The sequence below is a fragment of the Xyrauchen texanus genome, chromosome 10, assembly GCF_025860055.1.
Source record: "Xyrauchen texanus isolate HMW12.3.18 chromosome 10, RBS_HiC_50CHRs, whole genome shotgun sequence".
NCBI lineage: Eukaryota > Metazoa > Chordata > Actinopteri > Cypriniformes > Catostomidae > Xyrauchen > Xyrauchen texanus.
In genome coordinates, this window is record NC_068285.1 from 44,506,877 (window position 1) to 44,578,965 (window position 72,089).

Genomic DNA, 72,089 nt, shown 5'->3' on the forward strand with positions numbered 1-72,089 from the left:
AACGCCGGCTGTATGACAGGGGTGCTCAGCTACGGGAATTTGCACCGGGAGATAAAGTGCTTGTATTACTCCCAACATCGAGCTCTAAATTACTCGCCAAGTGGCAAGGACCCATTGAGGTCACACGACGAGTAGGGGATCTCGATTATGAGGTTAAACGTACCGATAGAGGGGGCGCATCAAATATATCACCTCAACCTCCTGAAATTGTGGAGAGAAGAGGCGCCTCTGTGACGCTGGCAATGGTAGTTCCGAGAGGGTGGAGCTCGGACCGGAGGTAAACAAAGCCCGCAATCTCAACACCCGGTTCCTTGTGGAGACCACCTCTCACCGTGCCAACTCGCAGAGGTTTCCGAATTACAAAAGGAGTTTGCAGACGTGTTTTCTCCTCTACCGGGCCGCACAAACGCCATACATCACCATATCGAGACCGAAGCCGGGCGTGGTGGTACGCTGTCGCCTCTATCGCTGTGCTCGAACATAAAAAGAAAGTAGTTCGAGAAGAATTGGACGCGATGCTTGAGATGGGAGTAATAGAAGAGTCCCACAGCGATTGGTCCAGCCCGGTCGCCCTTGTTCCCAAGAGCGATGGGTCTGTACGTTTCTGTGTGGATTATAGGAAAGTCAACGCGGTGTCTAAATTTGACGCGTATCCAATGCCCCGTGTTGATGAACTGCTCCATCGGTTAGGTATGGCTCGATTTTATTCGACCTTGGATCTAACGAAGGGTTATTGGCAGATCCCCTTGACACCAATATCCCGTGAAAAAACGGCCTTCACCACGCCTTTCGGATTACACCAATTCGTGACGCTTCCTTTCGGTTTGTTCGGGGCACCAGCCACGTTTCAGCGCCTCATGGATAGGATCCTCAGACCGCATACTGCTTACGCCAATCATTGCTATTATTTATAGCAATGATTGGCAGCGGCATATGCAACATCTGAGGGCAGTCCTGAGATCGCTGCGGCGGGCGGGGCTCACGGCAAACCCGAAAAAGTGCGCGGTTGGGCATGTGGAGGTACGGTATCTGGGGTTCCACTTGGGTCATGGCCAGGTGCGCCCCCAAATTGACAAGACCGCGGTGATTGCGACTTGCCCTAGACCCAAGACCAAAAAGGGGATGAGGCAGTTCCTGGGGCTGGCTGGCTATTACAGAAGATTTGTGCCTAATTATTCGGATGTCACCAGCCCGCTGACTGACCTCACTAAAAAGGGGGCTCCAGATCCGGTCCAATGGTCAGAGCAGTGCCAACAGGCATTTTCACAGATTAAAGCCGCACTTTGTGGGGGGCCGCTTTTGCATGCACCTGACTTCTCTCTCCCCTTTTTATTGCAGACGGACGCTTCAGACAGAGGGCTGGGGGCCGTACTCTCGCAGGTGGTGGAGGGGAGGAGCGCCTGGTGCTGTACATCAGCCGGAAGCTCTCCTTGAGGGAGACCAAGTACAGCACCGTGGAGAAGGAGTGTCTGGCCATCAAGTGGGCGGTCCTCACACTCCGTTACTACCTGCTGGGGCGGGCCTTCACCCTCTGCTCGGACCACGCCCCACTCCAGTGGCTTCACTGCATGAAGGATACTAACGCCCGGATCACCCGTTGGTATCTGGCACTCCAGCCTTTTAAATTCAAGGTGATCCACAGACCGGGGGTGCAGATGGCTGCCGCTGGCTTCCTCTCCAGAAATGGGGGGGGAGTGGTAGGCAGGCCGGATGACGCCCCGGCCTGAGTCGGGCGGTGGGGGTATGTGGCAGCGGGGCGTGGTCAAGCGCCCGTCCGGGAGAGAAAAGCGGTAAGGTCGCTTACACCTGAGCTAAATTATGTCTAACACCTGTGTCTAATTGCAGTAAGCATGAGGAGATCGGCATAAAAGAGCAGCAGCCACAGAGCCTCGGGACAGAGAGTGCCTACACCCAGAGTGGCAACGAAAATAACGTATTGTACGATTGTGTATCAAACAGAAAGTGTGATTAAAAGAATCTTACCTTGAAGCCGATGCTGGTTCCCGTGTCTTCCTTAGTGAAAAGCTTCACAAACTTATTTATCGATAAGTTACTTTGTATATCTCCCTGAGTGTCAAAATTTTTGTGTGACATCATGCCCCTGCATCTTGGTGAAATTGGAGTAGAGAATTTCTGCATGAGCCTACAAGTAGTAATTCTGACTTTTTTTTCCTAGTAGAAAAGATGCATCTTCCTCTGTTCAAGATGCATCCATTGCCCTTTTCCTAGTAAGAAGTTGTAAAATCCGACTTTCCGTGTTGAATGGAACGCAGCACTACTTTTCAAAACTTGATCCGACACTGAATGCTCAAGCAGCATAATTTACAATTACAAAACTCCTGATGTTGCTATAACAATGAAAAAGCACTTCCCAATTTACTTGAGGTGAAAATCAGTCCTCATTTCCTGTTTAATTAATTAGTTTCACAGTCATGCAGAACATCTTTTGCAACATTTTTAAATCCATAAGGATCTTTTTCAATGGCGATAGCGGCAGTAAGACAGTCGACTCTTCAGCAAGATCTTGCACTAGCTTTCAAATTACATCACTTAAATCGTGTTTGTCACTCAAGGCCAGTTAGAAGGCCTCCACCTGGACATATCCTAAAGATCACACCCACCGAGAACAAATAAATCAATCTGATTGGCTGATGAAGTTGACAATCTGACATTAGTTGCTCATTCATTTGCACTGTTGAGGGATTCTGTAGAGATTCTGAAGGTCTGAGGGGGTGGAGCTCAGACTCACGTGCTGCTTCAGTCATGTGATTTGTGACACAGTTGTCACACTTTGCTTTTAAGCATCAAGGAATAAATTCCAGAGGTGGGGACAAGTCACACATGGTCAAGTCCAAGCAAGTCTCAAGTCTTAACCATCAAGTCTCGAGTCAAGTCTCAAGTCGCAGTTCAGATAAATCAAGCAAGTCAAGTCAAGTCAAGGGTTCACCCTAAGCAAGTCAAGTCAAGTCCTGATAAGTTTCAAGTAAAGTCAAGTCACACTACTAAAATAAATAGAGGTAAATTTTTTCGATACATATTTATTTTTGCACAGAAAAGATGAACTTGTATACATATATTATGTATCTTATTTATTATACATTTGCTACATATTAATCATATGCATATCTGTGCTACATTAATATCTGAAAATAAAATAAAATTGTGTTGTTTACACAAAACGTTCAGACATTAACATTACCTGTAAACATTAAAACAAATTTATTTTCGTATGCACAAACATTCTTTACATTTTTAAAAATAATGTAATTTAAGGAAAATCAATTTGCAAAACCACATTTATCAATCAAATCAAATCAAATCACTTTATTGTCACACTACCATGTACACAAGTGCAACAGTAGGTGAAATTCTTGTGTGCAGTTCCGAGCAACATAGCAGTCATGACAGTGACGAGACATATACCAATTACAATAAACAACATACTTACACAAAACAATTTACAAATCAAATGTACACATACTTACACAACACAATAATTATATACAATGTACAGTAAACAATACATACAATATACAATACACAATATACAATAAGTGGGAGTATGTGAAATATATATATATATATATATATATATATATATATATATATATATATATATATATGAAGTAGTATATTGAGGAGAATATGTTGACAGTCCAGTGTGAAATTATAGATGAATAAAGTGCAGTGCTAATTATTGATCGTGATAGATCAAGTGTTCAACAGTCTGACTGCTTGGGGAAAGAAGCTGTCATGTAGTTGGCTGGTGCGGGTCCTTTATGTGACCAAGTGTAAATGGAATCGTTTTGATAAATCAGAATCAGCTATCCGATCTGAGAAAACGCATTAAGTGGCCAGGTGTAACGTTAACATAGGGTTGCCAACCACAACAGTTTTCTGTAGCCTTGTGCGAACTTATTCAATAGAATTAGACTTCTAGAATGTTCTTTCAAGTGCAAAAAAATATATGTTTTTTAATTTAGTAGTTTTTCTTATCATAGCCAACAAACGTCTTCGGAAACTCCTTTTCCTCGATTTACTGAAGCCTATATGTAAAACGCATTTGCAGCTGCACAGCCGTGTATATATCTATGCTGCATATATCTATGCCGCCTGGCTCGCTCATAGGCTGTGCTGCGGCAACTGCACAGCCAATGGCGCGAGCGCGGGTCAGAGCCCGCCAAGGGGGCGCCAAGTCCCCGAATTTTGCATTAAAGCAGGTCTTCGTTCATTCATAGTCTGTCTGACATATATATTAGAATAGAAGCTATGTGTCTGTCATGGATTTGCACTGAATTGATACTCAAAAATACGGAACAAAGTGCGTTCCGTATCAGTTCAATACGGAACAAGACTTTATATTATACTATATATTATAAGTATTATACGGAACGGTTGGCAACCCTAGTTAAACAGCCCCTTAGAAATGTTTAGGTGCGTGCTAGTGATCACATCGGCGCCTCCATGTTAGCCTGTCATACAGTAACGTTATGTGCAATGCTTTATAGTTTCCACACGCAGTCCACAAACTTGAAAATGCGCACATTTAATACATACATTATAACCTACATGTAATATTGAGCTGCCCGCTCATTTTAAGATGCCAATCAACATTAAAAAACTCAGGCTACGCCACTGTTATAGTCAAATTCCCCAATAAGTTACATCTATTTACGAGATGTAACAGTATAATGATAATGCCATGGTCACATTTCTAATAAGAAAAAAACATAATATGCCATCAAGGCCAAATTATGACAAACAGAAAATATTAATTCATTACATTAGTAATCGTTATAACGTAGATCTTAGTGAAACTGACTATAAAGAGATTACTTTCTTACCTTTCCTTGTGGTTCTTCTTGATATGTCGAACGAAATTTGACGTTGTGGTTGTCGTGTCGGATATTCGGTGCCTTGCATATTTTGCAACTGGCAAATCTTTTTTTATAGGCACGGTCCAGTTCAAAGTCTGTATAGCCAAACGAGGCCATTTGTGGAGCTCGACTACTGTCTGCCATGTTTGGCGTGGTTTGAATTGAGCAGCACAGATGCCAATAGTGATGCTGACGTCACAATATATATTTTTTTTAATTAATTGTATTGCTGTTTGTTTATTATAAGTTCAAGTCATTGTCGAGTCTTCCACTTCAAGTCAAATCTCAAGTAACTTGTTCTCAAGTCAAAGTCAAGTCAAGTCATTTTCGTACTTTAATCAAGCAAGTCACAAGTCCTGAAAATTGTGACTCGAGTCAGACTCAAGTCAAGTCATGTGACTCGAGTCCCCCACCTCTGATAAATTCTGACTGGATTAACTTTTTGTTTTTCTCTATTTGTTAGTAGATTAATTAAGAGTGGAAAGCGATTAAAAATACAGAAGCAAAACGGTGATTGAGAATGAAAGGATGAAAAATATGTATTTATTTGGCATGTTAGTCCAGCAGAGCTTTGCTGGCCATGAGAAATCACCAATGGCCATTATATTGAATTTAGATTTATGGTAATGGGGATGTTTCTGGTATATCTTATATTTTAGTTTTTGTTATGTTAGTTTTTATTATGAGTTGTATTGAAACATTGCTCAAACATTTGCCATACAGACGTTTTGGCAATGAAGTTTGAAATGAGAAGGTTTGAAAAATGCCTTCCGAATTAAAATGTGTGTTTCCAAATTACATATCTGAATTTCAGAATTTGTGGTCTGTTAATTTATCAAGTTCACAGATCACAAATTCAAGTTGGCCATCCTCAAACTCTTCAATACTATACTTATTATAGGCATATTCACCAATAAAGGGGACAAGGGTCTTACTACACCCATTCATAAAAATGGAGACAAATTTGACCTTAATAACTACCCATGGTGGTATATGTGTAAATAGCAGCCTAGGTAAACTTTTTTGCAATATCCCAAATAGCAGACTCCACAAATTTCTCATGAATAGAAATATCCTGAGCAAATGTCTGGTTTCCAACCAAAATAATGCACATCAGATCACATATTTACTCTACATACATTAATTGACAAGCACATCAACCAAAACAAAAGTAAAATCTTCTCATGCTCAGCTTTGTTGACTTCAAAAAAACATTTGACTCAATTTGGCATGAGGGCCTTCAACTTCTACTGATTCAGTGCGGTGTCAGAGGAAAAATATACAACATCATCAAATCAATGTACACTAACAACACATTTGCTGTTAAAATTGGAAACAAACACACAACTTTCCTCCCTCAGAGATGTGGGGTGAAACAGGGCTGTAGTCTGAGGCCTTAGCTATTCATCATGTACATCAATGAACTAGCAAAAGCTCTAGAACAGTCTTCAGCACCTGGGCTTACACTACTAGACACTGAAGTTAAATGCCTCCTGACAGAAGCAAGTAATTGTCATGTATTAGATGGAAACGATGTCCAGCGATATTATTGTTTGTATTGAAAAGTATGTATTCAAACGAGTGCAGGATATCATACGAATTAGCCAAATTTAGAAAAGTCGTACATGTGTGTTGGATAAAATGGCTTGCCATATAGCTTCGCCCGGACCCTCCGGTGGTTCTGAACAGGGTGAAGCCTTTGAACGAACTTTTCGAGTTTTTACTGCCATCTAGAGGAAACAGCGATACTGTGCGCGTGCACGCGAAGAGGGCTAGGCGCCACCTCGGAACTTTAGATTATCGGTCATATTTCCGGTCGAGTGAAATTAACGGTGGATCTATTTCCTGTTCGGTACCCATGCGTATGATGGCTAAACTATAATAACAGAATAAAGTAGATTTCAGTACATTAATAATTCACCATGGAAAGTATTTTAGAGCATCAGCGGCGATACCACGAGGAGAAAGAGAGACTTATGGACGTGGAAACGAAAGAGATGCTGACGAAGAAAAACACGGTAACTCTACAGCTGGATGAGGCCAACACACATCAGTGTTACAAACACACCACTGAAAAATTAATATGTGAAGTCGTATACGAAATATACATATACATTTTTAAGTCAAGCAGTCTTGCGCAAAATAAGTCGTAATTTACTTTTCATGACCATTTCTATCTGACGCTTGAATTAAATGGGCTATTTTGCTACTGCAACTTTTAAAGCGTCCATATGTAAACGTGTTGAAATGTGTTTTCAGCTTATAGGTTTCAATACATTATGCCTTTGGACTGGAAATGAAGCTTGAGATTTAAGTTACGTTTGAGGGTGTCTCTGTTCTATTTTAAACTGTACCTTCCTTCCAAAACATGTACACAAATGATCCAGCTTCTCGCGAGAGACTGTTTTACTCTTTAAACTTTTGTTTCTTTGTACACTTGTTTATTTGTACATAACCCCACCTTGTTTAATTTTTTTTTCATTGTAATTAGACATTTTTATTGGTGGAAATCATTGCTGTTTTTAATGTGCATTTGATCAACAAGCTTCAATAAACTTTCTCTCTTCAACAGCTGAGAGACCATATTAATTCAGATCATCGAGTCAGAGCTATGCTGGATGTAAGAGGCATATTTCATCTGTTCTTTTGTGTGTGATTTTTCTGCTGCTGTAGTGGTACCAAACATAACATTTTTTTGTTGTTGCAAAAATAATTAATTGTTTAAAAATGAACACAAGCCTTGCATGACATCTGTATCAATACGTTTGGAAATGATCATTAGTAGTTTTGCATTCCTCCATATTCATGGTTATGAAAACAAACAATAACTCAGTTTTTGTTATTTTTCCACGCAGAGGTACATGGAAGTGAGTGCAAACCTCAAAGACTTATACGAAGACAAAGATGGGTAAGACTTTGTCAAGAATACTCGAATGTGTTATATAAACGCTGTAGGTTGTGATCACATGACTGTTTGTTGTGTATTTTTCCTCAGTATGCGAAAGGATGAGCTGAATGCAATATCTGGACCAAACGAGTTTGCTGAATTCTACAACCGCCTCAAACTTATTAAGGAGTTCCACAGGAAACATCCCAATGAGGTACAATGGTGTGATCTATGTCTTCCAGTCACCAAATTCAGGCATGTGTCTTAGTGCAAAATAACATGCATCACTTTAATTCCAGATCTGTGTGCCCATGTCAGTGGAATTTGAAGAGCTTATGAAAGCCAAAGACAACCCCAGTGAGGAGGCACAAAGTAAGACCTATTGTTATTAGTTTTGTTTGTGAATGCAACGTATCTTTGTTACTACTGTCCATACTTTGGTGCTAGTGACTGAAAGTTTAAGAACTCAGTTGATCTTTAACAGTGATGTGTTGTTGTTGACGTGTTCTAACAATCGCAGACCTGGTGGAGTTCACTGATGAAGAGGGTTATGGACGCTACCTGGATCTCCATGACTGTTACATGAAGTACATTAATCTGAAAGGAGTAGAGGTACAGTGTTTCTTTTAATCTCTCTCTCTTTCCATAATTATCTGAAAGGTGCTTAATGGCCAGTTTGCTGTTCTCTTCTAGAAACTGGAATACGTCACATACCTGTCCACATTCGATCAGCTCTTTGACACTTCCAAAGACAGGAAGAATGCAGAGTATAAGAAGTATGTGGTGCTTTTCAAAGAAGTAACATACACCGTTATTTTATCAATAGTTAGGTAGTTCATGCATGTGTCCATAAACTTAAAGACCTTAGGGTAAGATTTATTGGAATGTATAAGGGAAATTGTGCAATTTAAGTGCTTTAACTGGTTATGATTTCTTTTGTCACCATTTTTGCCTTCAAGTTCATACATCAAAGATATTGAAGCTCATTTTCTTGTCCAGATCTATTAAATTGTTCAAAAACGCATTACAATTGCAATTCATACTAAACGGTTACATGAAAACAAAGTAAACCATGCCATGTGGTGTAACTGTCCAGAGACAGTAAAACTAAGTCTTATTAAAAGCTGCAATAAATTGAAATAAATGTTGGCATGAGTTGTGCAGAATAATCTTGGATTATTTTTTCTAAAAAAAAGAAGAAAAAAATCAGTGAAACAATTTTATTTAATATGATTAATGTTTAAAATACATTGTCAACCAAATCAAAGTCATGTGGTGTAACCAACATGAAGTTAGCTATTTTGTTGTCATGTTACAAATAAAATAAAAAAGGGAGGAGCTCTTTAGACCCTCATGACTGTTTTGGTGTTTTAAAAATAAATTCTTATTTTGTCATATTATCAATATTTAATAATTTTATGAAAAGGCACATTTTTGGTAAGGAAAAATAAGTTTGAAAACTTTTCTCAAATCAATGTTGTTCTTTACATTGTCATGCATTTAAGGTGTAAGGAAATTATTTAAATACCTTTTACTTGATAATTACACCACGTCAAATATTAAATCAATATATTTTTGTAAAAATACTATAATTTATTTTATGTAAAACCAACATGGACACAAATATTACATTTCTACGAACTTGACACAAACTAGAGTTGAAAAAGATTTTACATTTTTATCACCTTTGTCCTGCCGTGTGGTAAATACATTTTTGTACATATACTGTGGTAAGAAAAAGTAAGTGAACCCTTTGGAATGACCTGCATTTACTGTATGAATTTGTCTTAAAATCTGGTTTGATCTTCATCTAAGTTAAAATAATGAACAAACACAATCTGATTTAACCATTAACACACAAATTATTATATTGTTTTTGTACATATTGAAGGAATCATTCAAACATTCGCAGTGTAGGTTGGATAAAGTAGGAGTTGGCAAACCTGGCATCAAATTAAAGAAACTCGATTGGAGGTTAGAGCTACTTTTACCCTTTAAAAGCACTCAAACATTTTGAGTTTGTTATTCACAAGAGGTATCTGCTAACATGGACCATGCTTCAGAAGGAAAGAAATCTCAGAAGAGCTTCGATATTCATCTGCCCACAGATGGATATGTTGGATAAATGGAGATGCTTTTTCACTGTGGCTACTCTCCCTAAAAGTGGCCGTTCAGCCAAGATGGCTCAAAGGGCACACTGCAGGATGCTCAGTGAGTTAAAAAGAACCCTAGAGTGTCAGCTAAATACCTGAAGGAATCATTGGAACTGGTAACATCTCTGTTCATGACTCTATAGTACTATATGGAAAACATTAAACAGGCATGGTGTCCATGGCAAGGCATAATGAAGGAAGCCGCTCTTTTCCATCAAAAACATTGCAGCATGCCTGAAATTTACCAAAGACTAGCTTGACTCTCCACCACACTACTGGGAAATTGTTTTGTAGACTGATGAATCTAAGGTTGAATTATGTGGGTATAACACGCAGCCCTACATATGGCAGAAAAAGGGCACTGCATACCAACATGAAAATATCATCCCAACGGTGAAGTATGATGGAGGGAGCTTCATTATTAGAGGCTGCTTTTTCAGGGCCTGCACCGCTTGCCATCATCGAGGTAAAAATGAATTCCAAAGTTTATCAAGATATCCTACAGGATATTGTCTGGTGGATGTGTGCCAGCTGAAGCTCAGTAGAAGTTGGGTGATGCAGCAGGACAATGACCCTAAACACTGAAGTAAATGCACTACAGAATGGCTTAATTCTTTTTTTTTTTTGGATTGGCTCAGTCAGAGCCTAGACCTTAACCCAATTGATACTGTGGAATATCTTCGAGCCGTTCACACCAGACAAACTAGAATTATTGCTGAGCTTAAGCAGTTCTGTTAGGAAGAATGGTCCAAAAATTCTTCTGAACGTTGTGTAAGGTCTCATCTGCAGCATCAGAAACTCTTGGTTGAGGTTATTGCTGTCAAAGGAGGATCGACCAGTTATTAAATCCAAGGGTTCACATACTTTTTGAATAGCACTGTGAATGTTTAATTGAATGTGTTCTGACTTGAAGATTATAATTGTGTGTTGTTAGCTTAAGCACATTTGTGTTTGTCTGTACTTGTGACTTTTATGAAGATGAGATCACATTTTATGACCAATTCATGTAGAAAAATGGCTAATTCCAAAGGGTTCATGTGCTTTTCTTGCCAATGTATTCCATGTAATTTATCAATTACTGTGAGTTTTCAAATCTGAGACCACAGGAGATGTCAACTACCTGGTGGTGTGGTGGTGGTGTAGTGGTCTAAAGCACATAACTGGTAATCTGGTAATCAGAAGGACGCTTGTTCTAACCCCACAGCCACCACCATTGTTTCTTTGAGCAAGGCACTTAACTCCAGGTTGCTCCAGGGGAATTGTCCCTGTAATAAGGGCTCTGTAAGTCACTTTGGATAAAAGCGTCTGCCAAATGCGTAAATGTAAATTATTATGTCACTATACTATGTTGTTACAAAAGTGATAAGTCAGAGATTCTGGTTTATTTTATATATGCAGGTTTTGAAGCAACTCGTGTCTGAGGTTTTGGAATTGGGATGGGAATCGTACGTCAATTCACGCTTCCGATTAAATTTCCATTATCGATTATATAGTACTTTATTTTGCAAAGAAAGAGAGTGCACAATTGGTTTATGGAATCATATCTTTTCTTTTTTTCTTATAAAATTAAAAAATGTAACCAGTTCCCAACCCTATTTTTGATCGTCTGTTTTCTGGTCTCTCATATTCTCCTGCAGGTATCTGGAGATGTTGTTGGAGTATCTTCAGGATTACACCGATCGTGTCAAGCCTCTGCTAGATCACAACGAGCTGTATGGAAAAATCCTGGTGGAGTTTGAGAAGAAGTGGGAGAGTGGGTCATTCCCAGGGTGGCCGGTGAGTTTGTGTTTGAGCTAGACGGATCGCATTAAATGTGTTCAGAATTCAAAGTTTATTTGCATTAGTATTTGCTTCTCTTCTGAACATGATCTTCAACATGAAATTGTTGTTACATTTAAAGTTACCATAGTGCTATCAGCTTCCTAGACAGCATTTCAAGGTATCATCAGTAGGCTCACTCCCAATGAAAATGTGTTGGAAAGTGACTGTTCCAAACAGTAGGCAGCACAGTTATGCTGCCTTGTAAGAAATCAAATGGGAGTGATTGAGATGTTGTTTTTTTAAATGTATTGGTTTGATGCTTGTGTTGTAGAAAGAGACGAGTAGTGCATTGACCCATGCCGGAGCCCATCTGGATCTGTCTGCCTTCTCATCCTGGGAGGTCTGACATGATGTTTCATTTACACTGACTTTGTTTCTCCTTCCTGTTGAAAAGTGTAACTTTCTTTCCTCAGTATGTTTTGTGTCCTATTTTACTGGTTAAAACTTAATTGTAATTTTTAGGGGTTGGGGAAAAATTGGTTCACTGATGCATCACGATTCTTACTCGAACAGTTCAATTATTATTATTATTGTTTCTGTTGAGTGGAAAAATATATACAGGATTACACATTACAGGTACATATAACTTAAGTATGATGTGGTGTGCAAATCCGCATAAAAAAAACTGCACAGAGTATGAATCCGTGGTGGCATTGATACATAAAAAATGTGCAAACTTGAACAGTGCGACCAAACGTATGCAGGTGCCTTCAGATTAGTTTAGCTGCCAAGGACAAAAGGCTGAATAAACTTAATATTAAAAAAGCAAACCAAGATAAAGTTTAAAGTCAGTCTGGTACAGCTTTTTATTTACACATAGCTACTGAGTTTTGAGTATGGTTTTAATGTAGAATCTTTACACAGATTTTGCTGCAAAGCAACCTTAGCCCAAGATTTGCACCCCTAAAAAGCTTAGATGCATCAAGAATTGTTTTGTATGCAGAATGTAACTCCTCAAATTGAAATTAAGTTGAATTGTGAGGTGCCTTTAGATTCCCACCCCACTAATGCTGTTGCATATGGCACAGAGGAGTAAGTCCATTGTGTGGGAGTGTAATGCTGTGTGTTTGTGTCGTAGGAGCTGGCGTCTCTGGGTCTGGACAGATTGAAGTCCGCTCTGATGGCTTTAGGTCTCAAGTGTGGAGGGTGAGTGTCGCCATACCGTCCCGCTCTCCGTATACTGTTTTTAACTCCCGTTTAAACCGTTTGTAAACCTCTCAAAGACCTTAAAGTCCCTGATCATGTGTATGTGCTGAGTGTGTTATTGTTTGTGTTTTGCTAGTACACTAGAAGAAAGGGCACAGCGTCTGTTCAGCACTAAAGGCAAATCTCTGGAGTCTCTAGATTCCTCTCTCTTCGCCAAAAACCCCAAAGCCAAGGGACCAAAGAAGTAAGTGTCTTTCAGATTGAAATGAGTGCAGAAACAATTCCTCAATCGTCTTTATGAATAAATAATTCTAATTAGAATATGCACTTAGATGCTAAATGTAATTATGGTCTTCTGTTTGTGTCTGCAGAGACTCAGAGCGCAACAAGGAAACTGCATTTCTTGAAGCTCAGATTTATGAATATGTGGAGATCTTGGGGGTAAGTGGTCTCAGCCTGTGATGTTGTCTGGGCTTTTAGAGTGTAGACTTGTAGGGGGGTGGAATCCCTGAATGTGCCTTTTGAATGGTGTTTTGTAAGGGGAAAGTGTCATGAGCATTGACGTGAATTGTGTAGTGTTTCATATGCCTCATGTGTATTTGTTTGTGTGTGTTGTAGGAGCAGAGGCAGCTGACCCACGAGAACGTTCAGAGGAAGCAGGCGCGTACTGGAGAAGAGCGCGATGAAGAGGATGAGGAGCAGCCCAGTGAGAGCGAGAGTGAAGATGAAGATAACGAGATCATTTACAACCCCAAAAACCTGCCGCTGGGCTGGGATGGGAAGGTACACTTCAATTCATCAGAGTGGGAAAATTTGGGGAGTTTAGAGAAGTTTGACTAAGTAAAATAGAAATCCTGTTCTTCATTCATACTCTTGAGTTTAATCTCCAAGATGTTTTAATTGATGTGTAATTTACTCTAATCGTGTGGTTGACTTTAATTTAAACGTTGATTAATGTAACTGTGAACTGGGTGCTAGAGCAAAAAATCGTATTATTTTTTATATTTGTGTATTCTAAAATTATGCCATTTTTGCCAAATGTGGCAAAAGATTGTAAAACTAATATACTGACACTCTTTTGGAAAAGTTTTGGGTAGATTAGAAGTGCATTAATAATGGGTTTAGCCTGTGTCCTTAACTTTGTCATTTGTCTTTAGCCTATTCCATACTGGTTGTACAAACTACATGGTCTAAACATCAACTACAATTGTGAGATCTGTGGAAATTACACATACAGAGGACCCAAAGCCTTCCAGAGGCATTTTGCAGTAAGTTTCAATTATTTCCCCCGCCACACATCTATCCACATATTTAACATGCTTTTTAGATATATTTTTTTTCTTCAGTGGATGCTTCAGTTCATAAAGCATTGTTAAGTTGCATTGATTCCTAAGTGAAGACACTAAGCTGCGTGTCATGTAATGATGTGAGGTTTTTGCAATAGAATCGTGTGCTCGTGCACAGGATGGGGGGTAGGGGAGGGAAGATGGGAGAAATGAGGCAGTGACCGAGAGGGAAATTCTTTAGAAGAAGAACAGGTAAGGTAAATCTGGCTAATGCTAACTTGCTGAACTCCAAGAGATGGCCGAGAAACAGCCCAAGAGTATAAGGTCAGATGAATATAAATTAAAAAAGGGGTGTGATCAGGCAAGGGCTAGGAGCTGCGTAAACATCAGAGAGACTTTCCAATGGTGGACAGACCTTCGAAATCTGAAAGGCCCGAAGATGAATGCAGAGGTTGCTCTGTTTCTGCTTGATAGGTGGGTAACATTAGTTTTGGTATGTTTGACAGAATGAATATATGCTGTTTTGATGTTAGTTATAGTAGCAGGAGAGTTGTGTGTGTGTGTCACTATCTGGAGCTGGTGTGCTGGTTCTGGGAAGCCGTCTTGTCCTCTGCATGTTATCTTTGCAACAGCAACTGTAGCAACAGTTTGCTAACTTGTTTGCTCTATATCAAGGGATTTGTCTGTACAATGGTTACAAAGGATTTTATAGCCACGACGGCCTAAAAACACAAGTTTGCTTGCACAGTGGGAATATTTGGATTGATGCATAAAACAGATCTTCTGAAGGACCACCTGAAGAGTTCAAATATCATCAGTCTTTCTCAGGACTCGCTTAATCCACCTTTAATGACTAGTATTGTTTGTCAGGTGTCACAGATATACACAATTAATTGATTATAATTAGGGGTGTAAATTGGCAGTTTAATCATGACATGATATATCCATTCTCTTAGCCAGCGAGTCCATTTTTGCCATGTCTGCCATGATGCAATTTCTATTTGATTCAGGGTCCTGTGATCGATGTGAAACTATATAATATACCTATTCCTATAATAATATTAAAAAGAAAGTCACACACCTGTGATCATCAATATTCAAACCTAATAACAGCTGGTTTTGATTGGAGAAGTCACTTAATGGAGTCAAAATAAATGCACAGACATAATTTTAGAAGTATTACATTATTACATTATTTTTATTTACATATCCATTCACTAACAGTAGCCTCTGTGGTGGTAGAGATGTGGTCTCATTCTTTCTGCTATCTTCCTTGGGTGGTCTTCAAATAAGATCATCGTTAGATCATAGTTGGCCTCATATCTGTCGCAGTGATTGCACAGTGGAAATTGATAACAGCTGCAGAAGTCAGTCCTTTTCTGCGCTGTCGAAAGCAACCTGGGAGTGCTGGAGCGGAGCGTCAGCTTTTAAACAATAACTTAATATATACATTATCATTGCATTTTTTTTTCTTAGATATGAGTATAACAACATAATGATCTGTTAACTCTGCTTTCAGGAGTGGCGTCATGCTCATGGCATGCGCTGTTTGGGTATTCCTAACACTGCCCACTTTGCCAACGTCACCCAGATTGAAGATGCAGTGTCTCGTGAGTATTCTGATTATTGAATATGTGAGATATTATCATAATGAATTAGACAGTGATTAGAGACCAGTGCGTTGGTGAACTGAGATTATGCTCACACAATGGACTAGGGTCAAGAAATGCTATTGTCCCTTCTCAAGCTAAATAAATAAGTATTAATGTTAGAAATATGTTTGGAGACAACTATGCTGTCAGAAACGCTAACGATGTTGACAGTAGGGCTGTCATGATTCTGAAATTTGTCTGACAATTATGCATTTTAAATTATTTTAAAACCGTGCCAACCCGCATGTTAGAATGGCGTTCTGAGATTATATTCTTCTCACCACAATTATACAGAGGGGTTATCAGAGTTACCTTAGACTTTGTCAGTTAGAACCAAACATTCTCTGTTGACCTCTCTCATCAAGACATTTCTGTCCACAGAACTACCGCTCACTGGATTTTTGTTGTTTTTGGCTCCATTCTGAGTAAATTCTAGAGACTGTTGTGCATGAAAATCCCAGACCAGCAGTTACACAAATACTCAAGTCAGCCCGTCTGGCACCAAGAATCATGCCACGGTCTAAATCACTAACATCAAATTCTTTCCCCATTCTGGTGGTTGATGTGAACATAAACTGAAGCTCCTGACCCCTGACAAAGTCTACAGTAACTCAGATAACCGCTCTGTACAATTGTGTTGAGAAGAATATCATCTCTGAATGCTATTCTGAGATGCGGTTTGGTGCTGTTTTGACTGATCGAGGGGACCTACACAATATAAGGAAGGCGGTTTTAATGTTGTGGCTGGTCAGTGTATACTACACTGCCTGGCCAAAGAACAATGTAGCCCTTTGGATTTAAATAAGCAGATATTGTAGAGCCTGTGATTGGATAATTATTGCAGTGATTAATGTTTCAGCTGGCAATAATTCTTTTAACCCTAACTGATGCAATGTGTAGATTCTCCTTTCTTAAACAACCATGTCGGAAGACGTATCCCATGGTTGTGGAAAAGCTGTTACTGTGTTTCAGAGGGGGCAAATTATTGGCCTGCATCAAGCAAAGAAAACAACTAAGGAGATTATTAACCTGGAAGGATAGTGGTGAACCAAGAGAAATCAACAGTAGAACTCAAGGCTATGTTTAATAGTGAAAGTAAGAGCATTTACAGCAAGAACTTACAGGATTGGGACTAAACAGCTGTGTGGCCACAAGAAAGCCACTTGTTAGTGAGGCAAATCAGAAAAACTACTTAAATTTGCTGGGCAGCATAAAGATTGGACTGTGGAGCAATGGAAATAGTTAATGTAGTCTTGAGTCCAGAATTACCCGATTACCAGTACAAGCCTCTGGAGGCAGTGTTATGATCTGTGGTTGCTTCAATTGGTCAGGTCTAGGCTCCGCAACTTTATGCAACAATAAAATTCAGCTGACTACCTGAATGTACTGAATGCCCAGGTTATCCCATCAATGGATTTTTTCTTCCTTGACGGCACAGCATATTCACGACAATGCCAAGGTTCATCTGGCTCAAATTGTGAAAGAGTGGTTCAGGGAACATGAGAAATCATTTTCACACATGAATTGGCCACCACAGAGTCCTGACCTTAACCTCACTGAAAGTCTTTGGGATGTACTGGACAAGAATTTACGGAGTGGTTCGACTCTCCCATCATCAATACAAGATCACGGCAAAAAATGTATACAACTCTGGACAGAAATAAATGTGACGTTGCATAAGGTTGTCGGAACAATTCCATGGCAAATGCGCACTGTAATCAAAGCTAAAGGTGGTCCAACTAAATATTAGAGTATGCAACTTTTGTTTTTGGCCAGGGAGTGTACTTGTCAAAATGCATATATCCCTTGGCTTTAAATGTAAAAATAATAATCATGTATTTCTGACAATTATTTATTTCTTGTGGTTTTAAAAGGTTTTTAAAAAGTTTTAAACTTTATTCATGAAACCTGCAGAAACCATGAGAATGAACCTAATGAAATCTTCAGTGTCCAAGTAATTTCAAATGTGTTTATCTATTCTTGTGAATAGTCTGGTCAAAGCTGAAGTCACAGAAATCATCAGAACGCTGGCAGCCAGACACAGAGGTGAGTTTTTCTGAGAGACATCCAACCTAACTATTAATGATGACACACCCTGTCTACAAAACTTTATCGCTTCCATTGTTTAATTTGATGGACTACTATCACATCAGTCCTAGCAAATTTTATAAATTTTACATATAATATTTAACTTCTGTTACTTGAATATGATCATGATGTTTCTGGTCTCTAGTATACTCATTTAAACTTTTGAAACGTATATATTGTATACAGTTGAAGTCAGATGTTTACATACGCTTAGGTTGAAGTCATTAAAACTCATTTTTCCACCATTTTTTCAACTATAGCAAACTATAGTTTTGGCAAGTCGTTTAGGACATCTACTTTGCGCATGACATGAGTAATTTTTCCAACATTTGTTTACAGACAGATTGTTTCACTTTTAATTGACTATCACAATTCCAGTGGGACAGAAGTTTACATGCACTAAGTTAACTGTGCCTTTAAGCAGCTTGAAAATTCCAGAAAATGATGTCAAGCCTTTAGACATTTAGCTTTTGAAAGCTAAACCTGTGGGTGTATTTTAAGGCCTACCTTCAAGCTCTGTTTCTCTTTGCTTGACATCATGGAAAAATAAAAAATAATCAGCCAAGATCTAAAGTTTTTTGGACTTCCACAAATCTGGTTCTTCCTTGGGAGCAATTTCCAAATGCCTGAAGGTACCACATTCATCTGTACAAGCAATAGTTTGCAAGTATAAACACCATGGGACCATGCAGCCATCGTACCACTCAGGAAAAAGATGCATTCTGTCTCTTAGAAATGAACGTAGTTTGGTGCAAAAAGTGCAAATCAATCCCAGAACAAGATCAAAGGGCCTTTTGGAGATACTGGAGGAAACAGGTAGACAAGTATCTATATCCACAGTAAAACGAGTCCTATATCGACATAATCTGAAAGGCTGCTCGCCAAGGAAGAATCTACTGCTCCAAAACCACCTTAAAAAAGCCAGACTACAGTTTGCAAGTGCATATGGGGATAAAGATCTTAATTTTTGGAGAAACGTCCTCTGGTCTGATTGAATAAATATTCAACTGAACACCTTATTGAACTCCATTTTAAATAACTAAACCTGGCTCCCGACATGAATATAGCCATAGAAGCTGGCATGGCGTAAAAAAATGTAAGTTTGGCCGTAATGACCATCGTTGTTTGGAGGAATAAGGGGGAGGCTTGCAAGTCAAAGAACACCATCCCAACCGTGAAGCATGGGGGTGGCAGCATCATGTTGTGGGTTGCTTTGTTGCAGGAGGGACTGGTGCACTTAAAAAAATAGATGACATCATGAGAGAGAAAAATTATGTGGATATATTGAAGCCTCATCTCAAGACATCAGCCATGAAGTTAAAGCTCGGTCACAAATGGATCTTTCAAATGGACAATGGCTCCAAGTATACCTCCAAAGTTGTGGTACAATGTCTTGAGGACAACAAAGTCAAGGTATTGAAGTGGCCATCACAAAGCTCTGACCTCAATCAAAAATGCAAACCTGATTCAGTTACACCAGTTCTGTCTGGAGGAATGGCCAAAATTCCAGCAAATGATTGTGAGAAGCTTGTGGAAGGCTACCAAAACTATTTCACCCAAGTTAAACAATTTAAAGTCAATGCAACCAAATACTAACAAAGTGTATGTAAACTTCTTACCCACATGAAATGTGATGAAAGAAATAAATAAAATGTACACCCCTTCTTAAAATAAAGTAGTGATCCTTACTGACCTAAGATATGGAATCTTTCTACGATTAAATGTCAGGAATTGTGAAAAACTGAGTTTAAATGTATTTGGCTAAGGTGTAGGTAAACTTCTGACTTCAACTGTATACATAGTTGTTGGAATAATATTTTATTATTAATATTATAAAGAACATATTTATACAAAAATGTATAAAAGTTCAGTTGAGAAAAGTAGGTTATTCATCCATTCTACCATTGCTGGAGGTTAGCATTGAGCTCACAGCTGATTGGTTCATGTTTGTAAACATTTTGAGATAATATGCTGCTGTCTATCACTTCCAGTGTAGACCAACACAAGCTGTTGCAACATCAGTCACATTTGATGTAAACATGGTCTGATGACCTCCGCTCGAACTATTGTAGTAGGTTTTAACTAGAGCTGACTATCCATCCTTTTACTCCTTGGCTTGTTCTTTATTAGAGGTTTAAAGATTAGCGAAGTTGGGCACTTTTTATGGGACTAAATCTTGAATACAATCACATATGTTTTATGAGTTTAGAGGCTAAATGGATTTGCTCTCTTGTCTTGCAGGAGGAATATGAAGACTCCAGTGGAAATGTGGTAAACAAGAAGACTTATGAAGATCTGAAACGACAGGGGCTGCTGTAGAGCCCCATCACATTGACAAGAACTTGTCACATACTGGCATTGTGAATACTGAAGCATGATTGTTTCTTTAAACTGTAGAGAGCTTAGTCCTTGTCTTCTCTAGATTTTAGGAATGTGATGTATTTTTTGAGTAATGTCGATTTTGTATGTTTTTATTTCATTTTAATCAATCCCCATTTCCCCTTCTCAAATATGACACCGAATACTTTCATTATTCATTAAATTTTAGCACATTGTTCAAAGAATGTTTGGTGTTTGGTCTGTTTTGTTGGTCTTGAGACTGAATGTCTAAACTTGCTGTACAATTGAAACATATTTACTTAAGTTATGACATACTGTCTTAATATTAAGTAAAAGTGCAGTAGGGATCTGTCACTATAATAAAGGCTTTATATTTGCTGTTTATCTTGTTGATGTTATCATTGGTGTATGTGAATTGTGTGTGAATGAGACAGTGTAAAGTGATTTGGTAACCTCTAAGGTTATAAAAAGCGCTATATAAGTGCAGACCATTTACCATTCTCTAAAGTGAACGGCATTCTACTTCCTCTAAAGTGTAATTGCATTTATCTTTGATAAATACAGTGGGTACGGAAAGTATTCAGACCCCCTTAAATTTTTCACTCTGTTATATTGCAGCCATTTGCTAAAATCATTTAAGTTCATTTTTTTTCCTCATTATTGGACACACAGCACCCCATATTGACAGAAAAACACAGAATTGTTGACATTTTTGCACATTTATTAAAAAAGAAAAACTGAAAAATCACATGGTCCTAAGTATTCAGACCCTTTGCTGTGACACTCATATATTTAACTCAGGTGCTGTCCATTTCTTCTGATCATCCTTGAGATGGTTCTACACCTTCAAATGAGTCCAGCTGTGTTTGATTATACTGATTGGACTTGATTAGGAAAGCCACACACCTGTCTATATAAGACCTTACAGCTCACAGTGCATGTCAGAGCAAATGAGAATCATGAGGTCAAAGGAACTGCCTGAAGAGCTCAGAGACAGAATTGTGGCAAGGCATAGATCTGGCCAAGGTTACAAAAAAATTTCTGCTACCCTTAAGGTTCATAAGAGCACAGTGGCCTCCATAATCCTTAAATGGAAGACGTTTGGGACGACCAGAACCCTTCCTAGAGCTGGCCGTCCGGTGTCGGGGGAGAAGAGCCTTGGTGAGAGAGGTAAAGGAGAACCTAAAGATCACTGTGGCTGAGCTCCAGAGATGCAGTCGGGAGATGGGAGAAAGTTGTAGTAAGTCAACCATCACTGCAGCCATCCACCAGTCGGGGCTTTATGGCAGAGTGGCCCGACGGAAGCCTCTCCTCAGTGCAAGACACATGAAAGCCTGCATGGAGTTTGCTAAAAAACACCTGAAGGACTCCAAGATGGTGATAAATAAGATTCTCTGGTCTGATGAGTCCAAGATAGAACTTTTTGGCCTTAATTCTAAGCGGTATGTGTGGAGAAAACCAGGCACTGCTCATAACAGGTCCAATACAGTCTCAACAGTGAAGCATGGTGGTGGCGGCATCATGCTGTGGGGTTGTTTTTCAGCTGCAGGGACAAGACAACTGGTTGCAATCGAGGGAAAGATGAATGCGGCCAAGTACAGGGATATCCTGGACGAAAACCTTCTCCAGAGTGCTCTGGGCCGAAGATTCACCTTTCAACAAGACAATTACCCTAAGCACACCGCTAAAATAACGAAGCAGTGGCTTCACAGCAACTCTGTGACTGTTCTTGAATGGCCCAGCCAGAGCCCTGACTTAAACCCAATTGAGCATCTCTGGAGAGACCTGAAAATGGCTGTCCACTAACGTTTACCATCCAACCTGACAGAACTGGAGAGGATCTGCAAGGAGGAATGGCAGAGGATACCCAAATCCAGATGTGAAAAACTTGTTGCATCTTTCCCAAAAAGACTCATGGCTGTATTAGATCAAAAGGGTGCTTCTACTAAATACTGAACAAAGGGTCTGAATACTTAGGACCATGTGATATTTCAGTTTTTTTTTTTAATAAATGTGCAAAAATGTCAACAATTCTGTGTTTTTCTGTCAATATGGGGTGCTGTATGTCCAATAATGAGGAAAAAAAATGAACTTAAATGATTTTAGCAAATGGCTGCAATATAACAAAAGAGTGAAAAATTTAAGGGGGTCTGAATACTTTCCGTACCCACTGTACATTTGATAATAGTATAAATGCATTTATACTATACTCATGCATGTGTAGAACTATCATGACAGCCAAATACACATGGCTGTATTGAGTATCTAAAGCACTAGCTTATCCCAGTGTGTGGTCACTACAAAGCATATTAATATGACTCAGAGGATCAGCACATGGTATAAATACAGCATTCAACAAACATTCCATGCACTGCTATGATAATATGAAATGATGAGTAAGTTAAAAACTGTTATAATAGAAAACCAAGCCTATACTGGAACCACTGACAAGTTTGGGTGCAACTGGGCTAAAGCCCCCTTGGGAAAATGTTAAATTTTTCTGATTCCAAAGTATACAGCATATAATGGTTAAAAATATCAAATGTAAAAAGGTAATCTGAAAGTTATTAGATTTACAGTGGGTAAAGTGTAATTAAAAGATTTACCATGCACTCGTATAGATACAGAATTAGCACGTAACCTACTAATAATTCAAATGTAAAAATAAATAAATAAAATAAAGGCCATTAAAGGACTAGTTTGTGTAACAGTGAAAATGGTCATTGTTTACTTTATCACATGGGTTTGAAACAACATGGGGGGACTTTTCATTTTTGAGTGGACTATCCATTTAAATTGCATGACCACCTGAAAAAACAGTGATATTCAGACCCTTCATTATAAAGCCCTGACCTGCCAGAAACTGACACCAGAAGACCTGTCTGCCAGCTAGTCTTAGGGTGCTTACACACTAGGGAAAGCTCAGATGGATCGTTTGATGCATGGGAGTGTGAAAGGTCCATTTGGAAGGCGTGTACCACACAGTGAAAAGGCAGTCAAGGATAGAGATAGCTATTTAAAGTGCGCTCAACATGCACTTTATTCTCTGTGGTCTTCATCACTACTGTTTACATTCGGCCTCATGCTAATGCGATAGTAGCGCTGGATCTTGTTTATGACTATTAATGCGCATGAAAATGCACACCCGATGCTGCATTCATCATCTCTGGAGACTTCAATCATTGTAATCTGAGAACTGTCCTTCCAAAGCATTACCAGTACGTTGATATCATAAACAGGAGAAAAAATCGTACTGTAATATTTATACATTATGGCCTCTCTGACCGTTTTACTCACTGGGGCAGCCTGTTTGAGTAACTGTCTGTATATGGTCAAATTTGAGGAGAGCATCCTGCTTTGACCACCAACTGGGAAGTGTCTAAAACAGCAGCACTGAAAGAGGACTTCACTGTTGACATTGAGGATTATGCTGCTGGTGTGATTGGCTATATTAGCAGTTGTATTGATAGCATAGTTCAAACAACACATAAATGGACATTTCAGAATCAGAAACCCTGGATTAACAGTAAGGTCTGGACCATGCTTTGTGCCCAGCCCTCTGCATTCAAGTTAGGTGACTCTGAGGCCTACAAGAAAGCAAGGACAACCTGCGGAAATATATTAGAGAGACAAAAAGAAACCACCAGCATAAACTCAAATGCAAGTTCCCCTTCTGTCGCTCTCTCCACGTTGTGTCAGAGAAGCGACACTAGGGGTCTCTCTTGAGCGCCGATATTCACCTCTGGCCAATGAGAGTTGGCAACCAGTATTTGCATGTCCCACCCCCAGACATACGGGTATTTAAGCGGCGCAAATACGGGAGTTCATTCAGAAAATTTCTTCGGAGCCGATGGTCGTATCTGCAACTGCTGCGTGTACACACCAAGTTCCTGCTATCCTCTGCTGCATGCTGTGATCTTACGGCGCACAACAGCGGCTTTCTCCTGTTTGCACGGCTGTGCATTTCCTGCCCCTGAGCGCTTCGACAGTGCAGAATATTAAAGATCTCTTTTGAGTTCTTTTTTCTTAAAAGAGTGATTTTATTTTAAAAGATTAATTTCCTCTAAAAGAGCAAAACACAGCGGCGTTGAACGTCCTTTTAAGGAAGCGTCTTTTTCAAGATGCCCTTCCGCCCCTGTGTTGTTCCTGGATGCGGTAGAGTACTCTCCGCTTCCGATGGCCACAGGCGTTGTCTCGTGTGTTTGGGCAGCGATCAGACCGAGGCTGCGTTTGTGGATGGTTCATGTTCTCATTGCGACTCATGACAACGTTCTCATGACAACGTTGTGGTCGTGGCTTGCTTACAACCGTAGCTCCAAAACTCCAGCCGCCCCCCGCGTCGCTCTTTCTTCCCACGAGATTGAGGATGATGCGGCTGGCGATGGAGGTGATTCGGGGATGGCAGCAGGTGCAGCTCCGCCGGGTACGCCTCCTCGGTCCACCCGCGCCCCGACACACTCGTTGACTCCCGTCCCCGCTCGAGGTGACGGCGACTCGCCTCACAGCCAGTCTGCCTACCCTCTTGCGATGGAAGCAGACGAGTACGCCGCGACATCAGAGGGTGTGGGATCTGACGCCGAGGACTCCTCTGGGCTGCCGCCTTCGGGCTTGCACGCCCAGGAAGAGGCCGACGTGCAGACATCCGATATGCTTTCCCGGGCAGCCAACAGCGTGGGCTTGGACTGGAACCCTCCATCCTCCCCACAGCCATCACGGCTAGACGACTGGTTCTTGGGTGCTGGGCGCCGCTCACAGCCTCGCCCCCTGGTTCCATTCTTCCCGGAGGTGCATGATGAGCTGACGTCTTCGTGGAGAGCACCCCTCTCCACTCGTCGCACCGCCACCTGCTCATCCGCCTTCGCCACCCTCGACGGCGGAACGCGCCACGGATACACGGTGATCCCCCAGGTGGATAGAGCTGTTGCGCTCCATCTATGCCCCGGAAGCACTACCACATGGCATGGTCGCCCTGTACTCCCTTCCCGGTCCCGTAGAGCTCACCGCGAAGGCCTACAGCGCTAATGGACGCGCCGCTTCCGCCCTGCATGCCATGGCTCTCCTGCAGGTCCACCAAGACAAGGCACTCCGAAACATGCACGGGGGTGGCCCTGTTCCCGACACGCTGCAGAAACTGCGCTCAGCGACCGACCTCGCCCTAAGAGCAACGAAGGTCACAGCGCAGGCGCTCGGGCAGGCCATGGCCACACTGGTGGTCCAGGAACATCAGCAATGGCTGAATTTTGGTTGAGATGCGTGAAACCGACAAGACTCGCTTTCTCAATGCCCCTGTCTCCCAGTTCGGCCTCTTCGGCGACACCATTGAGGACTTTGCCCAGCAGTTCTCCCTGGTGAAGAAGCAGACGGAGGCCATCTCGCACATCATGCCTCGCCGCAAGCCTGCCGCCACGGCCCAGGCTCCATCTGCTCGGCCACAAGACCTTCTGCTCCGCCTCAACCCGGGCCCAGCTCTCAGCCCCGGCATCGAGCAAACCGCGGGAAGCATACGCCCCCAGTCTCACGGACCCCATCAAGGACCCGGAAGGCTCCCAGGCGCTCCTCAGAAACTGGACCCAGAGTGCGAGAAGTTAGCTCTGGAGGTGGTAAGATCGCTCCGTCCCCCGGTGTTGGGCCGGGAGGAGAATCTTTTGTTTTTTCATTTGCCGCACCCCTCAACAGGGGCTGCGGTACCCAAATTCTCAATAAAAAAGCTATTTCCTTTACCTCTGGGTCACATGGCCTGCAAATGCTGTTCTCACGGCAATCTGCTTTCAGGCCTCAACAGTCCCGGGACAGACCTCCGCTTTCTAAGGGCAGGAGTACCCTTGCAGCAGGTGTCCCGACGTGTTCTGGTTACGACCGACGCCTCCAAACTGGGTTGGGGTAATTACCAGTTCAAGTAATTTACCTTTATGATGTTGTAGCAGATGAAATATCAAGATTTCTCTATTTTTGTCTTCCAGTGCGACTTTCCACACATACGGAGATGGTGGGCTCTTATTCTTCTGGAGAACTTTGGGGTTTTCTCTGAAAGGTAGATACTGGACATTTACTCCAGCCCACCGTTACATTTGCACCCTCTTCTGATCAATTTTAAATGAACCAAGATATATATATTCCAGTGCAGAAACCCTACAAGAGTCCCTTCTATGTGAAGAACAAGCTACGCTTAGCAGCAGTGAGGCAGTGTGTATATATATATATATATATATATGTATATATAATCTCTTAACATATAATACATTTATAAAGTCACATTTTCCTTTAATATTCTGTAATGAAGGAGCTCCCAATAATCCGGCACATGAAAGAATCTGTGAATTGGCTCCATTCCAACAGCCATCTGCTCAGGGGTCCAGTGGAAGAGCCTCTTTTCATTCAAATGAATGAAGACGACAAGGAAAAGGCCCGCAACAATCTCTTGGAACAGTCAGAAGCTTCCAGAGAGCCCTTTCTATTTCATTTTGTGTTCAGGGATGACATGGAGTTATTTTAGCAAGAATGTAAGGACAAAATGGGCCTGAGAGTGAATTCCTCATTTGATACATTTTAAGTTTAATTTATACAGGATTGTCATGATAAAATGGGCCTAGGGGTGAATTGGTCATTTGTTGTATATATTGTTATTGTTTCTTTTAAAATTATGCTGAATTTTCTCTCTTTTTTAGTTTTTTGTGTTTTATTTTACATAAAGAAAAATGCATGCTGCACATGTTCTTGTGAAATAAAGTATATTTTATATAAAATGCCCATAAGTTTCAAGCATTATTTTTCACCATCATGATCAGGAAGTAACGCTCATAATACAATGAAACGGATAACTATATACAATTATATTACACAAGATCAATGTTTTAAAATGCTTATTGTACTGTACCTTAATGTATCATTATAACATACGTATAAAGTATGATGTTTCGTTTGTAATAAAAGCAAACTACGCTGCAAAACGTTAGGTGGCGCTACTCGGTTTAGAACGTAAGCTTCGCCCCTCACTTCAGGTTCTAGCGCTGGGGTTCTGAAACTGGTGGTGCTGCGGGTCTGCAGCTGGATACTATTGGAAATTTCAGATTAAACATCCGGGACACCGAGGATAAGCAATCGATTCTGGATGAAATCGAACCATGTGACAGGAGGACACCGTTGCTTGAAATTACAGGAATGCCTTCAGCAATGACAACAACCCCAAATGATGGTGCTTCGGTGATTATTAACTGTTTTTTTGTTGTTTTTTTGCCTTTTGTCAAATTCAGTAACAGGTAATACCTGACACATTGCACATTAACAGAATTTATTGGACAATCTACGCTACTTTTAAAGAGGTGGTGTTCGTTAAACTTTTATTAGCATAGACATATACAATAATGTAACTATAACCGAACCCTTAATATTATGCTTATTAAAGTTTAGTAATGTTTAGCAATTTCAAACGTAATCTTTGTGCTATTGGTTTGTAATACACCTATCATCACTAGTAAAATGGCATATGATCAGTTTTTAGATTCGTCAATGGCGCCATCTAGTGTTCTAATATTTCAACAACCACAATTCCAGGTATCAGACCGCTCATCCGGATATTTGTGAGCTTTGGTTCCTGCTTTTCAGATCACTGTGAGATCTATACAAGTAAGCTAATAAATCATTTAAACTTCAATCAAGTTTCTTGTACTTTATTAATTTATTTGGCAAGTAGTCTTGTAATAAGATGCATAATGAGCAGTCAGATGTCCTTTAGTTCCAAAATAAACACCAACAAAATTCTGATGCAAACCAGAGATGGAATTTAGCAGTTCAGAGATTAAATTCGTCACACTTAATTACATAATCTCAATGCAAATCAATATTTTATGTCCATTTATTGGTTTTTTTTGGCAAGTGGTCTTGTAATAAGCTGAATAATGAGGAGTCTGATGGCCATGTTCACAGAATAAACACCAACAGAACCCAGAGGTGGATTTTAGCTGTTTATTGATTTCTTCCTTCTCACATAATTGCATATATTCAATGCAAATCAATATAAAATGTCCATGTATTTATTTATTTATTTGTTTGTTTAGTAGCCTATAATAAGCAGGATAATGTACAGTCAGCCAGTGGTTATCGCAAAATAAGCCCTATAGATGACCACTAGCAGTGTTTTATTTAGGGCCCAAGCACAAAGTGCGTAGGACCCTATTGTTTTCGTTAGGATTATTATTAGGGCCCAAGCCTTGAAAAGGCAAGGCCCTATTGTTTTCGTTAGGATTATTATTAGGGCCCAAGCACAAAGTGCGTAGGACCCTATTGTTTTCATTAGGATTATTATTATTATTAGGGCCCAAGCCTTGAAAAGGCAAGGCCCTATTGTTTTCGTTAGAATTATTAGGGCCCAAGCACAAAGTGCGTAGGACCCTATTGTTTTCGTTAGGATTATTATTATTATTATTATTATTATTATTATTATTAGGGCCCAAGCACAAAGTGCGTAGGACCCTATTGTTTTCGTTAGGATTATTATTATTATTATTAGGGCCCAAGCACAAAGTGCGTAGGACCCTATTGTTTTCGTTAGGATTATTATTATTATTATTATTATTATTATTATTATTTATTTATTTATTTTTTTACTTGACTTACGGGCACTTTTGGGGCTCTTAACATGCTCAAAAACTCTTGAAACTTTGCACACGGGTCAGAACCTGCGGTCATTAGGGCCGGCCTGAAGCTGGTACCCGGGCGTGGCAGGGGGCTGACAGCCCCCTGGAACAGGGGCCGAAAACTTGGTCTATAACTCAAACACGCTTGCATGTAATAATATGAAACTCGGTACACATATAGATCTCATCATTTCATATATCCTTCATACTTTTACTTTTTACCCCAGACCAACAGGAAACCGCCTATTTAGGGTTGTTTGAAAAACGCACGCAATGGAATTTGGAATACTCCTCCCAGAGAACTCCACCAATCGCCACCAAACTCGGTCAGCATGATGTCAAGACATTGACCATGAAAAATTGCCGGCAGATTTTTGATATCTCCAACGGTTTGGCCGTGGCGAGGAAACGAAATGATGGCGAGAAACGAGAAACAGTCAGAGTGTTATAACTTCTACATACATTAATTGATCTCGATGAAACTTCAGCGGTGTGTTCGCTGTAAGAGGCCGATCGCATGGATGTGACTATTGTGAGTCAAAGTTATAGCGCCACCAACTGGCAGAAGGAAGTGTGTCACTTTCAAAATGCTTTAAAATCACCCACTTATTGTTACACGATTTACTTCAAACTTTAGGTGTATAATGTAAACACACGGCAGATGTAGACGTGTGAAAGAATTATTGATATCTTAAATACTGCTGTCGCGGCAGCTCTTCAAACTTGAATTTTCTTTTTGATGCCTGGTGCAGGGGCTCAGTAGCGCCACCTTCAGACAAAAGTGGGGTATTGGTTTCATACTTTGACCTAGAGTCAGATATTTTGGTTTGAATGTGGAACACATTGCATAAGAACTTTGAAGCTCAAAAAGCACATAAATGAAGCTTAAACAGCAAGGAAGTGTGTTATAACTTCTGCATACATTACTTGATCTCGATGAAACTTAAGCAGTTTCTTCACTTGAAGAGGCCGGTCGCGTGGATGTGACTATTGTGAGTCAAAGTTATAGCGCCACCAACTGGCAGAAGGAAGTGTGTCACTTTCAAAATGCTTTGAAATCACCCCTTATGTCTCAATTGAACAAACAGTTGATAAAGAAATCGGTATCAATATATTGAATTATTAATTATTTCACTGATCAACTGTGATGTCCGGTTAAGATGAAAATAAACTATTACTCTGTCTAAGCGATTATCTTTCTGAAACACGTCACAAAAACTTACAGAAACGGATAACACAAACATGACGTTGGAAATATACACTTATCAGTATAGTTATATTAAACTTGTCTATTTCAGTTATAAAGCTGTCTCATATGTAATTTCTCCTTTAATTCTATAATATAACCACTAGATGGAGGTCTAAGCACATTTTCTGTATTCTCGTTGTTTTAACGTAAGAAGAACACTTGTACGTGTTGACTGTTGAGAACGGTGTTTGAAGATTTTAAAAGACGCGGACCAGACGGAAAAACAAGACATACTGCATCATTGCGTTCAATATTTTAACGAGGGCCACTCGTACGCTGTACACGGTGTAAGCATCAGCTTGAGGACTCTTCAAAATGTATATAGGTCTCAGTTCTGGATGGAGTTATTTGCAGACCTTAGAGATGCTGGATACTTCAACGGGAGTCGTGAGCGTCATTGCTTTGGTGATACAATAAAAAAATACTCTACAAAAAAAAAAAAAAAAAAAACAGGGTTTCCACGGGGTCTTAAAAAGTCTTAAAAAGTCTAAAATTTCAAAATCACAATTTAAGGCCTTAAAAAGTCTTAAATTTGCTGAAGTATTGTGTTCTAGGTCTTAAATAATTTTTAACAGGTCTTAATTTTCCTACGTCCATGTAAATCTCATTTAAATGCTCCCGCAGCGCTTTGGAATGTTTCTTTTTTACTTCCGTGCTGTTGTAGTTTCTTATTTCGCTAGTCCAAATATAATTCGCTGTATTATGACTACAAAATAGACCAACATGCAACAGCCAGCTTTGAGCTTTCGTGTTATTGGCGCGAGTCTCTCGGATACAACAGAAAGACGTTAAACGGATTTTATTCAGCTATGAGGAAGTGCAAGTTTAGCGATACTTGGCTTGAAAAATCTGAATTTCGTGCTTGGTTAAAGCCAGTTGCAAATAACGCATTTGAAGCCTACTGCTTATGCAAGAAAGCTATTAAATTGGGAATGTTGGGTGTACGGGCGCTGGAGTCTCATTCAAAAAGTGAAAAATATCTAACTGCTGTCAAGGGTCTCCAGCAAACTACAGCCATCAGCCATTACGCGCTTTGGAATAGCGGATGATGACTAATTTCCAAAATCACGGGACCGTTCGTGCTGATGTTCGACGAAAGTCTTCATCGCACCACCAAAACGAAACAGCTGGACCTGCACGTACGCTTTTCGTCTGCTGCTAATGGGTCGAGACTGCAATAAATAAAAATAAAAAGGAATAGGCTACAATGAATGATCTATGGCAGGGCTAGTATAATGGTGGCCCCCAGATCATCTTTATCTGGCCCTCCAACAGTTTTTTTATTTTTAAAAACCCTCACAATCTGATATCAAAGTGCCCTCTCAGCAAAGGTTTAGCGCGTTCATAGGCAACCGCATTCATCGGTGAGTTTAACAACGCTCATTGTGGGTACAACACCATTCATCGGTGAGTTTAACAACGCTCAACTGCAGGTAAAGCAGCACACAGAGGTGAGTTCAACCAAAACAACGCTAAACTGCATGTGGCTAATGTTTACACTCAGGGTACATTACGGCATGTTTTCCATAACGTTACGACGTTCTCAATATAATTCATAATCACACGTTTATAATGAACAACGCGTTATGGTTATTGTGTTATTAAAAACTGTGTACGCAGGTGTTACAGTTAACATGGTAACACTAAGTTACACCTGGTTTACTTGTATGTTACTGATTAAGAAGTAATGTAAAAAAAACAGTTATAACTGCATGAAGATGAATGGTAACACAATACTGGCAAAATACTGTTTACATCTTGCAAATGCATATGATTCAAGACTAGAATTCCCCAGAACGGAGGGAGGGGCGGGTGACCAAACCTCATTATCATTTAAAGTCATATGCACTGAAACGGCGTGCTGAAAACGGAGCTGTTTTTCAGCAGTTAAAATTAGTGTTTTCTTAAAATACTAATGAGAATTTTTAATAAAAGTATATTACAAAGTTTTCATTTAGACCCTAAAGATTCATATTAACTTGTACAAAAATGGCATTATATGACCCCTTTAAGGTTACAAATACACACACACACACACACACACACTCCATCATTGCAATCTTGACATTGCAGCCTGTTCATTATAGCCGCAATAAAATATAATAATAAAATAGTAAACCTACCATATAAAAATTACTCTGTTTAAATAGTCAGTAGTACAATTCGTATCATTCACAGTAAGCACCGCTCCACTGTGATGTTTCCAAGCATATTTTTGCGCATGTAAAGAGGATGATTTTCTACGTCGGTATTGCAGCGTGAGTAAAGTACAAAGCCTATAATAACTGGCAGAAGGCAGTAAGAGAAACAGGAAGTCTGTTATAACTTCTGCATACATTAATTGATCTCGACGAAACTTCAGCAGTGTGTTCGCTGTAAGAGGCCGATCGCATGGATGTTGCTATTGTGAGTCAGTTATAGCGCCACCAACTGGCAGAAGGAAGTGTGTCACTTTCAAAATGCTTTTAAATCACCCCTTATGTCTCAAGTGAACAAACAGACCAACAGAAAGTCAGATATTTTGGTTTGAATGTGGATTTCTTGGAATTTGCACACATCTTCTCGACGGTCGAAGCGAGCTTACGTTATTGCCCGTCGTGCGCTGGCGACCCTAAAGGCCCAGGGTGGCGGTGCCACCGGCTTGGGCTCGTCATCGCTGCTCGCAGCTTTAATTATTATTATTATTTTTTTACGACTATTGGGGCACTTTTGGGGCTCTTAACGTGCTCAAAAACTCTTGAAACTTTGCACACGGGTCAGAACCCGCGGCTGTCAGGGCCGGGCTGAAGCTGGTACCCGGGCGTGGCAGGGGGCTCGACAGCGCCCCTGGAACAGGGTCCGAAAACTTGGTCTATAACTCAAACACGCTTGCATGTAATAATATGAAACTCGATGCACGTATAGATCTCATCGTTTCATATATCCTTCATACTTTTACTTTTTACCCCAGGCCAACAGGAAACCGTCTATTTAGGGTTGTTTGAAAACGCACGCAATGGAATTTGGAATACTCCTCCCAGAGAATTCCACCAATCGCCACCAAACTCGGTCAGCATGATGTCAAGACATTGAGCATGAAAAATTGCCGGCAGATTTTTGATATCTCGAACGGTTTGGCCGTGGCGAGGAAACTAAATGATGGCGCGAAAAGAGAAACAGGAAGTGTGTTATAACTTCTGCATACATTAATTGATCTCCATGAAACCGCAGCAGCGTGATCGCTGGAAGAAGCCGATCGCATGGATGTGACTATTGTCAGTCAAAGTTATAGCGCCACCAACTGGCAGAAGGAAGTGTGTCACTTTCAAAATGCTTTGAAATCACCCACTTATTTTTACCCGATTTACTTAAAACTTTAGGTGTATAATGTAAACACACGGCAGATGTAGACATGTGAAAGGATTATTGATATCTTCGATACTGTCGCCGCGGCAACGCTTCAAAGTTGAATATTCTTTTTGATGCTTTTGAGACTCTTAGCATACTTGAAATTGCATGAAACTCGACAGACACATCACATTTATTAGCCAGTACACATGTGCAAAGTTTCAGAAACGGGCGTGGTGCAGGGGCTCAGTAGCGCCACCTTTTGACAAAAGTGGGGGTTGCTTTACACTTTGACCCACAGTCACAAAACTCAAGATTTTTATTGTTCTCATCGAGCCGGACAACTTTCTAATTTACAGTCATTAGCTCAGACCAACAGAAAGTCAGATATTTTGGTTTGAATGTGGATGTTTTGGAGAATTTTCTCTGCCTCTCTCACTGACCCTACGTCTCTCTGTGTCTGGGGGAGGGGGTGATTTGGCTGTTGAATGAGAATGCTTTTATTTTTGTTTTTCAAGGTTTTGGGGCCCTTAACGTGCTCGAAAACTCTTGAAACTTTGCACACGGGTCGGAACCTGCGGCCATCAGGGCCGGGCCGAAGATGGTACCCGGGCGTGGCAGGGGGGCTCGACAGCGCCCCCTGGAATGGGATTCGAACACTTGTCCGTATATCAAACATGCTTGCATGTAATGATATGAAACTCGGTACACAAAGTTATAGCGCCACCAACTGGCAGAAGGAAGTGTGTCACTTTCAAAATGCTTTGAAATCACCCACTTATTTTTACCCGATTTACTTAAAACTTTAGGTGTATAATGTAAACACACGGCAGATGTAGACATGTGAAAGGATTATTGATATCTTCGATACTGTCACGCGGCAACGCTTCAAAGTTGAATATTCTTTTTGATGCTTTTGAGACTCTTAGCATACTTGAAATTGCATGAAACTCGACAGACACATCACATTTATTAGCCAGTACACATGTGCAAAGTTTCAGAAACGGGCGTGGTGCAGGGGCTCAGTAGCGCCACCTTTTGACAAAAGTGGGGGTTGCTTTACACTTTGACCCACAGTCACAAAACTCAAGATTTTTATTGTTCTCATCGAGCCGGACAACTTTCTAATTTACAGTCATTAGCTCAGACCAACAGAAAGTCAGATATTTTGGTTTGAATGTGGATGTTTTGGAGAATTTTCTCTGCCTCTCTCACTGACCCTACGTCTCTCTGTGTCTGGGGGGAGGGGGGTGATTTGGCTGTTGAATGAGAATGCTTTTATTTTAGTTTTTCAAGGTTTTGGGGCCCTTAACGTGCTCGAAAACTCTTGAAACTTTGCACACGGGTCGGAACCCGCGGCCATCAGGGCCGGGCCGAAGATGGTACCCGGGCGTGGCAGGGGGGCTCGACAGCGCCCCCTGGAATGGGATTCGAACACTTGTCCAGTATATCAAACATGCTTGCATGTAATGATATGAAACTCGGTACACTTGTAGATCTCGTCGGGCCGAACAACTTTCGTGCTCTAAGTTTTACGCCAGCCCAACAGGAAGTCGTCTATTATGGGTTGTTTGGAAACACGTGCTCTGGAAATATATATTTTCCTCCTAGAGAATGAATCCAATCGCCACCAAACTCGGTCGGCATGAAGTCAAGACATTGAGGATGCTACATTCCGGACGGATTTTTGATATCTCGAACGGTTTGGCCGTGGCGAGGAAATTGATTTAGGACTAAAAATGGACACATAAAGTGTGTTATAACTTAGTTAGTTCTATCTACAGTTACAAAACTCGGCGTGTATATTGTTCTCGTCAAGCCGAACAACTTTCTAATTTACAGTCATTAGCTCCGACCAACAGAAAGTCAGATATTGTGGTTTGAATGTGGATTTCTTAAAATTTTTCTCTTTCTGAGTGACCCCTCCTCCTCCCTTTCTGTGTTTTTTCTCTCAGTGTCTCTCTGTCTGACAGACAGAATGGGCCTGCCAAATTTTTTTTGTGTGTGTGTGTGAGGAGGGGGGGGTTCTCTGTTGGGTTTAGATTTTAAATTCTGGGACTTTTGGGGCCCTTAACATGCTCGAAAACTCTTGAAACTTTGCACACAGGTCAGAACCCGCGGCCATCAGGGCCGGGCTGAATCTGGTACCCGGGCGTGGCAGGGGCTCGACAGCGACACCTGGAATGGGATTCAAACACTTGTCCATATATCAAACATGCTTGCATGTAATAATATGAAACTCGGAACACTTCTAGATCTCGTCGGGCCGAACAACTTTCTAATTTACAGTCATTAGCTCAGACCAACAGAAAGTCAGATATTTTGGTTTGAATGTGGAACACATTTCAAATTAACTTTGAAGCTCCAAAAAGCACATCAAAAGTAACATAAAAGAAGGGAGTGTGTTATAACTTCTGCATACATTAACTGATCTCGATGAAACTTCAGCAGTGTGTTTGCGGGAAGAGGCCGGTCGCATGGATGTGACTACTGTGAGTCAAAGTTATAGCGCCACCAACTGGCAGAAGGAAGTGTGTCACTTTCAAAATGCTTTGAAATCACCCTCTTATGTCTCAAGTGAACAAACAGACCAACAGAAAATCAGATATTTTGGTTTGAATGTGGAACACATTTCAAATTAACTTTGAAGCTCCAAAAAGCACATCAAAAGTAACATAAAAGAAGGGAGTGTGTTATAACTTCTGCATACATTAACTGATCTCGATGAAACTTCAGCAGTGTGTTTGCGGGAAGAGGCCGGTCGCATGGATGTGACTACTGTGAGTCAAAGTTATAGCGCCACCAACTGGCAGAAGGAAGTGTGTCACTTTCAAAATGCTTTGAAATCACCCTCTTATGTCTCAAGTGAACAAACAGACCAACAGAAAATCAGATATTTTGGTTTGAATGTGGAACACATTTCAAATTAACTTTGAAGCTCCAAAAGCACATCAAAAGTAACATAAAAGAAGGGAGTGTGTTATAACTTCTGCATACATTAACTGATCTCGATGAAACTTCAGCAGTGTGTTTGCGGGAAGAGGCCGGTCGCATGGATGTGACTACTGTGAGTCAAAGTTATAGCGCCACCAACTGGCAGAAGGGAGTGTGTCACTTTCAAAATGCTTTTAAATCACCCTCTTATGTCTCAAGTGAACAAACAGACCAACAGAAAGTCAGATATTTTGGTTTGAATGTGGAACACATTGCAAATGAACTTTGAAGCTCCAAAAAGCACATAAAGGCAGCATAAAAGCAAGGAAGTGTGTTATAACTTCTGCATACATTAACTGATCTCGATGAAACTTCAGCAGTGTGTCACATGGATGTGACTATTGTGAGACAAAGTTATAGCGCCACCAACTGGCAGAAGGGAGTGTGTCACTTTCAAAATGCTTTTAAATCACCCTCTTATGTCTCAAGTGAACAAACAGACCAACAGAAAGTCAGATATTTTGGTTTGAATGTGGAACACATTGCAAATGAACTTTGAAGCTCCAAAAAGCACATAAAGGCAGCATAAAAGCAAGGAAGTGTGTTATAACTTCTGCATACATTAACTGATCTCGATGAAACTTCAGCAGTGCGTAAATTATAATTACATTAATAAACCTGAACAGACACCTCCGGATAAATACTGGCCTTCTGGATTAACACGTTTAAGTGCTGCAAAAGATATTGACCTATGACATCAAAAATTATTCTACATTTGAATTACCTCATAGATGTGACTATTGTGGTTCACGGTCCTAGGCACTGTCCCTGTCTCAAATGGCACACTTCATATGAATTTTCAGTCTTGTGTACTTATTTCGTGTGTCCATTAACTCCATGAGACCGTAGGGTGTCTCATTTTTCATTTTAGGTATCGGAAGGGTGCTCACACATACTTTGTGGTTGATATGTGCCCTCCATGCGAACTTTTGCAGAGCCCACGCTGATGCGAGCTCTACAGCACACGTCTTCTCGACGGTCAAAGCGAGGTTACGTTATTGCCCATCGTGCACAGCGACCCTAAAGGCACGGGGTGGCGGTGCCACCGGCTTGGGCCCGCCATCGCTGCTCGCAGCTATATTTATTATTATTATTATTATTATTATTTTTTTTTTTACGACTATTGGGGCACTTTTGGGGCTCTTAACGTGCTCAAAAACTCTTGAAACTTTGCACACGGGTCAGAACCCGCGGCCATTAGGGCCGGGCTGAAGCTGGTACCCGGGTGTGGCAGGGGGGCTCGACAGCGCCCCCTGGAACATGGTCTGAAAACTTGGTCCATAAATCAAACACGCTTGCATGTAATAATATGAAACTTGGTACACATATAGATCTCATCGTTTCATATATCCTTCATACTTTTACTTTTTACCTCAGCCCAACAGGAAATCGTCTATTTAGGGTTTTTGGAAAACGCATGCAATGGAATGTGAAATACTCCTGCAAGAGAATTCCACCAATCGCCACGAAACTCGGTCAGCATGAAGTCAAGACATTGAGGATGAAAAATTGGTCAGCGGATTTTTGATATCTCGAACGGTTTGGCCGTGGCGAGGAAACGAAATGATGGCGAGAAAAGAGAAACAGGAAGTGTGTTATAACTTCTGCATACATTAATTGATCTCGATGAAACTTCAGCAGTGTGTTCGCTGTAAGAGGCCGATCGCATGGATGTGAATATTGTGAGTCAAAGTTATAGCGCCACCAACTGGCAGAATGAAGTGTGTCACTTTCAAAATGCTTTGAAATCACACTCTTATTTTTACCCGATTTACTTAAAACTTTAGGTGTATAATGTAAACACACGGTAGATGTAGACATGTGAAAGGATTATTGATATCTTCGATACTGTCGCCGCGGCAACGCTTCAAACTTGAATATTCTTTTTTGATGCTTTTGAGACTCTTAGCATACTTGAAATTGCATGAAACTCAACAGACACATCACATTTATTAGCCAGTAGACATGTGCAAAGTTTCAGAAACGGGCGTGGTGCAGGGGCTCAGTAGCGCCACCTTTTGACAAAAGTGGGGGGTTGCTTTACACTTTGACCCACAGTCACAAAACTCAGTAATTATATTGTTCTCATCGAGCCGGACAACTTTCTAATTTACAGTCATTAGCTCAGACCAACAGAAAGTCAGCTATTTTGGTTTGAATGTGGATGTTTTGGAGAATTTTCTCTCCCTCTCTCACTGACCCTACGTCTCTCTGTGTCTGTGGGGAGGGTGCTGATTTTGCTGAAGAGTGAAAATGCTTTTATTTTTGTTTTTCAAGGTTTTGGGGCCCTTAACGTGCTCGAAAACTCTTGAAACTTTGCACACGGGTCGGAACCCGCGGCCATCAGGGTCGGACCGAAGATGGTACCCGGGCGTGGCAGGGGGGCTCGACAGCGCCCCCTGGAATGGGATTCGAACACTTGTCCATATATCAAACATGCTTGCATGTAATGATATGAAACTCGGTACACTTGTAGATCTCATCGGGCCGAACAACTTTCGTGCTCTAAGTTTTATGCCAGCCCAACAGGAAGTCGGCTATTATGGGTTGTTTGGAAACACATGCTCTGGAATTATATATATTCCTCCTAGAGAATGAATCCAATCGCCACCAAACTCGGTCGGCATGAAATCAAGACATTAAGGATGCTACATTCCGGACGGATTTTTGATATCTCGAACGGTTTGGCTGTGGCGAGGAAATTGATTTAGGACTAAAAATGGACACATGAAGTGTGTTATAACTTAGTTAGTTCTATCTACAGTTACAAAACTCGGCGTGTATATTGTTCTCATCAAGCCGAACAACTTTCTAATTTACAGTCATTAGCTCCGACCAACAGAAAGTCAGATATTGTGGTTTGAATGTGGATTTCTTTACATTTTTCTCTCTCTGAGTGACCCCTCCCGTTCAGTGTTTTTTCTCTCTGTGTCTCTCTGACAGACAGAATGGCCCTGCCAAATTTTTTGTGTGTGTGTGTGGGGGGGGAGGGGAGGGGGGGGGTTCTCTGTTGGGTGAGATTTGCTTTTTGATTGTTTGATTGTTTTTCAAGGTTTCTGGGACTTTTGGGGCCCTTAACGTGCTCGAAAACTCTTGAAACTTTGCACAAGGGTCAGAACCCGCGGCCATCAGGGCCGGGCTGAAGCTGGTACCCGGGTGTGGCAGGGGGGCTCGACAGCGACACCTGGAATGGGATTCGAACACTTGTCCATATATCAAACATGCTTGCATGTAATAATATGAAACTCGGTACACTTCTAGATCTCATCGGGCCGAACAACTTTCGTGCTCTAAGTTTTACGCCAGCCCAACAGGAAGTCGGCTATTATGGGTTGTTTGGAAACACATGCTCTGGATTTATATATATTCCTCATAGAGAATTAATCCAATCGCCACCAAACTCGGTCAGCATGAAGTCAAGACATTGAGGATGCTACATTGCGGACGGATGTTTGATATCTCGAACGTTTTGGCCGTGGCGAGTAAAAGAATTTATGACTAAAAAAGGACACAAAGTGTGTTATAACTTAGTTAGTTCTATCTACAGTTACAAAACTCGGCGTGCATATTGTTCTCGTCGAGCCGAACAACTTTCTAATTTACAGTCATTAGCTCCGACCAACAGACAGTCAGATATTTTGGTTTGAATGTGGAACACATAGCAAATGAACTTTGAAGCTCCAAAAAGCACATAAAGGTAGCATTAAAGCAAGGAAGTGTGTTATAACTTCTGCATACATTAACTGATCTCGATGAAACTTCAGCAGTGTGTCACATGGATGTGACTATTGTGAGTCAAAGTTATAGCGCCACCAACTGGCAGAAGGAAGTGTGTCACTTTCAAAAAGCTTTGAAATCACCTTCTTATTTCTCAAGTGAACAAACAGACCAACAGAAAGTCAGATATTTTGGTTTGAATGTGGAACACATTGCAAATGAACTTTGAAGCTCCAAAAAGCACATAAAGGCAGCATAAAAGCAAGGAAGTGTGTTATAACTTCTGCATACATTAACTGATCTCGATGAAACTTCAGCACTGCGTAAATTATAATTACATTAATAAACCTGTTCAGAGACCTCCGGATAAATACTGGCCTTCTGGATTAACACGTTTAAGTGCTGCAAAAGATATTGACCTATGACATCAAAAATTATTCTACATTTGAATTACCTCATAGATGTGACTATTGTGGTTCACGGTCATAGGCCCTGTCCCAAATGGCACACTTCATATGAATTTTCAGTCTTGTGTACTTATTTCGTGTGTCCATTAACTCCATGAGACCGGGTGTCTCATTTTTCATTTTAGGTATCGGAAGGGTGCTCACGCATACTTTGTGGTTGATATGTGCCCTCCATGCGCACTTTTGCAGAGCCCACGCTGATGCGAGCTCTACAGCACACGTCTTCTCGACGGTCAAAGCGAGGTTACGTTATTGCCCATCGTGCACAGCGACCCTAAAGGCACGGGGGTGGCGGTGCCACCGGCTTGGGCCCGCCATCGCTGCTTGCAGCTATATTTATTATTATTATTATTATTATTATTTTTTTTTTACGACTTACGGGGCACTTTTGGGGCTCTTAACATGCTCAAAAACTCTTGAAACTTTGCACACGGGTCAGAACCTGCGGTCATTAGGGCCGGGCTGAAGCTGGTACCCGAGCGTGGCAGGGGGCTCGACAGCGCCCCTGGAACAGGGTCCGAAAACTTGGTCTATAACTCAAACACGCTTGCATGTAATAATATGAAACTGGGTACACATATAGATCTCATCGTTTCATATATCCTTCATACTTTTACTTTTTACCCCAGACCAACAGGAAACCGTCTATTTAGGGTTGTTTGAAAACGCACGCAATGGAATTTGGAATACTCCTCCCAGAGAATTCCACCAATCGCCACCAAACTCGGTCAGCATGATGTCAAGACATTGAGCATGAAAAATTGCGGCAGATTTTTGATATCTCTAACGGTTTGGCCGTGGCGAGGAAACGAAATGATGGCGAGAAACGAGAAACAGTCAGAGTGTTATAACTTCTGCATACATTAATTGATCTCGATGAAACTTCAGCGGTGTGTTCGCTGTAAGAGGCCGATCGCATGGATGTGACTATTGTGAGTCAAAGTTATAGCGCCACCAACTGGCAGAAGGAAGTGTGTCACTTTCAAAATGCTTTAAAATCACCCACTTATTGTTACACGATTTACTTCAAACTTTATGTGTATAATGTAAACACCCGGCAGATGTAGACGTGTGAAAGGATTATTGATATCTTAAATACTGTTGTTGTGGCAGCTCTTCAAACTTGAATTTTCTTTTTGATGCCTGGTGCAGGGGCTCAGTAGCGCCACCTTCAGACAAAAGTGGGGTATTGGTTTCATACTTTGACCTAGAGTCAGATATTTTGGTTTGAATGTGGAACACATTGCAAATGAACTTTGAAGCTCCAAAAAGCACACAAAGGAAGCATAAAAGCAAGGAAGTGTGTTATAACTTTTGCATATATTAACTGATCTCGATGAAACTTCAGCAGTGTGTCACATGGATGTGACTACTGTGAGTCAAAGTTATAGCGCCACCAACTGGCAGAAGGAAGTGTGTCACTTTCAAAATGCTTTGAAATCACCCCTTATGTCTCAATTGAACAAACAGTTGATAAAGAAATCGGGTATCAATATATTGAATTATGAATTATTGCAGTGATCAACTTTAATGTCCGGTTAAGATGAAAATAAACTATTGCTCTGTCTAAGCCATTATCTTTCTGAAACACGTCACAAAAACTTACAGAAACTGATAACACAAACATGATGTTGGAAATATACACTTATCAGAATAGTTATATTAAACTTTAGTCTATTTCAGTTAAAGCCATTTCAGTTATAAAGCTGTCTCATGTAATTTCTCCTTTAATTCTATAATATAACCACTAGGTGGAGTTCTAAGCCTATTTTCTGTATTCTCGTTGTTTTAACGTATGAAGAAGACTTACATGTTGTTGAGAACGCAGTAAAGTGTGACGCATATTTCGTTCTGTGAGTTTTATGAGTACTCCGAGTCTTTATTAAAACCAACACATGAAACATATGTCTAAAGAAAGTAGGGATGGGTTGATCGATCCGAACGTATCAAAACGTCCGAGAATGATGATCAAATTTCAAAATGCTTTGAAATCACACTCTTATTTTTATTGTAAACCTGTGATAAAACATCGATGCTTGTGTTTTACATTTTTAAGAAAACAAAAAAAATGGCAGCAAACAACCACTTTTATAATTATTGTTTTGCGATCTTTGCGATTGATTTTCTTTCTGATTAATTTTCTGATAAATCTACCATTTGTTGTTGAAATGACGTAGTTCCAACGGGAGTGCGAAGTGGAGGGCGGGTCCACCTTCTTCATGTAGCCAATCAGATGAGCTAATCGCTAACTCTCGATTTACTCTTATCTGATTGGTTTAAAAACACGCCAGTCACCAGAACACATCTTTAACATAATTTGGCTCAGACCCGTTCTCGTTGCTGCAATGGTACTTTTAATAATGCACACATGCATGTTAAATAATAAATAAATAAAAGAACAAATGAATAAATAAATGAATAAATAAACCATGATTAATTAAGGTTACAAATACACACACACACACTCCATCATTGCAATCTTGACATCGCAGCCTGTTCATTATATCCGCAATAAAATATAATAATAAAATAGTAAACCTAACATATAAAAATTACTCTGTTTAAATTAGGGCTGGGCGATAAAACGATCTCGATATGGCATCGCGATAATATTTATTTAGACTACAATGATAAACTTTTGACATGTTTACTCGATATGGATAGACCTAACAGCCTATTACAAAGCAGAAATAAACGGACAACAGCCAGTCAGAACGCAGATTTTGGCTTGTGCGTCTAAGTACACGCCCATTTGCTAGCAGAGCACTGTTTGAGCTACCGGCAGTGAAGAAAGTGAGTGTAAAGAAAAAATGAGTGGAAACGAGGAACTCGAACTATCTTCCAAAGCTGAGGAAATAGTTGACAAAAAAGGTAACTAGACGTCAATTATATGGAAGTGGTTTGGATATCTGAAAAGCGACGACGCGCAAATAAAGACGGTCTGCGAAATATGCCGTCGGTCGGTGATAACCAAGACGGGAAACACAACAAATAAAACCTTTTCGGTCACCTGAAAAGGTACCATCCCAGCGACCACACCGAGAGTATGAAAATGCGGGCCCATGTTAATGTTACTCCGTCCAAAAGTTTTGCAGACTAGTCTTTCTGACAAAAAACCTATAATAGGGTAATTAGGGTTACATATGACAAGCACTACCTAAAAGGTGTAGCATAGTGACTGGTTTACAATGTTTACATTTTGCACTTTTTACTCAGATTGCTACCTCTAAAACATTTGAGATATTTAAAACCAGTACACAATTAATATTTTATTTATCTGACAGTTAAGTACTTAAATCTGCCAGGGACTTTGTGGTTCACTTGTTTACATTTGTTGTCTTGGTTGTACCTCTGCAAACATTTTGAAATGTTTGCTGCCCTGCCAAAGAAATTTGATGTGATAGTACTGTAGTCACAGCTTTTAGTTTGATATTTTATAATCAGTTACAAGGCAAGCTAACTTGCATTGTTTTATCAAGGCAGATAAAGCATGTTTGCTAAAAGTAAAATGTTAACATTTAGATTTAAAGTTTATCAATATTCTTTTATAACAAAATATATTCTCAACCAATCCACGTTTGCACAGTTAAATGTTTGCATTGTTATTTATTTATGTTAATAAACTATATAGTTCAACTATTGAACCGTCTGGTTTCTTCAGGCATCATTATCAGTATACTTTTCAAACGGGCAGCATTATTAAATTATATATCGTAACAAATATCGATATCGATCAATATGGAAAAAAATATCGTGATAATATATTTTGCCATATCGCCCAGCCCTAGTTTAAATAGTCAGTAGTACAATTCGTATCATTCACAGTAAGCACCGCTCCACTGTGATGTTTCCAAGCATATTTTTAGCATGTAAAGCGGATGATTTTCTACGTCGGTATTGGAGCGTGAGTAAAGTACAAAGCCTATAATAAAGAATAGTTTAGCATCCAAATACATCGCAAATGTAAAAACATTTTGATTGTAAAGAGAGCGTTTTTTTATTCGGTGTTCTGTTCTGAATATCATTCAATTTCAAGGATTTGTTGTGGAATGTTTTGAGAGTATCATCAAATAAGAATAATTCTCTCGTTTTAGTGATTCCCTAGTTATTTTTTTTATAATTCTAATCCGGTAAGGCAAGTAATATTCTCTGTGTCTTTATATAAATAAACCAAAACAAAAAAGTTTGAGAACCGCTGCTTTATGGCACGTTTTGGATTGTGGTCAGCACAGAAAACAGCGCACGATTCTTAAATGGTTTGAAAGTTATATTGAAATGCTTACAAAGGAATGGATAAGAGGAATCGACATTTTTATTTAAAAACAAGTCATCTGAAACCTGACATCAAGTAAGGTGAGGAACAACGAATTTCACACACTTGGAAAATGCTTTTTATTTGAATGAGTGAATGTGGCTCTTAAAAGAGCCATTGTTTCTGCCCTTAAAAGGACATTTGTTGCTTCATCTTCTGAGTTCCACCTGCAGAGCTTCTCGGAGGTTGCTCGGCAGAAGCTGGTTTCCCTCTGGTCTCAGGTGGACTCCGTCTCTGCACAGATGGAACAAGCCGATGTTTCTGTGGTGAATGCAGCGCATCTGCCTCTCTGCTAAGAAGCCAGACATGGCGCCGTTGATCCACCGCCGAGTTTGTTCTATGCCATAGCCAGTCCTGCCAGTCTGTCCTCTCCAATTTAGACGGGGTAAAATGCCAGAAAACACCAGCCTGGTTCTGGGAAACATTTGTAAGACTTCGGTCAGGTCACTCTTTATTTCCCGAAGAAAATCGAGGCGGTTGCGGCCCACCCGACACAAACTGTTCCCTCCCAGGTGAATAATGAGAATATCTGGAGCTGTAGCTTTGGCCCTGAGAGAGCGCAGAGCTGGAAACAGCTGCTCCCAGAGTCTGCCTCCTCTGCCGTCCCAGGTGATCTCACACTGAAGACCGAGGTTTCCGTCCAGGCGCTGCTCACAGAAGCGAGTATGCAGTGTGCAGATGATGGAACTGCCGACGATCCAAACACGTGAAGCCATCTCAAAGACGAGTGAGGGAATGTGGTTTACAACCGGTATTAATGAGTGTTGCACGTTTGGTTCCTAAAGGTGTTACAGGCCCCACCCATTTCCAGATTCAATAATCGGCTCGTTCTTACATAGTAGAGCACGTTCGCACATGCACAGTCTTCAAAAACGGTGCTTTATTTATTTATGTACCGTACAAAAACGGTACATAAATAACATTTGTATGTGTTCTAAACAAAAGACACAGGTTGTACTGAATGTCAGCTTGTTTATTTGGCTCAAGATAAGGATTTATTAAGTCCACATGTCATGCAAACAAGAAATGCTTCTAACTAGGTCGAGCGCTGTCGTTGCGAATGTTCGTTGGAGCTCTACAGCACACATCTTCTCGACAGTCAAAGCGAGGTTACGTTATTGCCCATCGTGCACAGCAACCCTAAAGGCACGGGGGTGGCGGTGCCACCGGCTTGGGCCCGTCATCGCTGCTCGCAGCTTTAATTATTATTATTATTCTGTTTTTTATATTTTTATTTCATGTGACTTTTATTTTGACATCATGCTATCTGTAGGGGGGACTATTTTCTCTGTGCTCACACGCTCACTCGTAAAAGGGTAAACACAAGAAGGCACGATATAACAATGCATGTTTAGAGAAAAATATTACTGTAACCTTCAACTAAAGTGTTTTTACATTGAAGTGTTATTCCTCTGTACTTATTTGTTTGGCAGTAATAGTTTGAGAATAGTTTACGAAGTTGCTAGCTAGCTCTCTAACGTCCGAGTTAAGGTAATGGCGGCAGCTCCCTGGATCACCACCCTTTAGCACCCTTTGATATGGGGAGCGAGGTATGTGGTTCATTGTAATGTACTATTTCATGATGGTTGTTACCTGCTATGCTGTTATCAATGGATGCTATCTTGCTAAAGTGCATTTTGTTGTATGTTGGTATTAATATGCAAGTAAACAGTGAACTCTAGGACATCAACGCATTTGACGAGGTAAGTAGGATTACTAACTTCTTTATTTTACGAACTCATATCAACCATCACTATTTGCACTACTTCTCCTATTCCTCTTTTTTCTTCCTCTTCTCTTGCACTCCCTAGTGCCCTCTAGTGCAATTACACAGAACACAACATCCCCCCCTTACATAAAGTCAGTAGGTGACTTATTCAGTATTTAACCCGTAAGGCAGTATGTGTTAAGACAACAATGATATTAACACCTTTTAACATACAAGAATATTATGTTACTGCAGGTCTCTTAACCTAGACAGTATTATTTAGAAATGCCATTTTAAATACAAATCAAGTACCTTAACACAATAGAACAAGTACATGTGGTTTTCAAACATTTTTTTTTCACAATCATGTTGTCTTTTGACTTCACTACTTTATGAAGTCTTTCATCCACCCTGGTGGTTTAACAACTCTTTCACTCCTCCGGAGAGTGATTGAGCGGTTTTGAGCAGGCAGATTTGATCCCTGAACAGTTTTTTCAGTTTGATCTGGAAATTTAGTCAGTCTCACTCAGTCCATTCCATTGCTTTCCATCGCTAAGCAAGAATGAACTTGGTCCGATCTTTTCACGAATCGACAAAGGTAAGGTATACTTAGGGCTTCCTTTAGGAACATGATCTGGCTTCCTGATTCTTACTTGTTCCCCGACCTTGGAAGAAACAGGTTTGGCTCTCCTCCTCCTGTCTGTGTATTTCTTACTTTTCTCCTGCCTTTCCTTGACAGCATCTCGTACACCAGCACATTTGGCACTTTTCTCCCCCACAGGAAAAATGTCTATCTTCCTTCTCATTTTCCGGTTATGCAAAAGTTCAAATGGGGATACACCGGTAGTAGCATGAGGAGTAGCACGGTAACTCTGAAGAAACTCAACTACTGACGGTCTCCAAGCTTTTCTCATTTGTTCGGCAGATAAGATGCACTCTTTCAGCACTCTGTTCCAGCGTTCAACTGCACCGTTTCCTTGTGGGTGGTAAACACTTGTACGCAGGTGTTTGATACCCCGTTCCGAAAGGAAATCTGAAAAAGCTGAAGATAGAAACTGAGGTCCATTGTCCGTAACAACAAACAAAGGGTTTCCTTCTCGTGCAAACACAGAATGTAAGAAAGAAGAAACAACCTCAGTAGTGACATGTGAAGAAAAAGCAACTTCTGGCCGTTTGCTGTAATAGTCCACCAATGAAATTGCGAAATGACAACCTGATGCAGCATGTTCGAAAGGCCCGACGATATCAAGACCCAGTTTTTGCCAAGGTCCATCCGGCAAATCGACAGGTTGTAATGGAGCAGGAGCTGTCTTTGCAGATTTATCATTGAGTTGACAAGTAAGACAGGTTGAAATCACTGAGTTGACTAACAAATCCATTTTCGGCCACCAGTACAGGTCACGTAGCCTTTGTTTGGTTCTGACCAAACCTTGGTGTGTTTCGTGAGCCAGCTTCACCAAGGTTGCACGAAGAGAAACAGGAACAACAACACGATGTTCACCTCGCATGATCAATCCATTGTATACTGACAGTTCATCACGAATGAAAAAGAATGATGATAGAGCTGGATCTACATCCTTCTTGTTGTGTGGCCAGCCATTCAGTATTTGCGTTCTAAGTAAACACAGCTCAGAACAAGATTCGGAAACTTTTGTGAAATCCTCCATGGACACTGAATGTAACCCTGAAAAGACTGCGGCAACCATTTCTGGTTCCTCAATGTTCTCATTCATCACTGGTAAGGGTATTCTTGATAAGCAATCATGCGGCCTGGTTTTGAGCGCCAGGGCGGTATTCAATGTCGTACGAAAAACACAGCAACCGGGCTGACCATCTGGCTACTCTCATTCCAGAACGTCCAATTCCTTTTGTAGCCAGCAAAGTAGTTAATGCTTTGTGGTCAGTATGTAACGTAAAGTGATGACCCCATAAGTATGGGCGCCATTTCTCTACCGCGAACACGCAAGCTAAAGCCTCTTTTTCCACTGTAGAGTATTTTCTCTCGGCTGCGCTTAGTGTACGTGAAGCAAAAGCGACAGTGCGCTCTACACCATCTGCATGGAGTTGAGTCAGTACTCTACCAAGCCCATAGTCCGAAGCATCAGTTGACACGATAGTAGGAAGAGAAGGGTCAAAAAGTGCAAGCACTGGGCTCTCCACTAGAACAGCTTTCATTTTGTTAAAGCAGCGATCTGCTTCTGCAGTCCATTCGAACAAAGTTTCAGGGGCATTTCTCAGAAGAGCACGTAAGGGTTCCACCTCCGTGGCAAAGTTTGGGAAGAATTTACTGTACCACGAGATCAATCCAAGGAACGAACAGAGCAGATACGTCGTGTGGAGTAGGAGCATCGGCTATAGCTTCGATGTGAGCAGTATCTGGTAAGATTCCTTCCTTTGAGATCACATGTCCCAGGAATTTGAGGGAAGTCTTGTTGAATGTGCACTTCTGCATGTTTAGTGTCAAACCCGCATCTGTCAATTTTTGAATGACAGTGTGAAGAGTTTTGTCATGTTCAATCTGTGAAGCAGAGTAAACTATTATATCGTCCAAATAGTTTCGTACACCCGGAACACCTTTTAGCACCGTCTCCATCATTTTCTGGAATGCTGAAGGACCGTAAGGAACACGACGGAATCTGAAAAGACCCTCATGCGTGATGAAGGCAGTGAAGTCACGGCTGTCAGCATGTAAGGGTAGTTGATGGTACGCACATGTTAGATCAATAGTCGAAAATACAGCTGCACCCCTCAACTCACTCAACAGCTCATCCATATGGGGTAATGGGTGTTTGTCAACTAGTAGTGCTTTGTTCGGTTCACGAAGATCAACACAAAGTCTAATTTTTCCTCCTTTCTTTGTAGTGACTACTATGGGCGAAACCCAGGGAGAAGCATCGATTCGCTCGATAATACCTTGATTCAGAAGAGATTGTAGTTCCTCTGAGACTGCATTACGTACAGAAAAGGGAAGTTGACGGAGTTTTTGTTGAACTGGAACTGCTTCATCATGAGCTCTGACCTTGTGCATGAAGCCTTTCACACACCCCACAGGCTCAGTATTTGCAACACTGTGAACTGAAGCAGAGGTAGTAGAAACAGCAACAGTACAGTCATGGTTAATCGTACATTTCAGTGCTTTAAGTACATCCATGCCTAATAAGGCAGATCTGTTTTTCACAATGTAGAGTGGAACGGTAGCAGACACCCCATGCAATGACACATTAGCTGTGAGACATCCTAGGACTGGAATGGGTCCTCTCATGTACGTGACCAATTGGACACTCGGCGCAGACAGTGGAGATGTACTGAAATAATGCCTGTACAAAGTCTCTGGCAAAATCGAAACTACAGAGCCTGTATCCACAACAAACTCGGTCTCCATAGACTGCCCTGTGTCAGTAGAAATGTGCACACAACACTTAATCATAGTGCATATTTTTTGCACAGTTCATAGTGCATATTTGTACTTCGGGCAGAACCGCGCAAACAGATGTTGTGGAACGGCATACTTTCGCAAAATGTCCTGTTTTGCCACATGAATTACATTTAGCTTTAGATGCTGGACAATCAGATGAGTTTGCCAAGTGCTTATTAGAGCCACATCTGTAGCAAGCACGCTGTGACGCAGTAAACTTACTCAGTTTAGCTTTAGGTCTGTCTTGTGTAACGTTAGTCGATTGATAATGAGAAGTCTTTGAACTCACCGCCTGTACCGGAGCAGTATCTCGAAGTAAATTCACGTTGTGCAACGCTTGCTCAATCTGGCACGCAACAGTTACAGCAGCCTCCAACGAAGTGGGCTGGTCCAGTAAAAGTTTCTCGCGCACTGTTGCAGCGTACGCTTTCTCGATGAGCTGATCCCGAATCATTTCATCCTCTACTGTACCATGAGCACAATTGACTGCCAATTCTCGTAACGCTGAAGTATATTGTGCAATCGTTTCATCTGCGCGTTGAGCTCTCTGTCTGAACTGGTGACGTGCAACAACAACATTGACTTTCGGAATGAAGTGCGCTTCCAAAGCAGACATTGCGTCAACATAAGTCGTACCCGTATTCGGCAAAGTGTAGAAAATACGTTGTCCTTCTGTCCCCAGGCAATGTAAAAGAACTGCGTGTCTTCGAGCAGCCGTCCAGGAATCTCCTGACGCATTAATAGCCAGCATGTAGTTCTCGAAGATTCTTTTCCACGTGCAGAAGGGTATCGGTGGATCAGAAGCACATGGCAGGAACGGAGCAGGTGTGGGAAGACTCGCCATCTTCGCCAATTGTTGTATGTTGGTATTAATATGCAAGTAAACAGTGAACTCTAGGACATCAACGCATTTGACGAGGTAAGTAGGATTATTAACTTCTTTATTTTACGAACTCATATCAACCATCACTATTTGCACTACTTCTCCTATTCCTCTTTTTTCTTCCTCTTCTCTTGCACTCCCTAGTGCCCTCTAGTGCAATTACACAGAACACAACACATTTGTCAAAGGATTATTTTGTATCTGACTAAACTGCTTTGTTATTTTCCCTTTAAGTTTTCACGGTGTTGGGGTTGACGCTGAGCACAGTGTTGGTGCAAAGCACGCTCGTCCATTAAAGTACACCCGTATGGAAACACTCCCAAGCCTGTTTATTCCAAATTGAAGGGCTGCTACAGTGAAAACTCGACGCTCGATGTGGAGTGAAACTCAACTCGACGTTAGAAGGACTGCCATCCGCCATTCTATGTACAAGACTGCCACCTTCTGTTCAAACGCGCTCACTTCAACCGGCACCCAGTCAAGATCGGTCTATTTCGTTTGTGCTGATTGCTGCATAAAATCACAGGGACTCGTTGATTGCGAACAGTGATGTTTATGTAACAGACTGAAGTCACCTTTATAAACAATATACTGTACATGTTTGATGCTCTGATTTAATCATACATTTGAAAGGTACATTTAAAGATACAGAGGGGTAATTAAAAAACCTAATTGAACCTGTTAAAAGTAAATTCATTCATGGGTAAATCTGTATGATAGCATTCACTGCTAAGCTGTTCGTGTGTTAGCCTTCATATTTTGTTGATGATAATCGTCCAGTGCATGTTTGATATTAAGTATTGATTGAGTTATTAAGCTATATTTCAGTAATTAAACTATAGTTCAGTAGTTCAATATAACCAAACAGCATCACAACTTCAACAAGATGTCACTTAATGAAGAAGAAGTAGCTAGCACACATGACCTACCCATGAAAACAGATAACCCACAGCCAGTCAGGTCTAGTTCACGTGAGAGAACATTTACAGAAAAGAGATTAGAGATGCACAAACAGGAAGCCATTAAACACAAGAAAGAATTCATGAGAGCTTATGGCTCCTGGAAACAGGTGGCAGGAAAGGTTAGGACCGCACTAAAATCATTCTGCTCTCAAGATGAACTAAATAAAATCAGAGAAGAAATCCAAATTCGACACAGTGCAGTAAGTGAATGTTATGAGCCCATTCAACGCAACCACAATGCCACCCCAGACATTGTACTGAAAATGGATGCTTGTATAGCACTCACTGCAGAGATCAGCGAAATAATAGAGATGCGGCTAGAAACTGTAGATGAGGTCTTCAATCCAGAACTTGAGAAACTACGAGTGAGGATGGCACTTAAGAAGGATGAGTATGGATCTGTCTTCGGACACACAAAGACAGATACTGTACTCTCTCCCGCAGAAAATTCAATCAACTCACAGGGCTCAAGCAAATTCAAGCAGAGGCAGAAGTAAGAATAGCAGAGGCTAGAGTAAACGCATACGAGAGCCTTGAACATGACTCCAGAGACTGGCCAAAGGAGACTGATCTCACGGTTGGATTCAAAAGCCAGCTTAATCCAAAGGCCATCGCATACCAGCCTCCTCAAGCACACACCAATGCGCTAGCATCTCCTGAGAAAGATGGCCTTACCCGAGCACTCATTAACTCACTCAGTATGAATCGCCTGCCTGCTCCTGAGCCACCAAAGTTCTCTGGCGAAGCCCTCAAGTATGTAGACTGGAAGATGTCCTTCATGGCCCTCATAGACCACCAGCCTCTCCCAGCTCATGAACAAATGTTCTACTTAAAAAACTATCTGAGTGGAGAAGCACGTAAGGCTGTAGAGGGATTCTTCTATAGAAACTCAGAAGAGGCATATCAGGGTGCCATAAGGGTCCTGGAAGTAAGGTACGGAAACCACTTCATAGTGCAAAAGGCTTTTAGAGACAAGCTCATGAAGTGGCCCAAGGTTGGTACCAGTGATCCTGCTGCACTTCGAGAGTTTGCTGACTTCCTGCAAGGATGCGTTGAAGTGATGCCTCATGTGAAAGGATTGTCCATCTTGGACGACTGTGAAGAGAACCACAAGTTGCTGAGGAAATTACCAGACTGGATCACACGAAGATGGAGCAGAGTCGTCACAGAAAGGTTGGACGAATCTGGGGATTACCCAAGCTTTTCCTGTTTCACAAGGTTCATCCAGAAGGAGGCTTGGATAGCCTGTAACCCTGTCGCCTCTCCACTTCTGATCAAGGCCACAGATGACAGGCAGCCCAAGAGAGCTAGAGCACTTCACACAAACACTAAAAGGAATTATCCCACGGAAAAGGTTGAGAAAGTTTTCAGCACCAAGTCAAGGCCACCTTGTCCTATCTGCAAAGATGAGATGCACGGCGTTGTAAAGTGCCCTACCTTTGCAGCGAAATCTCTCGAAGATAAGAAGGCCTTCATTCGGGAAAACAATTTGTGCTACGGATGTTTGAGAAAGGGACATAACAGTAAGGATTGCAAAACACGACACTCTTGTGGCATATGCAGCAGACGTCACCCCACCTGTCTACATGAAGAGAGAGAGAATCGATCTGTGGAAACAAAGGAGCAACCCTCTACTTCCACAGACAAAGACACTAGTCAGGAGGAGATCAAGGTGACGTCCCATGCAGTGACACAGCGCATCTTTGCCACATCAAGCATCGTCCCTGTTTTCATGTCATCTGCAAATGAACCACAGAAAGAAGTTATAATGTATGCTCTTTTGGATACGCAGAGTGATTCGACATTCGTCTTGGAAGACCTACTCGAAGAGCTGAACGTGGAGACTAAACCAGTACAGCTCAAACTGAGCACCATGACAGCTGTTGACACACCCATAGCAAGCAAAAGTGTCTACGGTCTACAAGTTCGAGGACTACAGTCTGAAAAACAGATTCAACTACGCCAAGCCTACACTCGTGGCTTCATCCCGGTCGACAAGTCCTACATCCCGACTTCGAAACAGCGCTGCTCTGGCCTCATCTAAAGCATCTAGCAAACAAACTCCCGCTGCTAAAGGACTGTGAGGTGGGACTGTTAATTGGAAGTGATTGCCCGTTGGCGTTAGCTCCACAGGAAGTCGTCACAGGAGGCGAAAATGATCCATTCGCCCAGAGAACGGAACTCGGCTGGAGCATCGTAGGCTCATCCAATCCACATCTGGATCGCCAGGGAAACCAGAGGTTCGTCCATCGAGTGACAGTGAAGGAAATACCAGTGCCATCAACCACTGACCTGCTGAAGGTCTTGGAATCAGACTTCAATGAAAGGAAGTATGCAGATAAAGACAAGTATGTGTCACAAGACGACGTTCGCTTCATTCAGCTCCTGAGTAACAACATAACTCAAAGGAAAGATGGACACTATGAAATGCCCCCTCCCTTTCAAGAGCACAGAGCCTCCTCTGCTACCAGACAACAAGAAGCTGGCAACAGTTCGACTGCAGCACCTAAAGAAAAGATTGAAAAATAACGAGCGGTATAAAGAACAGTACAAGGCCTTCATGAAAGATATGATAAAGAAAGGCGACGCAGAGCCAGCCTCTCCTGCGACAGGACAGCAGACTACGTGGTACATACCACACCATGGGGTGTTCCACCCCAAGAAACCAGAGAAGCTAAGGGTCGTCTTTGACTGTTCAGTGAAGTTCCGTGGTGTCTCACTAAATGATACACTGCTAACAGGTCCTGACCTGATCAACTCTTTCAGGAAAGAGGCTGTAGCCATCATATGCGACATCGAGAAAATATTCCATCAGTTTTAAGTTTCTCCTGAACTACGGAACTACTTACGGTTTCTCTGGTGGGAGGATGGAGACCTCAAAGCAGAGCCTCAAGAGTATCAAATGGCTGTGCACCTATTCGGCGCAGCTTCGTCACCCGGATGTGCCAACTTTGGTCTGAAGTACATGGCACGCCAACACAGGGAAGAGTATCCATCAGCGTCAGCCTTCATTGAAAAGAACTTCTACGTCGATGATGGGCTTATCAGCATCCCCTCCGTAGAAGAAGCAAAGGAGTTGATCGCTGAAACACGAGAGCTGTGCAAGAGAGGAGATTTGCGCCTACATAAGTTCAATTCAAACGAAAGGTCAGTTCTGGACTCTGTGGACCCAACAGAGAGAGCAGTCACATCTGAACCCCTAGATCTGGACCTAAATGCAGCTCCAGCAGAACGTGCTCTTGGTATCCAGTGGTCCCTTAAACATGACACCTTCAGCTTCAATGTAAATCCACAGACCAGGCCCCCCACACGTCGCGGCATTCTATCCGTCATTGCTTCTTTGTACGATCCAGTCGGATTCGTGGCTCCGTTTATCTTAACCGGAAAGTGCATCCTCCAGGAGCTGTGCCGTCGAGGCATTGGATGGGATGACCCACTTCCCGAAGACTTAAGTCCACGGTGGGAGAGATGGAAGAGCGACCTACAAAGGCTAAATGAAGTCTCAATACCAAGGTGCTACCAACCGCAAGGCTTCTGCAAAACTGTCACGAGGGAACTACACCACTTCTCGGATGCCAGCAATATAGGATATGGCTCGTGTTCCTATCTGAGGAGCAAGAATGAAGATGGTGAAGTTCACTGCAGCCTCGTGATGGCAAAGGCTAGAGTTGCGCCTACAAAACTCACAAGCATTCCAAGATTGGAACTTTCAGCAGCAGTGGTCGCTGCAAGATCAAGTGTCATGCTGAGAAACGAGCTTGAAATGCCAATCAATGCAGAATTTTTCTGGACTGACTCGCAAGTTGTCCTGGCTTATATTAACAATGAAGCCAGAAGGTTCCATGTCTTCATTGCCAATCGTGTGCAAATGATCAGAGAACACACCAGCCCCAGCCAGTGGCACTACATAGACACAACAGAAAACCCTGCTGACCATGCGTCGAGGGGTCTCAATGCAGTAGACATCTCCTCAACAAACTGGCTACCAGGACCCAAATTCCTGTGGGAACAAGAAATACATCCAGAGTCTCACCTCACTCCTGAGTTGCTTGTTGGTGATCCTGAGGTCAGGTCAATGCAGGCATTTACAACTAAAGTAGAACCTTCCAAGTCAGACATTCTTACCCGTCTAAATCGATTCTCCTCCTGGTCAAAACTCCTAAAGTTCATCGCAAGAATCAAGAGGCTGAATTCAAAGCAAACCCGTCCTGGCGAACCTGTGAGTGTGGAAGAGCGTGAGAGAGCTGCCGAATCAGTAATTAGGCTTGTACAAGAAGCAGCATGCTCCCAAGAGATGAAGATACTTCAAAAGGGAAAGGGTCTTCAAAATTCCAGCCCTCTGTTTCACTTGGATCCCATCTTAGAAGGAGGAGCACTTCATGTCGTTGGGAGACTAGGTCAGTCATCCTTAAGCCTAGAAGTCAAACACCCTTTGATTCTACCCAAAGGAGGGCATATTACCAAGCTGATCTTGACCCACTGCCATGAGAGGATCTGTCACCAAGGATGGAATCAAACTCTAACAGAACTTCGAGCCAATGGGTTTTGGGTCATCGGTGGAAGTAAGTCAGTTGCTAAGCTGATACACAGATGTGTGAAGTGTAGAAGACTCAGACGACCTGCAGAAGTACAACGCATGGCGGAGCTTCCTAAGGAGCGTGTAGAAGTCTCTGCTCCCTTCACATACTGCGGCATCGATTGCTTCGGCCCATTCATCACTAAGAAAGCCCGCAAAGAGCAAAAGCGCTATGGCTTGATCTTCACTTGCCTTGCCTCTCGATCCGTTCACATTGAGATGCTTGAGGACTTATCCACAGATGCATTTATCAACGCCTTAAGATGCTTCATCAGTCTCAGAGGAGCCATTCGTCAGCTCCATTGCGATCAAGGAACCAATTTTGTGGGAGCTAAAAATGAGTTCAAAGAAGCATTGAAGCAATGCGACACCAAAACAATCGAGAGCTTCCTAGCAGAAAGGCAATGTGAGTTCATTCTCAATGCTCCCTCAGCAAGCCACGCTGGAGGCATCTGGGAGCGCCAGATTCGGACTGTCCGTAATGTCCTAAACGTCACACTCTGTCAATACTCAGGCAGACTCGACGACTCTTCCCTTCGAACTCTGTTCTATGAGGCAGTGGCCATTGTGAACAGCCGTCCGTTAACCGTAAACGGGGTAAATGATCCTACCTCGCTCGAGCCATTAACTCCGAACCATCTCATACTGATGAAGTCCAAGATTGCCCTTCCACCGCCTGGCAAATTTGAGAAGGAGGATGTCTATGCAACTAAAAGGTGGAGAAGAGTCCAGTACCTCGTCGAACAGTTCTGGAGCCGGTGGAAGAGAGAATATCTCATGAACATCTCCACACATCAAAAGTGGCATATGACTCGACGTAACCTTAAGGTAGATGACTTAGTCATTATAAAGGAAGATACTCCTAGAAATCAGTGGCACCTGGGACGAGTGGTTGAAACCACAAAGGAGAGCGATGGACTAGTGCGTCGCGTCAAGGTGTTAGTAGGAGAAAGGACGTCAGTGAAACAAGATCGTCCTACCAAACCTTTGATTATAGAAAGGCCCATTCAGAAACTAGTTCTCCTCCTTGAGAGTGAGTGATCAGTCTAATTGTCGACTCCTTTATCCTCTTATGACATAGGTTACTCTCAGTTATTAAGTAGTACTTACCTGCACATATCTAGAAACACTGATACAAACATAAGCCTCAAGTATGAGCCGTTCAGCCAGGTTGATCCTTGTCTTCACTCTTCATAACATGAGTGGTGGGAGTATAGATGACCACTAGCAGTGTTTTATTATTATTATCCTGTTTTTATATTTTTATTTCATGTGACTTTTATTTTGACATCATGCTATCTGTAGGGGGGACTATTTTCTCTATGCTCACGCGCTCACTCGTAAAAGGGTAAACACAAGAAGGCACGATATAACAATGCATGTTTAGAGAAAAATATTACTGTAACCTTCAACTAAAGTGTTTTTACATTGAAGTGTTATTCCTCTGTACTTATTTGTTTGGCAGTAATAGTTTGAGAATAGTTTACGAAGTTGCTAGCTAGCTCTCTAACGTCCAAGTTAAGGTAATGGCGGCAGCTCCCTGGATCACCACCCTTTAGCACCCTTTGATATGCGGAGCGAGGTATGTGGTTCATTGTAATGTACTATTTCATGATGGTTGTTACCTGCTATGCTGTTATCAATGGATGCTATCTTGCTAAAGTGCATTTGTCAAAGGATTATTTTGTATCTGACTAAACTGCTTTTGTTATTTTCCCTTTAAGTTTTCACGGTGTTGGGGTTGACGCTGAGCACAGTGTTGGTGCAAAGCACGCTCGTCCATTAAAGTACACCCGTATGGAAACACTCCCAAGCCTGTTTATTCCAAATTGAAGGGCTGCTACAAGCCCCTTGAGGGTAACACAAGCACTGTTCAAATTGAGGGGCATTTGAGGTGTACCCCATAAGAGATAAAATGTATTAAATTGTGGGGGTGAGGGCATGGCCTTGCGTTTGTCTGGGGAGAGAGCAAGCAGTACATGTTTTCACCTGAGACGAACCGCTGCTAATTGTGATTTCTATGTTCACAGTGAGAGATGGGGAGATAAAAGGCTGCCCAAACCCCCAGAGAGAGAAATAGAGAGAACCCAGCTGACAAGCTTTTTCTGTGCGTTGGCTGCTGTTGTGAAGCTTTACCGTCATGCTTGAGGCGGACGTGTTTGATTTATAAAATAAAAGTGACATACCTGAGTTGGAATCACTGTTCCCCAATTGAACCTTCACTTTGGTGTTGAAACTCGGAATAAAACACAAAGAAGGACACCCTGCCATGGTGTCATCACCGCTGGAGAGTGTCTTCAGGTCCCTTGCCAGCATCCACCTGGCCCAACACCAGGCCATCGAGGACATGCGCGTAGAGCAGCAGCAGCATTCTGAGGCACTCCTTCAGGCCTAGGAAGAGGACCGGCAGGTTTAGTAACCCAGGGGGTGGCGGCCGCCTACTTTGAGCTCTTTGAGCACACGGTCAAAGCCCTGAGATGGCTGCAGGAACAATGGGTGATACATCTGCCGCTGCTGACCAGGGCAGCCCGGCCAGCAACAGAATTACTGGACTACGTGAGGTTGAAGAAGTCCATCCTGCAACGGATCATCCACAGCCCAGAAGAGCACCTCCAGCCTTTCCGCTCCTTGAATCTTGAGCGAGGTGTCATCCTCCCCCGTCCTTATGGAATTTCCAGTATAGGATTTCCCTCTTGATCAGTCATGAGACAAAACCCTGAAACACGCATTGATCATTTGATAGTGATTGATGGTCAACGTCTTCTGCCCGGACATCACACTCACATATCTATTTTTTTATTATAAAACATATAAAAGGACACTCATAAAGAGGAAAATATAACCCATTTGTTAGTACCAAAAAGCCATCGGGAAATGTTATTCCAGGCGGCTCATTATAATCAGATGGCAGGTTACTTGGGACAGGGGAAAACATACCTGTCTCATGGCCCGTTTCTATTGGCCAGACATTCACGGGGATGTTCACAGATAGTGTGCGGCATGCCGTGAATGTCAGCTGGTGAATCTGCCGGCCACTCCAAAACTGTTGTTGCACCCTCTTCCATTGATCGCGGTTCCTTTTGAGTGAATTGGCTCGTTGGTCAATTAGAATGGACAGCATGCAGACATCGCTTTGTGTTAGTACTGGTGGATTATGCAACACGATATCCAGAAGCAGTGCCTCTGCGCAACATCTCAGAACGTAGTGTTTTTGAGGCAGTCTTCAGAATAATCTCCCGAGTGGGGATTCCGAATAAATCCTCACTGATCAGGGCACTACTTTCATGTCACGTACACTAAGCGAGCTGTATGAATTATTGGGTATTAAATTGATTTTGACAAGCTTGTACCATTCTTAAATGGACAGGATGGTTGAACTATTTAATAAGACCTTAAAAACATGATTCATATGTCCATGCACGAAGATGCTCAGAATTTGGATAAATGGCTTGAACCCTTGTTATTTGCAGTACGAGAGGTCCCGCAAGCCTCAACAGGGTTTTCCCCATTTTAATAGTTATATTTGGGCATAAGCCCCATGGTGTGTTAGACGTCATGAAGGAAAATTAGAAGGAGGGACCTTCATAGAGTAAAAATGTAATTCAATACATTCTTGACCTGAGAGCAAAACTCCACACACTTCAGTGACTATCACAAGAGAATTTGCTACAGGCTCAAAAACTTCAGTCTCGGCTGTATAACAGGGGAGCTCGGCTATGGGAATTTGCACTGGGAGATAAAGTATTACTGCCCGCATCAAGCTTGAAATTACTCGCGAAGTGGCAAAAGCCGTTTGAGGTCACACGGCGAGTTGGGGAAGTCGACTATTAGGTAGTGCGTACGGATAGGCGCAGGGCTCATCAAATTTACCACCTTAACCTACTAAAACCATGGAGAGTTGGTCCCCGTATCCTTGGCAACTGTAGTTCCGGAGAGGGAGGAGCTCGGTAAGGAAGTGAGTCTAAAAGCCAATCAGTTCACCTTGGTCCCTTGTGGAGACCACCTCTCACCATCAAAACATACAGAGATTACCAGATTGTAAAATAATTTATTTGACGAGTTCTTGCCTCTCCCTGGCCCCACTAATCTCATAAAACACAGCGTCGAGACAACCCCTGAGGTAGTGGTACGTAGTCAGCTCTACCAGTTACCTGAACACAAAAAACAGGTAGTACGGAAAGAATTAAAGGCCATACTAGAGATGGGGATAATAGAAGAATAATTTGACTCGTATCCAATGCCTCGTATTGACAAACTGCTTGATCGGTTGGCCATGGCTTACCTTTATTCGACACTGGATTTAACAAAGGGATATTAGGGATAAAAGGCTGCCCAAAACCCCAGAGAGAGTGTTGGCCGCTGTAGGCTGTTGTAATGCTTTACTGTCACACTTGAGGTGGACATGTTTGATTTATAAATAAAAGTGACATACCTGAGTTGGAATCGCTGTTCCCCACTTCCTCATTTCATTGAACCTTTACATAAATGTAATAAGAATAAAAAAATTTGAGACAGACAGAAGAAAAAAAATATGTAGTTTAGAGACATTTCAAACTATAGTAAGTAAACATTTTGTTTCTGACATGCCGCAACCAAAATGAGACACTCCAAAAGTGTCTGTCTGACACATGTGTACATAGAAGCAAATGTGTAAATTTTTAATCACCTTTGGTGTGACAAACGAATTTATTCAATGTTCAAATATTCAATGTAGTCCCAACATATTCAACATTCCCCAGAACTAGTCTCAATGAATATAATGTCATAGAAGATGTATGTATAACTTAAAGCAAAATGCTGTTTGAAGTAGTGATAGATTATAGCATGTATTTAATTTCAACTACCCAAAACAGGACAGCCAAACAGTGGACCAAATGCTATGTCCCATAGACCCTTTAAAGCACACCCAGCTGTAGTGACCCCCACCTCCCCAACACCATATGCAAAGTTTGACTCAAATGCTTTTTATAACCGGTGTAATGTATACATGTCCAGAGGCAGTCTGAAAGAGACTATATTGGAATAATTTTTTGCCAAAACTCTGAACATGGTTGTTTAACAGCTTTATTTTCTGTGTAATAAATTGAAGTTGGTTTTTTTTTTTGTTGTTATTTATTGAATTTCGTTTTTTCTCATCAACTGTGGCATCCATGAATGAATGAAGCCACGTCACAGAGCTGCCATTTTACTGGCTGAATGTCACAAAACCAGAAGAGTATGCCTGACTAAAATTTTAAGTTAAGGCTTAAGATTTTAATTTTTTTCCATTGTAACATTACATTTAAGACTGTTAAACACACAGGGGTCTGGGTAGCTCAGTGTGTACTGACGCTGACTACAACCCCAGGAGTCGTGAATTTGAATCCAGGGTGTGCAGAGTGACTCCAGCCAGGTCTCCTAAGTACCCAAATTGGTAGGGTAGAGTCACATGGGGTAACCTCCTCATGGTCACCAATAGTGGTTCTCACTTTCAATGGAGCACATGGTGAGTTGTGTGTGGATCGTGGAGTAGTATGAGGCTCCACGGTGTCATGCACAACGAGCCACGTGATAAGATGCGTGGATTGACAGTCTCAGAAGCGGAGGCAAATGAGACTTGTCCTCAGGTAGTTGAATTTTGGAATACAATTCATTATAATAACATTAACCTTCCCAATCATAGATAAATGTAATGAAGCCCAACTGCCCACATCGCTTGAAACCTTTTTATTAAGGGGTCAAAATGAACTCTTAACTGAATCACACAAACTGGGGATAAAATGCACAAATACTTAATAATAATAACATTTCATCTGTGTAAAGCAAAAGCTTATGCACATTTCCCTACATCACCCCTGGAAAATCCTCTTCCTTTCTTATCCCGGCTGCTAATGGTTCCAAGGCAAGACAGAACAATAATGGGGAAAGAAGGCAACCCTGACCGGTGCCCCTATCCAGAATAAAATAATTTGAAATTAATCCATTTGTTTGTACCACTGCTACTGGGTGTCTATAAAGTAACTTAATCCATCCAATAAAAGTATTCCTGAACCCATATATTTCCAAAATCTTTAAAAGATAATCCCATTCTACCATATCAAGCCCCTTTTTGGCATCAAGTGAGATAGCAGAGTCTGATCATTCGCTGCTCACCACATGATATTGCTGAAACACCTAATGTTATCTGAAGGGCTGTGGCCCCTAATAAACCCCACCTGATCTATATGTATAAGTGATGTCATGTCAAACTTTTTTACAGTATTTTTACGTCTAGCTGGATCAGGGAAATTGCTTGGATATTTGTCCTTTTTAAGAATCAGACTGATCCTGGCTTGTGTCATGGTTGGCAGAAGCTTTCCATTCTTTAATTATTCTGTATAAACTTCTAACAAAAGTGGAAAGTGGACAAGTTCTGTAGCATAAGATCTAAAAAGCTTAAAGATCTGAAGGCAAAGCCTTCTGGCACTGGAGAATTGCCTGGGCCAAGGTCTTAATTGCCTCACCAAACTCCTCCAAGGTTATCTCAGAATCAAGATAATTTGTTTTGCTCAGTCGTCAGTTTAGGGGTTCTAATGGTTCCACAAAATGTCTAATATCATCATCAATAGACAAAGACATGGAGCTATAGAGATCAAGATAGAACTCTTTAAAAACATTATTATATCAGTGGCCAAGGTAAATAATATACCACCAGCAGATTTTACTGAGAGAATGGTAGAAAAAGACTCTCTGCTTTATACAGTACTGTGTGAAAAGGCTTAGGCACACAAGATGCTTCACAAAAACATTTGTCTTAAGATGGTTATTTATATTTTCAGCTTTAGTGTGTCAATAGGAAATATACATTTTATACTCCCAAACATTTCATTTTCAAATAGAATAGAAGAACAGGAAGCCCTGCAACAGATGGCATGGTCACCACATAGCCCCCCATTGAATATGGAGTCAGCCTGGGATTACAAGAAGAGACAGAAGCAATTTAGACAGCCAAAATAGATAGAAGAACTGTGGCAAATTCTCCAAGAAGCTTGGAACATCCTATCTGCTACAACCAGGAAAAACTGTATCCTGGTGTACCTAGGAGAATTGGTGCTGTTTTGAAGGCAAATGTGGTCACACCAAATAGATTTTTTTATGTTTACTGGACTTTGTATGACTAATTGATAAATGAAAACGAATTATGGCATTATTTTTTTAAGACATCCTCAATATGCAAAATTTTTCCCAAGTGCCTAAAACTTTTGCACAGTACTGTATATCTAGCCAAAACTTTTCCTGCTTTGTTCCCCCTCAAAGTATGACTCCAAGTATCTTGCCCTGAATAACCAAAACCCCACCTTCTGTGACAAAATAGTGTTATATCTGTATTTCAATCGGGTGAATTCTCTGAGGCCATCAGACGACATTCGGCACTTCAGTTCTGCCTCGGCACTTTTAATATTCCCTTACAACTCCACAAGTTCTCATGCTTTGGATTTTTTGATGAATGAGGCATACTGTATGATCCGACCCCTAAGGACTGCTCCCAAGGCACGTCCACAGAGGATACTGAGGAATAGTTGATCTCCATATAAAAATTGATTTCTGCCTTTAACATTTGTTGGAATGGAATTTGTTGGCAGGATTGTGCAAAAGGGATACATTAAAGCACCAACTAGAAGATTTCTTTTTCTCCATATGTGGCAACACCTCTAAACTCACCAGGGCGTGATCTGAGACTATGATGTTTCCAATTGAGCAATCCACAACAGATTAAATGAGGGGAAAAATCTATTCTCCAAATATCTGTAAGATCAAGATTTTAACAAATCCTGTGAATTTCTGCTAAAACAATAATGACTCTTCCTAATTTATCTTTAATCTATTTGAGACATTTGAATTGTAGATGTTTACTTAACAGTGTAATGACTCCCCTGCTCTTACTTGAGCCAGCACTAAAGAAAACATGTCCACCCCATATCTTCCCAAATTTTTCAGCTTCCTGTGAGGAAAGATGCATTTCTTGAAGAAACACTATATCATATTTCTTACGATTAAGAAAAGAAATAACCTTCTGTGGCAGGGTGGAGGGCGGGGCCCGGGTCGTGATTCTTCACACCCGGTCCCTTATCAGACTAATCAAGCCTCCGAGAGGGATAAAGGGACCGGGTGTGTATAATCATGACACGGCCCCACCCTCCGCCCTGCCACACCTTCCTTCTTTTAAGGGGTGCCCGAACCCATTCACATTCCATGATGTATGTTTTACATTTTGACATATTAGAAAAAGTTTTTTTTTTTTTGACAGATTGTCAAAATTTCACACAGATTGGGTGTCAAAAATAAAATTATAAAGACCACATTCCAACATTGGTGCAACAATCAACCCCCTTGACAGTGCCAACTGGCATCCATCCTTCTAAACTCAAACAGTATGCCTACGAGAGCCCCCTCGACAACTTTGCAACTTTATACATAGAAGCACCGGGCTTGAACAGTCTGATGGCAAAGTTGTCGAGGGGGTTCTCGTAGGCATACATGTACTGTTTGAGTTTAGAAGGACGGATGCCGGTTACACAACTGAAAATAATCTATAAAACAAACTCCAGCCAAAAGGTGGAATAAGCACAAAGAATGTGTAGATTCATCGACATAACTGTCCCGAAGTTGTGTTCCTCCACAAAATAAACTCCAGCCGTTAGCGGAAACAGCACAAAAAAAAGCTGTTCAGTTTCCTCGGGCAGTCAAACAAATGTTCACTGAGCCGGCCCATTCGGCTGTAAAATGAGTATAACAAATGCCTTAATCACTCTAAAGTTTTGCAAGAAATATTCCACAAAACAAAAGAAAAAATAACATGCAGATTCATCCACAAACTAAGAAGGAGTGTTATTCCACAAAACAAACTCCAGCTGCTAGGTGGAACAACACAAAAATAAAAAAAGATACACTCAGTTTCCTTGGACAGTCAAGTGAATGTTCAGTTGAGTCAGGTCCACTAGGCTGCATTGAGAGCATCACACAATGATTTATTATTCCATTGACTTTATGAAGGGCATCGCTTGCTGTGGGCATGTAAATATTTTGTGGCCATCTTTAGTATCTATTCTGAATTTGGCCAGGAATATCAGTGCAAAAGCGACCTTCCTTTGACGTAAGAGTTTCTTGCATTCCTTGAATCGATCACTCTCTTGTCGAATTTGCAAAGTCTGGAAACAAGAAAATGCTGTGGTTCTTCCAAGAAAGCCTTCCTTTAATCCTTGCCTCATGTAACACGAGATCTTTATTGGATGATCTCAGAAATTTGGTCAGAATTGATCGGAGCCTGTCTCCCTCTGCTGATCTCAGAGCCGGAACTCTGTAAGCTCGCTCGATTTCCAGCTTATGGCCTGTTATGTCAAGCAGACTCGGGATGAGCTCGTCTAGGAATTTCACCATATCTCGGTCTTCTTCGTCCTCAGGAATTCCAATAATTCAGACATTGTTTTACTGGTTACAATTCTCAAGGTCTTGAGACATTTTCTGGGAAACGTTTCCCAACTTTTTCCCAAGTCCGCCTTGGTTGCTAGCAGTTTAGCAGCTAATTCCCTCTGCGATGACTCCAGACAATCAATCTGTTTCTCAACATATGCCACTCTTGTAACCAACACAGTGAATTTTGTCTCCATGGCAGTGATTGATTGAAGAATTAAAGCAAGATCCTCCAATTCAGCAACAACCTTCGTCAGCATTGACGCTGAATCTCTTTCACCTCACTCAAATTGAGTCCCGGGCTTTCTGCCTGCTGCTTACCGTCTTCAGCTTGAGCACGTAAGTGTCATTTATGTCTCCAGAGCCTGAGGATTTTGAATTCTTTGGTATATTGTCTACATATAACAGTTATGGAACAGGGTGTATCGAATTTCACCATATTATGACACAAAAATAATTAAAACTAGCAACTGCTGAGCTCGCTGTTCACATGTCCAAACCTCACATGGTCCCACACGATTCCCAATTTTCTTTATTTAAAATAATATAGTATCTTTTTTTCTCTTTTTTTTTTTTTTTAGGTAAAACTTTACTCGTGTATGGGTTAATCTTTATGAGATTTTCTCCCAAAACTCTAAATATCAACAAAAAGTACCACAGGACTTTCTTAAACACCTGTTTGTCTCTATGCACTGCAAAGTAAACCTCTTCCATGAGATCATTGTGTGTTATGTCTAATGTTTTGTTTTTTAGGTAATTTGATCTAATATTTAATCATTTCTTTAAAGCTGCAAATTTAAGTAACTAATGAGAATCCATGAAATAATCACATTTATTTTGAGAAAAAACAGTTATTTGTTATTTTCAGTTTTCTTTAAATTGATTAAATAAAAAAATAAAAAATAACTGTCCAATAAGTGAAAGGATAGAATTTGGGGTAATTCATGCAGGGGCTAAAGGCTGCTATAGTTTTTCTTTAGTGGGGCGAATAGATTTGTTATGAAGACTGTTCAAAGTGGGCTCACATTGACTCATCCAATCATGTTAAAGAATACTTGAGGTGTTCTGAAAAAATTTTTGCCCTACAACTTCTGTCCATGTATTCACATGATGTCAAACAACAGGGGGCCTTTTATCCCACCCCCTCATCACCTTTTCTTAAAAACTGAATTTTAATCAAAACAACCTTTTGTTAATATTTATTTTCAAACTAATTATGCTTGATACATTTTGTAACCAGAAAAAAAAACTCATATTTAGCCCTGTTGTACCTTACATACAAGATTTCTTCATCTGAAATCTGCATATGAGTTTGTAAATGAGTTTGCTGTTAAAATGCACATTGTAAGAATTGGCAGGTCATATCATTATCATAAACTGAATGAGTCATTAAAGTGTTGGCTGGCTCAAATTTGTCAGCAGGTCAACTTGTTTCACATAAGCTGCCCTTTACTACTGCTTACTTGTATGAATTTCTTCCTCTGTCACTTAAGTATGATGTCTGTATCTGTATCAAGATTTCAACACTTCACATTCTGCAAATGAATGGTTTGACCACAAGAGTAACCACGTTAAAATACTAATGAATACAGCTCTTTGTGGCTTGTTAATATTTTCCTTCTGCCTTTCGATATTACACAATTTAAAAAACATGTTGTTGTGAGCAGTAGCTTTATTATATATTCTATACATGACACTGTTAGAATGCAGCACTGATGTGCACAGAACTGGGGCTAAAAATCTTTAAAAACCTAAAGGTCTTGTGGGGCGATTTAAATGGAGGTGCCTTTAAGAGCACGCTACAGCACAATCCTGGGCCGCGTCCTATCCAATCGCGTGCGTTTATGCAAATGAGTATCGTGATGATGTCGGTGTACTATCCAATCACGTGCATTAGGCCGTAGCAGAAATATGGAGATAGAATTGTTGCATATTAACATACAAATTAGAAGAGATTCACAAATAGTAAGTTGGTTCACAAATAAATTTAATGATATTCACAAATAAATGTCAGGAGTTTCACAAAAAATTAAGTTAATTCACAAATATACCAAATTATATATATATATATATTTTTAACTCACAAACACAACACTGTCCAGCAATCATTTGTGAATTATGTGCATTTAATTGTGGATCACTTCCTATTCTTTTGGTGAATGCTACACGCATTTGTTGATTTTGAAACAAATCTAGATTCAATACATGCACACAATTCTACAACTAGGTGGACTCCACCCATCGTTTACTTAAGCCAATCAGATAACGGTCACATTATACGGACCAATCGTAAACACATTCTATCTTCAACCAATCACACTTTGTTTTACTATCAGGGCGGGACCAGAGTCACAGCGCTCTCATGAGTATGGAATCATGCAAGCACAGACAGATAAACTCCAAGGCAGCAAACTTTTAAAGAAACAGATGTCATCAGAGTAATTCTGTGATTTAAGGTTTGTATAATTTTCTCTCGGTTAAAAAAAAAAAAGTGGAGTGTCTTTTTAAATATTGACAGCTGAAAATTGCCCATTTGTAGAGTGTCCTGATCATTAGCTTTAAAGCTAACCTGGCTAACTGTATGAGTCTGCTATTTTAGTTTTAAAGTTTCTTTACTGAAATGTGTCATCAAAACCTTTACACTTAATGTTACATGGCAGATCCAAACAGACACACTACTAGACACTACAAAAGATCCGTAGTACAGATAGTGTCTTTATAAAACATGAATCATATTAGATGATCTTAGGAGCACAAACCATCAATGAATACCCTATATTACACAGTGTACAAGATCTGCTATGCCAATCATTTGGTTTAGCATTTAATAAAAGCATTTGTAAGGTAATATTTATTAGAAATGAGAATTTTAGCACTTTTGTTTGAATGTTTTAGGAGGTACTATTACAGGGTCTCATTCTAAAATACAGCATAATAGGGCCTCTTTTAAATTTTGTGGCCTTGGAACTTATCTATTTGTGCTTGCTTTATTCCATACTCATGAGAGCACTGTGGCTCTGGTCCCACCCTGATAGTAAAAGTTGGAACGTGCTATCCAGGTAATATGGTTGTTATCTGATTGGCTTGAGTAGATGATTGTTGTAGTCTACCTATTTGTAGATTTGTGTGCACATCTTGACACTAGATTTATATCAAATGAACCTCCTCCTTTAGTCTTAAGGCCTGTTATGCCCCTTCGGTTATAACTAATAAAAGATATAACTTATCTTTTTATATTCATATCAAAGTGCACTCGGTTGATTAACTTATTGAAATATTTTAATCTTTTAGTAGAATATTCCCCAAACCCCACTAAGTTGGCTTTGTCTCTGAGGCCCCTATGTCATAATCTTTGCCTAATTTTGAAGAGACTGTTTTGATTTTATGATTTGTTCTTTTTTCTTTTACATAGTACAGTTGCTGCCAACTTGTACATTATAATAATTATTTAATAAAATTAAGTATTCCTTTTGTAAATTCATAGCTACAGTAAACTGACACCATGTAAGTTATTGTCCAGACCTTTGCTTGGAAGGAAATGTAGAGATGGGACCACTTGAAACTAATTGAATACCCCTGGTATACACTATGCACTCTTTTTCCAAGTATATTTCCATTATTAAATGGAAATCTTTTGCCATTTAACAGCTGACTGAAATGGCGATTCAAGTGCACGCAATGTGTTGCTGCTAGCTTTAGCAAGTTAGCCAACCTCAGTTCTACAATTGTATCTTAAACAACCTACATATTCACATAGCGTGGGGTGATGATAAAGCATTAGACTCACTGTGGAGTGGAGGGGGGCGGGGCGGGGCCGGGTCGGAATATCGCGCTCCCGGTTCCCACTCGGCCTAATGAGGCTCGCGAGGGATAAATGCGGCCGGTGATGATTGTTCGAGAGAGAGAGAATTACGGGCATGTACGTCATGTGTGTTTATGTTTATGTGTTTGTGCTTTTGGTTTAAGTTTTCATTAAATTATGATTTATGTTGACAAGCCGGTTCTCGCCTCCTCCTTGCCCATCCTTAACTGTGTTACATTGGTGCCGAAACCCGGGAAGGAGGAGGGATGCCCGTTGCAGAGTCCTCGACACTGCCGTCCACCCAGGGGAGCGTCGCTGCCATCTGCCGGGTGACGGAGTACCCCGACTGCCTGGAGCGAGGGAGCCGCTGCCGGGGGCGGAGGAGTGCCCTGCCATCCCCAGAGATGCGGAGGGGTCGAGGGAGACCGCCGTCCGTGAGGGGAGGAGGGAAGAAACTCTCCGACTGCCCGGAGCGGTAGGGCCGCTGACAGGGGCGGAGGAGGGTCCCCATTTGCTGCCAGAAAAGTGGAGGGGTGTTCTGCCCGCTGGGGGTCGAAGGTTTGACTCTGGTTCGCCCGGGGTTGGAGCGGCTGTCGTCCGCCTGAGTGCGGAGGAGTGTTCGAGGACCACGCGACGGTACATCAGAGAACCGGTGAGTGAGCTTTTTCTCTCTCTCCTCTCTCTCTCTTTCGCACCGTGTTGGCCTTTTCCCTCGCCTATTTTTTTTGTTGTTGTTGTCCTCTTCCCCTCCTGTCGAGGAAGGTGGGGATGACCACGCGGGACGGCACCCCGGCCGGGAGGAGTGTGGAGCGGAGGGGGGCGGGGCTGGATAGGAATATCGCGCTCCCAGTCCCCAATCAGCCTGATGAGGCGCGCAAGGGATAAAGGTGGCCGGTGACGATGGTTCGAGAGAGCGAGAATTACGGGCATGTCCGTCATGTGTGTGTTTATGTTTGTGTTTGTGCTTTTGGTTTAAGTTTTCATTAAATTATGATGTATGTTGACAAGCCAGTTCTCGCCTCCTCCTTGCCCATCCTTTAACTGTGTTACACTCACATTTGTTTTGCTAGCTGCTACATTCTTCATTATTTACAAATGTTTTGTTAGACCAACAGCGCAGCCAGGTAACTCTGCCCCTTTTGCAATGTGCACAAGCCGTGTGCGCTGAGTGCATGAATTGTCAAAGGTTTCACACTGTTTTGATAGTTCACAGTTTATTTTGCTGCATTTTGAGTGTAAACATACTACTTGCACTACTTACACTATAAAATGGCATAGAATAGTGCAGAAGTGTGTGGTTTGGGACACACCTTTAAAGATAGACCTATAGTGAGCTCCGAGGTTGTTATTCACTGTTATATGCTTCTTTTGAAGCCATCAGTCTGAATTATTTAACCTTCAAATTAAAAAAATGTGTCTAACAGAGGAATTTCTGATGAAGAACTACACTACCCATGATCCTAAAGAGAAAGAGCCACCAATCAGAGAATTGTGGCCAGCAAACATTTCTGCAGCGATAACCAACTCTAGACACACTGCGAATGATGCAATCGAGTCACTCTCTCTACACTTTCAAACGAATTATATATTTGTTTTTATCTGAATATTTTGCAATAAATTTGAAATGTACTGTTCCTATACTTATAACAATTGAAATCAATAGCCCCTCCCCCTTCATTTTAATTTGATTACATCATGCGCAATGCTTCATGGGATTGTACTTCATTCCCTCATAAAAATTCACAGTCTTGTACCTATGTATTTTTGTCCAATTTTCATATGCTATTTTGCTTCAAATCAATGTTTTTAATGTTGTGCTTTACCTCAGAGCTGGTTTGTTTGGTTTGTGGCTTTAAACTCATTTACGAAGCACTTTATGAAAATTATGAGAAAATACTTCTAGAACCAATACAGCTGAAAAAGTGGGCATGCAATGTTGCTCTCTATTAACAGCAAAAATAACACCGTATCCTGAATAGGACCCACATGTACAGCTTAATTCAGAAACATCTCTGCTTGGTCAATTTCATTTTTCCCAGACTTCCTCAAAGTAATATTAGAAAAAAGGAATAGGAAAAGTGCAGATGAGTATGAAGACAGAGCAGTGTACTCACTCACGTTGCTCGCACTATTTGTGCAGTCTACGTGTGTTGACCTTCCATGGCCATTGTGATGACAAAAACAGCAAGTAACATCAACCACTATTTCTCTACTTGATTCATTCTATGATCAGACTGCCAAACGTTAGGCCATATTTACACTCAATTGCATGATGCCACTCTCTGAATTAAACTTGCACTCTAGTGAAGTCATGGGATCACAATGTAGCATAATACAATTAATGTGAAATATTTATTGTTGTACA

General features: G+C 41.2%; 1 protein-coding gene across 1 annotated transcript; it reads left to right on the top strand.

Annotated features, from left to right (window-relative positions):
• Positions 1-6,678: 6,678 nt before the first annotated feature.
• On the top strand, positions 6,679-20,626 carry sf3a3 (splicing factor 3a, subunit 3). The gene is made up of 17 exons (XM_052135349.1): positions 6,679-6,895; positions 7,450-7,497; positions 7,733-7,785; positions 7,873-7,978; positions 8,064-8,136; positions 8,285-8,376; positions 8,458-8,540; positions 11,555-11,693; positions 12,010-12,078; positions 12,817-12,884; positions 13,021-13,128; positions 13,256-13,325; positions 13,503-13,667; positions 14,042-14,152; positions 15,690-15,780; positions 17,813-17,868; positions 20,152-20,626. Exons 1-17 carry the CDS (start codon positions 6,800-6,802, stop codon positions 20,227-20,229), a joined length of 1,506 nt encoding a protein of 501 aa, XP_051991309.1. The 5' UTR covers positions 6,679-6,799; the 3' UTR covers positions 20,230-20,626.
• Positions 20,627-72,089: the final 51,463 nt, after the last annotated feature.

Coding starts and splice junctions, on each gene's coding strand:
- sf3a3 (XM_052135349.1), top strand. CDS start 6,800: ATGGAAAGTATTTTAGAGCATCAGCGGCGATACCACGAGGAGAAAGAG. Junction 8,137..8,284: donor CCCCAGTGAGGAGGCACAAA/GTAAGACCTATT, acceptor TAACAATCGCAG/ACCTGGTGGAGTTCACTGAT. Junction 14,153..15,689: donor CCTTCCAGAGGCATTTTGCA/GTAAGTTTCAAT, acceptor CTCTGCTTTCAG/GAGTGGCGTCATGCTCATGG.